Genomic DNA, 72,089 nt, shown 5'->3' with positions numbered 1-72,089 from the left:
GTTTAGCTGTTTAGTTGAAACAACAGGTGGTTTGATTAGGAAAATACAGGATGTGGCAACAGAGGAGAGATTATGCAGCTGGAATAAATTAGGTATCTCCATGTGAAAGTCTGTATTTACCATGGCTCAAAGAGTGCTAGCATTCAGTCACTAAAGCAAGAGCATAGGGTTTGGTAGAATGGGGGTTTTCAGCATGGCAACAAACTAGAACATGTCAAAGTGACTGGGAAAATTCCTTAGGATTTATGTTTTGAGTTAATGCGTAATCAGACTTTGCAAAAGCCAACCACCCTGATAGAGTGCTGAGATAGGAGTCAGGTCAGACACAAAATCCCTATTATAACATCGGTAATAACATTATAGCACCGTAACTAGTAGCTTTGTTTTCAAAGTAGGCTGTAGAATGTGCTCTGGGTTGAAATACAGTGTACGTAATTAGATTTCCCTGCAAAACTTGTTTCTGGAGGGCTAATATTCCCAGCTGCCCTGTATCAAAAAACTCAAAAAAAGATTCAGAGAAAAGCCATAGAAAACACGTCAGAATTCCACATGGAAGGAAAGACCCCTAAGTTTGCATTTTTCATGGTCTCATTAACCTGTTGGTACTTCCGATCTCTCAATTTCTGCAGTATCAGAGTACAGCTGCAGCTCACTGCTCACCAAAAAGTTGTTGTCAAATACAAAACAACTGTTTGACTTTTCCTGAATTGCATTAAATATTTTTGTGGTATTCTTTTGAGCACTGTATTTTCTCCTTGTGTGGCATTTCTTGGAGGGGACCTACACACCTAAAGAGCAGGGTGGTGGAAGCTGGGCAGATGCTGTCACTTGAAAGAGCAGAAGGAAGTCAAACAGGTAAGTGGAGTAGTCTGCTTGTTAGTCCAACCGTCGCAGTCAGATGTCCTTGCCAGACCTAAAGAGTTTATGGGACACAAGAAGAGAAGTTACAAAGTCTTCATCCTGTTCTGGTACTGTGTTACCTGCAAAAAAGAACCTGTAGGCCTAACTTCCACATTGCACATGTGGTCAGTAGCTGCATCTAAGAAAGACACAGTAGGGACACTGCATGGGCTGCACATTCTGCATCCGGGCAGATTTCTCCTGCCAAAAGGAAGAGCCATTTCTGAAGTAGCTGGGGGCCATGCTGTACTGCCTGTCCCCCCTGAGGCCTGGAGGGGAAATTACTCAGCTGCAGGGGAGCTGTAGGAAGGAAAAGACTATAAGAAAAAGTCACATGCTTTTTTTTTTTTTTTTTTTTGTCTTCTGAACATTCTTCTAATGGAAGGAATGTGGCAGGCAAGGATTTCGAAGGGAGAAGAGACATTAAATCATTATTGTAGGTGATCTTAGCTCTTGCTTCCCTCCTTTTCAGTGGAGTATTGTAGCTTCTTTTTTTTCCCTGTCTGCACATCAGATGAAGTAGACCAGAGTGTCTGCACTGCTGCCGAGGAACCTGAGAAATAAGCTGCAGCCTCATGTTATTTGGAGGCCTGTGCTATAGCCCACCCCAGCAGTTGGCAGCCAGGCAGAGCAGTGCTGCACCCACCCATGCCAGGAGCCCAGTTTTGCCATTATATCTTTGTAGTTAAAATATAAATATGTTTCCTAGATTCCTCCTTATGCTAGCATAGAAACCTCTGAAACTTTGCAGTATCTAACTGATACTGGAGTTGCCTGCTGCTCTCACTGGGCAAGTCTCTTCATTACCAGTTCTTCCGATAGTTCACGCTTTCTCCTAGCTTTGGCTCTTTAGATCCCTTTAGTATTTTTGTTCAGTTTGAATGGCAGCTATTACTTTCCTTCCACAGAAATTGTATACATGACTTCAGTGCAGAAATCTCACAGTGTAAATCACTTTTTATGAGTTTGTAGTTTTGGCAGTGTTAGTGATTTTCAAAAAGATCAGAGACTCTCGAGTCTTTTAATATACAGCTATTAATTAAAATCTGCTGCAATTAAATCTAAATAAAGATTTGCCATCTAAGCTATTTAACTCTGTTAAGACTGTTCAGGCATCAAATAAACCTGCTTTTGTTGTTATAACCAAACAGCCTGTATCACAAAGATTCAATAAAGTCTCTAGGGCCATTGTTGCAGCTTTACATTAAAAAGAAACTGAGTTCTGATAAAACCAACGTGAGCCTGAGCAGAAAGCAGGGGAGCTACAGGATGGCTTCTGTGAGCAGCTGCCAGAAGCTTCCCCCATGTCCAATGGAGCCAATGCCAGCTGGTTCCAAGACGGACCTGCTGCTGGCCAAGGCTGAACCCATCAGTGATGGTGTTAGCACCTCAGGGACAACATATTTAAGAAGGAAAAAAAAAAACCTGTGCAATTACAGCCAGAGAGGGGAGTGAGAATGTGTGAGAGAAGACATATTCTGTAGACACCATGGCCAGTGAAGGAGGAGGGCAGGAGGTGCTCCAGGCGCCAAGGCAGGGGTTCCCCTACAGCCCATGGTAAGGCAGGCTGTGCCGTTGCAGCCCATGGAACAGGTTTGCTGGCAGGACTTGCGACCCCGTGGGGGATCCGCACTGGAGCAGTTCATGAAGAACTGTAGCCTGTGGGAAGGATTCATATTAGAGAAGCTCATGGAAAGCTGTCTCCTGTGGGAGGAACGCCACACTTGGAGCAGGGGAAGAATGTGAGGAGTCCTACCCCTGAGGATGAAGGAGCAGCAGAGACCGTGTGTGAGGAACTGACCACAACCCCCATTCCCTGTCCCTCTGTGCCAGTGGAGGGGAAGGAGGTAGAGAATTTGGAAGTGAAGTTGAGCCCAGAAAGACGGGAGGGGTGGGGGGAAGGTGGTTTAAGATTTGGGTTTATTTCTCATTACCCTGCTCTGATTTGATTAGTAATAAATTTAACTAATTTCTCCAATTCGAGTCTGTTTTTTCCCATGGTGGTAATTGGTGAGTGATCTCTTCTTGTCCTTATCTCAACCCACAAGCCTTTCATTACATTTTCTTTCCCCTGTCCAGCTGAGAAGTGGAGGGATAGAGCAGCTTTGGTGGACACCTGGTGTCTAACCAGAGTCAACCCATCACATTGTTTTCCAAATTTAAGAGCATTTCAGACAGAAGTAACTTTTCAGACAGTTGTAATCTGAAGTGAGTAACATGAGATGATGATTAAGGCTGGATGAACTGCAAGAGCAAACATACTGCCATAATGCTCCTCAAACACTCCAGAAACAGCTCCCATTCAGTTAATTTCAGAACATGCATTTGTGTGTGTCCTGCATTAGGTTTGCTCATTTGGGCAAAGTGAGGAGTGTTAATTATTTGTCCATTCGGGTCAGTAATTCTGACATATACTTACCAGTTTCCTCAGTGTTTGTCTGATCCTCAGCTTAACATTCCATCCTGAGACTGAAATGTCACAAGCCAGGGCTAACCCAAGGAACAAATAGAAAGCAATAACATGGCATTTCCTGACAAGTTTCGGCAAAGTTGACTTTAACAGTTGCTGTGAGTATGAAAGCCTTTAGAAGATGAGCACATTTACTTGTTACCAGCTGTTACTGTTTTATCCTTAGTCTTGCACCATGGGGTTGTGTTTTTTTTCCATAAAATCATAAACTCCATTGTTGGAGTTAAGATTATGCAGGAATTTCACCTTTTATTTTCTTTGCTGATGATAATTATAATGGTTTCAAAGAAAAAGAAGAAATTGTATTCCACAAAATACTGGAATTTAGAAAGGAAAAGCCATGCTTAAAGATTTCATGGCTTATGATTTAAAGAGGCCTGACTTAGTGTGACTGCTGGATGCTGCACATGGCCACAAAGGCATTATGAAGCCAGAGAAGATATGAAGGAAAGTTTACTTGTACGTTTTACAACAGTTTGCAGTGTTTATGTTTCTCTACAGGCATTCTTCATAGCAGCTGTCAGTAATTCTTAGATTAAAATGAAGTGGTTGGATAAACAGTTTTCCAGGGTTTTGGTGGAAGGTTGGTTTAGCATTTCAAGTCACTCCTCTGAGAAGCGCTCACCTGTGACAGATTACTATGGCTACTCATTTATGTCTCAGCCTGTTTCACATTAGCTTGTCCTTTCCTGACTCCAGTAACAATCTGTTTATTTAGTTTGTGGCAGATGTGCCAAGCCTGAGGATTAACAAACACAAAGAACTTCTCCCCCACACCCCCCAGTCAGGTGCCCCCACTCTGTGGTTGATTTATTTTGGGCAACATTGTTAGCTCCTTTTATATGCTTTTGGGTTTCTGAGCTTGAGGATGGGCCTGAGTCACATTTTCCAAGTGCTATGCAAGCTCTGGGGCCTATTTTATTTTCTCATTAGAAAAGTTCTGTTCTATTGCAATCACTCTATTCCTACAACTCAAATCTTGAGGAGGAAAATCTGGTATAAAATAAGCTGCAACAAAGCTGACAGAAGCTGGCACCGGCCCATTGCTCATTACTGGAACAAGGCAGGAGGGTCAAGAGTGGTGTGGTGGTCTGTTTGCCTCAAAGTGAAAAGATTAGGTACCTGTATTAATTGTTGTACCAAAATACTATGCTCTAGCCTGAAATAAGAAAATTGCAGCTATTATGTGATTCCAGTTATCATACGACCTTTGGAAAAATGAAGCCTGCACTGCTCTGTGCCCAAGCCAACAACTCCTGTACAGTAATTTATGAGGTCAGGCCAACAAGGCTACCAGCACCCAACCAAACCCCACCATTTATGCAGATCAGCTCTTGCAGAAGGTGAAGGGAGTTCTCTAATTCTCAGTACTTCTAAGGTCTAGCTCCTCGTTGCACCACACCTCTGAAGCTGACCCCACAGCTCCCTGATACATGAGGGCCTTTTTTCCCCTGGAAATGTGGATTCCTTTATGGCTGCTCTTTTCTGCACTGCACCCTTCTCCCCCAGCCAGTTTGACAAGGCAGTACAATCACCTCCAGTCCCTACAGCCTGACTGGCCTCATTTGTTCAGGAACTATTACAGTTACTGCTCTTACACTTCTGGCTACAAAGCTATTATTCTGTCAAGAATTTGAGAGCAAGAGCTTTTGTCCAGCACGCACAGTGAATTTCCACTCCCTTGGATGAAATAGCCTAGTAGAATTCATTCCTTTCCTTTTCTTGAGGTGCAGATGGGAAAAATACATCGCAATCTACCACATTCAAGAAAATTGCTAGAGAAAACAGGTTTTCCCTCAGCCTCATCCCAGTTATATTTATTTTCTATTTCAAACATGCCCTAGTACGCTCATAGCAGTTTCAATGCTTAAGTGCTCTGCCATGGTCCCAAATAGTGCTTTGTATCTCCCAGCTCCATTTTGTAATACTGACAGTTTCATATATTGGCTATATATTTTAATTTGGTGTCAGATACTGAGATTCTAAGGAAGGCAGTGATGCCTATATTATATTTGCCACCTGCACAGCTGAGGCAAAAAAAGGTTATAGAAAGCTCCCTGCCACACAGCTTACAGACTACAGCTCCACTAAGGAACCTGACACAGATGAAACATTTGCAGGTGCAGAACCCAAAACATTAAACCACTACAAACCCATTAGAAGTGAATGTTCGGAGTTGTACCTGCCATTGCTAAATCAGTTACTGTTCCCAGTGTCCTACACTGATCTAATTCCACAGAATTTCAGGTATCATTCATCCTCCTCCTGTATAAAGCCACCTTAAAAAAAAACCAAAATTGAATGGAACTGTCTGCACTTAATATGCTGATGTTGTAGAGCCATGTCATTAGGCAAATGAGCCCCTATGCTTTTTGGCATTTAAAGCAGGACTGTCATTCCCTGTGCTTGAAGAAAGTAAATTGTGTCTGTATGCAGGAACATAAAAACCAGAAGTAAAACACTGAGCATTGACTACAAAACTATGTAAATCTAGCCTGGATTTGGCCAACCTTCTTGAGACTTTCAGTCACAATACAAAAATCTTCATCCAAATCAATACCCACAAGCAACAAACCATACCTAATCTTGCAATAAGGTCAGAGAATGTGCTAGAAATGGCTCATAGGGAGGAAGTGATGGTGCTCAGGAGTTCTGTAAATTCACTGCAAGAGGAGTCAGGCTGATAGTGCAGTAGGGGCTCTGTGCAATTCTTCTGCATTGGCTAAAAAACAGGGTGGCTGATTTAGAGAATCACAGAATGGGTTGGAATGGACTTTAAAGCTCATCTCATTCCAGCCCCCTGCCACAGGCAGGGACACCTTCCACTAGATCAGGTTGCTCCAAGCCCCATCCAACCTGGCCTTGAACACTGCCACAGATGGGGCAGTCACAGCTGCTCTGATTCGCTCCTTCCTGCAGGGTATCAATAGCCTTGAAGCTGCATAGGCCTGAACTGTAGCACACACATGAGACTGTGCATGCTTAAGCTTCTTTATTGAGCATTTTATGAGCAGGTATGACAGACTTGACAAGAAATTAATGGCTAAATATAATTTTACAGCTACGTGTATTTTTAGTTTCCTGAAAGTTAAAGTTTGTCCAGACTTGCTTTAATTACCTAATTATAAAACAATTCATAATGCCAGCCAGCTATCAGTTGACATTATCTGTGTATGTCAGCACCAGCTTGTTTTGCTGAGCTTTTGCTTAACTCCTGACTCCCTTTAATTATTATTTGTGAATTTATCAAAAGTGAATAATACAGCTTCTCCTGCAATAGATAGTCAGATATTTTCCACACATTACAATGTTTCAAACTTAAGTAGGGAAGGTTTAGGTCAGATGTAAGGAGGAAATTCTTTAATGTGGGAGTGGTGAGACACTGGCACACGTTGCCGAAGGAATTTGCGGCTGCTCCATCCCCGGCAATGTTCAAGGCCAGGCTGGATGGGGCTTTGAGCAACTTGGTCTAGTGGAAATTATCCCTGCCCATGGGAGGGGGTTGGAACTAGATGGTCTTTAAGGTCCCTTCCAACCTAAACCATTCTATGATCCTATGAACATAATCATAAGCAGCAGCCATTTCTAAAGAAATTCTGATCTAAAGAACTGGATTCCAATCTGAGAATTTCCCTGGCAGACGTAGCATTCCCTGACTTTCTGTGGCACTCTTTGCCACGGCTGACTCATACAGATGTGAAAATTACTGTACTACATTGTTTTGTGAAATGAAGAATAAAGGATAGATAAGTCTTGCTATTTGGCCCAAGGAGCTAACAAAAACCTGGAGTCCTCTGCAGCTCTGTATACTTAACAAGGCCTATTTCCCTCAGCAGAGAACACCATTTAGCTGGCAACAAGCCTTTTCCAGGTCTTTCTCAAGGTTACATACCCAGTATTGCTCTGGCTTTTCATTAGGGTTCTCTTTTAGCTTTCATCTCCTCTACTTTTTTTTTCCTCATGAAGTTTCAGAAAGGAGTAGATGTATCAACTGAAGTTCTTATCTGACCAAATACGAGGTGAGGTTTAACTCCAGGTCAAGGCACCTAAATTCAGGTGCTTACCTGTCTAAGTAGGCTCAGTGGAGTCTATAGAGTGATTCTGTTTACCCCTAGAGAGACTCTTGATAGCTTGTCCACTAAATGGCTCTTAACCTGTACCTGAGCTGAGCTTTCAGTGCAGTCAAGTGCAGTGACTAGCTCCCCACTGTCCCTAATAGACCTCAGATGCAGAAACCTGCATTGGTGTCTTGGCATCAAACCAAACTCTGTCCTACAGAATCAATTCAGTACTTCAGTTCTTCAAAGCATCCACATGGGACTGGCAGTATCTATAAAGTCACCCCCACACCTTCTGAGCAGCAGCTGGAGAACAAGTGAGATACCCTGAAGCATCTGAAATTGGGCAGCTCAATCCAGCCCTAGCTCTCTTTATGGGAAAGGGGTTTCTTTTATGATCATTAAAAGCAGCTGCTGAATTCAAACAGCTTTAGCTCTGTGCCTACAATTTAGTTTGCAACATTCCCCAACCTGGTCTGTGGTAAACAGCAAAGCAGGCACCCAAGTCACAACAAACAGCTGTTCTGTGTGTGTGTGTGTGTGTGTGTGTGTTTGTCTCACCGGGCTTCTGCTTGCACTGCTGACAGAAGGTAAAACCAAAGCTGCGCTCCTTACCAGTTAAGATAGCAGGGAAGTAGAATGACATGGTCCCATGTTCAGTCAATGCAATTTCAAGGACTGCACATACAGCAATAGAAAAGCAAAGTAAGTGTTTCCATCATGGTGACAGCCATTGCCTAGACAGCTTTCTAGCAAGATGCTCAGCAAACAGAGCATTCATAAGCAGCTTTATCCCTAACGTTTTTAAGGGGAATACTAAATTGCCTTTGCCTCATCAGCCCTTTGGGTTTGGGTGTTATTAACAGCCAGATAGGGCTCAAAATATTAAAGAATAGTGGCAAAAATGCTCAATCTGGGGCAGTGGTGGTAGGGTTTTGTTTGGTTTTTTTGAACTGAGCAATGAACTGCATTTCCTTTTTGCAAGGTAAAAAAAATTGCATCCAATTGTGGGGAGGTTTTTTATGCTTGGAAATTTGAATTTTAATGAGTGTGATTCATAAAATATTTCAGAACCATACATTATAATTTTTATATATATATACATATATATATATAATAAGGAAGCAAAAAACCCTAGAAAGCAACTCAAAGAACTAAGAACTTTCCAACAATTAAAAATGTCCATGCAACAAAATGGCAAAAAGGTGGTGGACACCTAACAACAGAAATTGGGCTTTTGCAGAAGGCAACTCAAATGTGTCCTTTATTAAAGCAAGTTCATTCAGCCTAAATGGAGGGAAGATGGGAGAAGAGGACTAGAAAAAGTGGGTTTATTTTATAGTTTGCTGGAAAAGTGCCACCACCACCACCAAAGTCACAACTATGAGAGAAACTTGGTGTGGATAAACTTTCAGAAAGTAATTTTTATTACTCTGAATAGAGATGTTCAAATCCAGTAAATTCTAACCAAGCTAGACTCAAGTAACAGCAGAGTTGTCCCTTTTGTCCTTTTTATAGCATCTGTTCCAATTCCCTCATTATTTCTTTTAAATTGTAATGATGTGCCTAAGGCTGATTTGCACCATACTCAGATTTAACAACAGTAGTAGAAAACTGATAAAGCTTACAAGTAAAGTAGCTTACTGCCACTGGCAGCTCAACCAGCAAACACCATAAAAAGCGTTTAAATCACAAACTGAATCCCTGCCCCTTGCTTTTCAGCTGATTAACAGCAGAAGATAGAGGATACCAAAGAATCTATTGCATCAGTCACCAACGCTGTTAAAACTGTCAGGAAGCAAGAGTAGTACAGAGTTGACATAAAATCTGCCAGTATTGAGCCTGTCATCCCCATCACCTGCATAATGTGATCTCTATCAAAAGGTGAGAGCTCAGCATCAAACTTGAAGAACTGAAGATACACTACCTCTCATGGCAGTTCACTAAGCACCTGAAGCATCAGCAACTGTCATGCTCTTCCCACACTATTTAAAAGAAGGTGTAAACCAAGTTACAGCGAGCTCAAAAGAATAACCCTCTCCCTGGAGAGGAAGTGGGCACCTGATGTACTTGCATTTTGTTCCTCAGAGAGGATTCTAAGGAGAAAAACCACACGCTACAGAGGACAAACACCGTTTCATGGTAGAAAGCAAGCAAGGAGGACATGACCTTTCAGAAAAGCTTTCAGTGACACAAAGCTGCTGGCAATGTTTGTGCCCTAGAACCTCACGCTTCAGCAATACCTTGATTTCTTCCACTTAACTTGCCCAAAAGATCTACTGCATTTCTTTAATACAGCTGCATTCTGTACCATGTTTTATCCACAAGTAGTTGTGCCTAAAGGCACACATTTCAGCATGGAACCACCAGAGACTGCTCTGAGGCAAAGTTGCTATTACATTCATATTAAATGCATTAATAAGATATTGCTTGGGCCATCCTGAACATAGGCCAAATGTTCAGAAACAACCTTTATTTTAGCACCTGAAAAAATAACTTTGCAGGGTTTTTTCTTAGAACTCACATAGAGTGTGAAAAAATAGCAAGTTTCAAACGATGTGCTTACCAAATAAGCTAAACACAGTATGAGGACTTTGATGTTTCATTTGGTACAGGAAAAGCAGCTGAGAGGTGGGGAGCAGCTGCATTTCAAAGCGAAATTCAGAGCTAGCCTCCCTATAGAAACAAAGGAAAGCAGCCTGAGCTCAGGCTTGCTTATCTGAAACAGCAACTGCAAGATGAAATACAAAGCATGCAACGTTGTTGCATGCGAGAAGGTACTGTATGTTCTTTCTTTTATGTATCAGTTGCATTAAATACTGACTACAGACAGGGTGTCAAATAGTGGATTCTCAATTGCTCACACAGAAGCAGCTTTAAAAAAAAAAATAAGTTGCAAATCAGTTTAAAAACAGAATCTGACCTTCACATGGCAACAACAGGTTGCAGGCTTCAATGCTAGGTTATACTAAGAAAACTCATATACTGGTGAAGGGGTTGTGGTGTAAGCTCAGACTTGAAATATCTGAGCGCCCTAGCACAAAAGTTCAAATTCCAACAGGGCTGACTCAGTCCTTCTGCCTTCCAAAGTACATAAATCTAATTCCATGCAGTTTTACTGTGAAAGGGATTCTTAAAAACAGGAGTCCTCTTCCCTGCTGTGCTGAAGCGGAAGATTCCCTGTCCCAAGATGTTTTCAAGTTGTTCCCTGCCATTCTTCATGAGAACTGACCTGCAGGCTGTGTCTACTCCAGCAATCGGGTTGTTACTTGTTGATATCAAACATGTTACTTTGAAAGCCTGGAATCAAGTTATGGAAATACAAATGACTTGCAGTAATGTAATTAGTGTGATGTAGTTCAAAATACTGTTACATGAATCCCCCCACCCCCCCTACATTTCAAGATACTTCACCTAAAGTGTTTTAAGAGTGGCATCAAATCCATAATTAAAAGCTATTGCTTGCTTCCTTACCAGTGATTTCTTAGGCATGCTAGCAATCTTCAGGATACACCAGATTTGCAGACAACTGTTTTGCCAGTGTCCATGATGCACTCACATTATTTATAACTATTTTACCTTCAACAGGTGTGGGGGAAGCCAATCACCTTCTTCAAGAGCAGTAAAAACAAAGCAGCACCATGAAAACACCCACCTAGCCCAGCAGAAGATCCTTGTGCTAGATACATTCGTTATTTCTTTTTTCCTTCTTATAATCACATTGAGGAGCAGCAAGTGTGCAACTATGAGCTCATGTCAGGCAGACCCAGTTCTCCCTCACTCCACTGGCTTTCTTCCTACACAGCTCCTTTCCCGAGTTTTTGTATCTCCAGCAAGGAAGGAAGTCCATGGATCTAGAGGAACAATCACTTCAGAGCCAGCTGACAGGAGTAGAGAAAAGATAACTATAAGCAAAAGTGAAGCATTCCAGCCTGTGAAGAGAAAATAAATAAATAAGACAAGCATGTGGTGCAAGTCAAACAGGTAGAAGTGCTTCTTGGAGAACAGCTGTTTGAGATTTTAGCCTGTGGCAATACAGAAATGAGTCACCATCCATCACAATGAATATACTCTGAAGTTAAATCATTTGATGTGGTAACTTAAAACCACATTCACTTTAGATTCTTTTCTAAACCTACATCAAACAGAAGGAACTTCCAATAATTCCAGTTAACCACCACAGACTTACACAGGGACTCCTGTACTTAGGCCCTTGAAAGGTGTTTTTCTCAGTACTCCAAGAAAGCCTCATGAAGCACCTCAGCAGAAGGAAAAAAACAACAACAAAAAAAAAAGAGACAATGATACAACTGGGGAAAGCCACGTATGGGACAAAATACCCTCCTGTTCCCACCCCCCCCCCCACCGAGATCACACAAGAGGCCACAGCACAAACGGACGACAAAAGGGCTGTCAAACACTGCCATCAGACCACACCACTCCGACAGCCACCGTTATTAAAGCAGTGCAAAGAGTAACAGCTGCAGTTAAGACCTGTGCAGCACTATAACAAGATTACATTTTTAACAACACAAATGGTGTGTAAGCACCAGAATTACCATAGCAGTTCAGACTGACTACTGGTCTCTTTATACTAGTCAGGCTTCAAATTGAAATGCTCCAGAGAAAAGTGGAAGAAATTCCAAGGGAAAACTCTGCTTCCCCTACTAACAAATATATGCCCTTTTTGTAGATTAACATTCTGTCCCCCCTCGAGCATACAGTGGGCACTGTGCCCCTTTCCACACCTTCCAGACAGTAAAAACCATCATTCAAAGAGGAACCCAGAGCAGAATAATACCTTTTAACAGAAAGAGCAGCTGACAACTTCATTGTGAACGTTGTATTTTCATATCTTGCTGTTTTCAGAGAGTGAGCAGATCCTCTAAAGCTGTAAATTTTATTACAGGTATAATAATAAAAGTATCTTTGAGATTACAACTCCAATAGTTTAAAAAAAAACACCCAGTAATTAAACATGGCAATGGTAGTTTTTGCCAACTTAGCCACAGGAATGTTACCCATCCTGTGCAGTTTGCGAACACCTTGGCATATCAAGTCTCAGCAAGGTTTAAAAGCAAACCTTTTTCTAAACTGCAGCTACTCAGAAGTTAAAGATAAACCTTCCCACTCCCCCCTCTTTTCCAGTTACCTCCATCTCTGAGAAAGATGACAAAAATGCATAGAGAATATTATATCCTATGACCGCAATAATCTGATTTTTCAAGTGGATGTAGAGAGTAACTTGCAGATGGTATGACAACACTTGGAAGAGCACATGCAAGTCACTCACCAAACCAGTGTTCCTTAAGAAAAAGAGTTAGTTGAAGTCAAAGGATCTTTCGGTTAAAGAACCCTTCAGAAAGGTACTTCCTACATTTTAGCAGTGAGAAACACAAGAAAATCCCAGGTAGATCTATTTCATGACTATTCTTCACAGAGGAGATTTCACAATCTATATCCAGAAGGAGGAACTTGCCTTGTTTGAACAAGATGTAACCTAGGCAGGCCGCATCTTTGGAGAATGTGGCACACACCAACCGATAAAAGCAGCCCTTCCAAGTCCAAGGCATTTTAGGAGTTAATCACAGCAGGATTCAGTTACCATTTCCTATCGAGTAGACAGTTTTGGCATTCAGTATCAATAAAATCTTTGAATGAACTGAACCAGTGGTGTGTCCTCACTGGACAAATTTGGGAAATAAATGCACTGAGGTGGTATAATTTTACATATATATATACTGAAAAAAACCCTCTTCATTTGTTTTTAAAATAATTTGGGCTGTTTCTCAGCATATATTTGCCATCTCTTATCAGTTAACCCTTCAGCTGTTTTCAAGTTAAAGGGCTAGAAAGAGGCTGACTGCTTAAAAGTGATGTTGGGTTTATCCTTTAAAGGCCAGCATTTCAAGAGTTAAGGGTTTACAGCAACATCAACTCCAGTCTGCTGCAGAGATAAGCATCTTTTCCTGTCCGGTATGTAGGCAGCTAGACTTCAGGTCCATTAAGAAAGCTGCTAAAGACCATTTCAGCTCTGCACTGGCTTTTTTTCATGACCCTCCTACAAACTTCGAAGCGCATCTTCTACACTGCTTACTGTCACACTGTCAATCCTTACCTAATTAAACTCATTTTGCTGAATTTTAACAAACTAACATGTCAACTAACATGTTTCTGCTGCTCTATCTAGCTACAAAGTTAACCCTACTGTATGAATCTGAAACTTGTTTCTTAACATACTTAGACGCAACAGAATAACTTACATAAATTTAGCACAAGCACATCACACTACTATATAGCACTTCAACAGGCTGAAAACATATTCAAGCCTTGAAACAATCCTCTGAGAAACACCATTCAGATCATTTGAGAAGAAATGCAGAAGTCTGTTCAATAGACTACAAGTTATCTTCGAGGTTCTCCCAAAACCAGAGCTGCTGCCCCCCACAACACAACGTTCTTACGTACTTTACCTATACAGGAGATAAAAAAGCTGTGCAGTGCCAACTAACAGGGAAAGCTGACAAGACAGAGACCTTATTGTTCAGAAACCGCTAGTATCAAGACAAGCGGACCTGCCTGTTAAGGTCACAGAACTGAAAAATTTATCTTCAGGGCAAACAGAAAAGTTTTGGCTATGAAAGAACTAACCCAAAGGGTTGATCATTTTCTAACTGAAGGAATCCAGTTGTGTGTAACCTACCAAAACATCCACTCATTTAGGAAGATAACAGGAGCCAAAGGATCAGTTCACACAAACATCCAGCCTTATTCAGTCAAGTAGCTTTGAGAAATGCAGGTGAAAGCAGTTTTTCCCGACATCCCTGGTTGGTGGGATTGGGAGAACTAAATGCCAAAGTAAAGGTTTTGGGCACACATGGTACAACTATTTCTGAGGGGATGCAATCCTCCTGATATGCACTAGACTGTGTCTGAAGTATCCCTCCAGTTGATCTGCCTTATGAGAGAATTTTAAAATATTACCTAAAAATAGATTCTATTTTCTATAAACTCTTTGTTTTATGTCAGAAGCAGAAATTAGTCATTTGCAGAAAATGATTGTACATCAACACTCATCTGTTCACAGAAATCTCTCTGCACCTACTTGTGGAGGGCGAGGAGGCAGGGCACAGATAAAAACTGCTAGAATGAAATGGTGTTAAAATTTATTTGCAGCATGGAAAGTTAAAGACTGGTGCACAGACTATTAGAACTCTTCAAATTGTGTTTACATATAATATGTTAATGAGAAATTACTGATGTCTGTATTGTGAAGTGGCTAATCCAAATAAATTCAGGTGAAGAAAACATATATGCAGCTTGTTTTAAGCATTCACCCCAAATTGCAATAATATTAAATACAATGTACTTGTTAAAGCCAATTTTATTTTCCAGCCTAAGCCATAGGATCCTTCTGAGATATTTTTTACCTATTATTCCCCCGGCACAAAAGTATTTTAAAACCCCATGGTAAATTAACTATACGTGGAATTTTCAGTACCTCAAAGGGTTCAGCTCAGCAGTGCCCCTGCCCCTCGATTTCAAACATGTATTTTATTACAGGTTTGTTGAAGGATATTAAACCCAACTTCTTTTTCTCAATTGTATCAATATTTAGCCTTTACCCTACTGGTTAGTGAAACAGGAATGTGGTATTAAAGCATACAGAAGACAAATCTCAGTTCTAAGGAGCAAACATTCATCAAATAGAAAATGGATAACACATTACATGGTGAAGAGGGATATGGTAAAATAACTACAGAGAACATTTTGGGGACACCGAATAAACTCAAGTGGGCTTCTCGCATAGCTGCTTCATCAGAAGGTTGTGACAAAATTCTGCTAGACAGAAATACAGTGAATTGCCCAAAACATCGAAGTAACAAATCAAAGGAATTGTAACAACTCTAATTCAAAGCCTTTTTTTTTAATCACATTGCATTCAACATTTGTCTCCTTTGTCACTTTCTTTTGGCACAAGTTTTGGGGATTCTTCCCAGGCTGGTTGTGGTGTCAATTATTTTGCATTAATTCCTCTTATTACTTTGCAAAGCCATTTAAATACAATAAAGTACAAAGGAACAGACAATAAGATACAGTTCTTGCAAAGTGAATTCTGCATCTGTGTGGAGTCAGCAGAGCACAGAAATTTTCTAGTATAGGTGAAGACTTGTGTTACTGAGTGGCGAGAACAGGAAAAGTCAAGTGAAACAAAATTTAAAGCAAGCAAACCACAGAGATTGGCCTCATTAAAGAAAATCCTATTAGAAGCCTTATCAACTTAAAGCTAGGCAAAGAAAGCATCTTCTGCTAACAGCATTACTGCTGTAACCCAGTACTAGAAGCCTACCGCATGCCAGTGTCCTGGCCCCAGACTTTTCTTCACCTGGTAATGCTTACTCTTTTCAGAAGGAAGAGGGGCATGTATTAATACCTGAAGACTGTGCAACTGCAGAAGTACATGCATCTCAAAAAGTTAACAGTGTATATACTATGGGGACCAGTAATTTCAACTCTTACTTCTGTGGGTGCACTGTTCTGTTGAAAACCAAGTACCATTTCTGGTTTTCAAAATTGGTCTCACTTCAGAAAACACAAAGATACATTTGACATGCCAATTGAAGAGTGCTTGCTATTGGTTGTAGTAACACTGGCAAACACATTTTACATTGTCTGTCTTCCTTACATGACATTTACCTTGACATGGTCTAATTCATCCACTTCTAATCAGTGAACTTATTGATTTGATTTCACCCTGTATCACAGTTCTGTCCTGCCAAAAAGTGCTAAGTTTATTTGTAAAAGGTAACCCCCACTGCTTGAAGAGACCAAAAAGAAAACCAACCCACAGAAAGGGGGAACCCAGCATCAGAACTGTATATATTTTTATAACTTCCGTGATCCCCTTCATAAAACTACTCTCATGTGGCATTGCCCCATATATGCAAATCTCACATTTGGTGTGAGCAGCAGCTCATCAGAAGACAAATGAAAGCCTGGGTATCTTAATTCAATAAGGAAGTCAGTTTAAAGGCATTAGTCTCCCTTTTAGAAAGAGGAAAAATGTCCAAAAAAACCCCTCAAAGTAGCCAAACTAAAATTGACTGCCACGTTACTGCAGCATAGCTCCAGCTTATCTTAAGGGGAAGACAATTTCTAATTTTTTCCTACTTTTTACAACAGCAATGGAACTCAAGCTGTCTCTTTTAAGGTAATTCTTCAGAAACTTGCTTTCATTCATTTAGAGCTCCCCAATCAAAGTAACTTATTTTAAATAACTTCTGAATAAGCAGCTCAGAAAATCCAGACTGCAGGTAGCATCCAAACAAATTCTTTTGGTTCTCTAGCACAAGAGCAATGGATGTCTGTTAAACTGTTTCACACCATTTGCTAAAAGCTAGTATCACATTTCCACAGCCATCCCTTGCCCTCCAATCCCAAGGGCAATTAATTACATGTGACTTCTAAAAGCAAGGAGTTAAGTATTACCAAGGAAATGATGATTGTCACAATGCAAATGGTAAAGAATATTAAGGCCAGTGAATAATAACTGAGTATTTATAAATAACACTAATTTCTATTAAACCTTGCTTTTCCAAATATAACCAGAACAAAAGCACAACAATTCTGTAGTGTACCAAGTGTATATTTCAATTTACTGTATGCAGTCTAACAACAAATTTGGTCATAATTTCCCAGATATACATAAACGATTTAAGTAGTAAAAGAAGATTCAGTTCCAAGAGAATAAGATCATACCTTGAGGGGAAGGAAAAAAAACCAAATAAAACCAAAACAAAACAAAAAAAAGGGGAGGGAAGGGGGGGGGGGAGAAAAGGAAAAAATACATGAAGAATGTAGAGCCAGGTCCAGTTTCTAAGCACTAAGTGAGCAGTATTTTTAATAAAGCAGATTTAGGTGAATGTCAGATATATATATATTTTTATATATAGACAGATCTACCAATTGTAAACTATGGTTTTAAAGGGGATAAATGGGATGGAAAAAATCTTTATGCTATACTTACATATTCACAAAGCAGAACATCACTTTAACGTTTAAAATACTTTTTCATTCATATCATCTTTGCCCAACTAATTTCTACTTTGGACCCCACCAGAATTACACATTACTCATTTCAGTCTAGAACAGAGAGAATAAAATGTATTCTTCAGTGTAAAAAAAGGCACCCCACCCTCCCACCCTCCCCAAGAAACTAATCATCTCTCAGGTTTACAGTGATGTGGAAACTACCAATAAAACAAGTGGATGATAAAAAAAAGAAGCATTTTAATTCCCATTTAACTGTAGTTCAAACTCATCTCAGCTTCAATCAGCAAAACCAGTATCTTAACATTATGTTACTGTTCTAATGATGTAAAGGACAACAGTAAAGCTTGTCTCTTTAAATACATACTAATTGTGTTCAGATGGAACACCATTAAGATTCTGTCTGTCAAAGCATAGTTCAAAGTCATCCACAAAGCTAACATAATTTAGTTACTTGATATAAAATAGGAAAAAATATACTCATTTTAAAATTAAACAAAGCTGAAAACATGGTGACCCTCAATTGGTTTTTATACAGTACTGTCACACTGGCCTAGCTATGCGCCATGATAAATGCTCTGCATATTTACTGTTGTGACATAGTAAATCAGATGCATTGTTCCAATGATAGCCTGACTTCATTTGCCTTAGCCTAGACAACACGGAGGAGTTGAAGATGAAGGTGTAACGCCCTCCCTTCCCTTTGAAAGAGGCCAAAATCATTGGTACAATATTAGCAGCTTGGGGGGGAATAAATAAAAATCCACGGGGCGACAGAAATTCAAATTTCAGTGCCTCCAAAGAAATTTGAAATAAAGACTGCAGGGAGAGGTCATCCTGAAAGGCAGAAACTCAAAGAGTATTATTTTGCTTTGGACTTTCCATTTTTTCTTAACAAAAAAATAATTGCAGCAAATTAAGTCGACAAGTTAAGTGTAATTGGTTTACATTAAACACTAGCAACAACCCCATTAAGTACAAAAGAATAAAAAAGTCTTGTGTTCATTTTCATGACGAACAATGGGCACAATAGCCTAGTGTCCAATTCACATCACAAACTAGCCAAAAACTGGACAAGTAAGAAATTATCAACCAAAAAGTTGTTTAATATGACACTTTCTCCATTTCTTGTATTTTTATTCTATGGGACTGAGGTATACACCAGGTAAGTCAAAAAGTCTGAGAGAAGGGGGGGCTTAGAGGAGGAAGAAAACATTACATCAGATACCTTTTAGCATGACTATCTCTTTTGACTAACTGGCAGAAGAGCTACCCATGCTGTGATCAGTTTATTATTTCCATTATTGGTCATTTCTTCTGCAAAACCATTTTGGAACTGACACATCAGTAACAACCTTCTTGAAAACTCAAAAACTGTGAAGAAACAGATGCTAAATTAATGCCATTAACTTTTCCAGTGCTTATCACCTATACCACCTGCCAACACAGAGCCACAAGTTTCAAAACCCAATTTCAATACAGTGTTGGCATTATCTGTGCTGCATATTTAAATGATTGGCTTTCATCTACCAGCATATGGGAGAGGTAAGGTTTGTATGGCAAAGACATGCTTGTGGAAACAAGAGCCACTAGCCCAAATTAGATTCTCTGGCTCACTGACAAAGTAGGAATAGATTTGGGAAATCTGTCTTTGTATTTCCATACCAAGTTGCAATTTTCTTCATTCATGTTAACAGATACATGAATGTGTAACATACGTACAGTTACTACTATGTTTGAATAGGACCCAAGTAGCTATATCCTATAAATAATAAAAAATACATTTTTCTTTTGATAACTGGCTGTAGATGTGAGGACTCTGTATAATTCAACCAAATGGTTGTATGCTGTACAGTCCTGTGCAAATATCATAAAAAAATTAATAATCCTTTTTTGCTATAAGGCTTTGACCCTACATTTTTCACAGCAACATAACTACCATCCAGCCTGTACCATATTTCGCAAGCCTTCAGTCCAAAAAATTCAAATAGTCAATCCATACAGTGTCCATCTGTGGCACCTTGAAGTCATATGCTCTGTCAGTCATCTAAAGGCATACAAACTTCTGCAGATTCATCCCATCGAGACTGGTCATTCTGTTCTTCTACATCATCACCAAGCTCCTCATCACCTTCTCCCACTTCATTTTCTTCGTATTCTTCATCCCTAGGGAAATCTGTGTCCTGCACCTGGTCTGCTCCTTCCTGCCCTCCAGGTTGAGATTTATCTGCACAGTCTACACAAACGCCATAGCGTCGTGATCCATGTCTTATTCCAACACTGGCTGCCAGCATGAAAATCTTCTTACACACCATACATTTATACTTTTTATCCTTTTTATGCACCTACGGAAGAGAGACATTAACAGCTGAAAATATGCATATCAGGTTGCACTGGTATACAGGACTAGAAAACAATTAATAATTGCTAATTAAAAAAATTTATCTTTCAAAAGATACCCAGCACTGTTCAGAGAAAGAAGTACTACTAGAGATCCTTTCTGACTCCATAATCTATTGCCCACAACCAAGCTAACTGCTTACTGTTCAGCAAGAAGCTGAATAACTGCCTGGTTCATAAGCAACTGAGTGCTCATTTAATGACTATTCAGTGTACAGAACAAAACTCAAAGCCAGCACTTGTGTCATGCACAGGGTCATCTCTCACCTAGAAAATTGCCTTTACAAACAGGAGTTAAATTGTGTGCGAATTCAAAGAGCTGAAGAAGCCTCCCCTCCCAACATAACTAGACCCAACATCACCTTTCCAGGTTTCTCTGGGGAATTTTATATCGTGTATTTAGAGTGAGGTTGCGTGTAAAATTAGAAGGCTGCTGTTGGCTAACCTGACTAAACTTGAATTTTGATTGAACTTGGGTATATAATGTTACTTGTACAATTCACAGATGAGCTATCATCTTGGAAAAAAAATGAGTTGAAAACTTCTTTCTTCTATCTGGTGTCCTCACAACAGACTATAACTATGTGCTCAAGCATCTTATTTGAAGTCACACTGAAAAAGTTGCCATTTTAGATAAAACAGAAATTCCCACCCAGATAAGGGGAAAAAAACCCCAGTGAACAAACCCAAACCCCAAGGTCAAGATACAAATAGTCACTTCAGTCCTGCTGTGTAATCTGTGCAGATGATACATGTTTTTCCCCCCTCAGCCTCTAGACTTGTTATGATAATGTTTCACATAAAGCAGAATGTTTAATGTGTTTCTTGGAGGGGTGTGAGGAGGAAGGTGTTCCAGCTCCATCAGGGAGAGTACACTTCAGTGAAAACACAGGGCTGTATAGAACTTACTCTATAGCTATTTTCACCCTGTACGACTCCATCTCCTTTCCTGGAGAGACAAGTCTTCAGTCATAAAGTGCAGGACAGAAACCTGAAGTCCCACTCTACACCTCCTAGTAGACTGACTACTATCCACTGTTGCCATTATCTGTGGTGAGCCACAAAGGAAGAAGTAAAGTAGCTGCTGCACCACCAATAAGGTGATAATTACCTACCCTCCCCATACCATTGCTACCTCCATCCCTGCAGTCATCTATACATGCTATACAACAGAATGTCTTTCAGGTATCACAGGTATTCTTGTTCCTTCAGGCATCTAAGCCTTCCTCCTCCTATACCACCTGGTGAAGAAAGGCAGCAGTAGCAGGGTGGAAAGATGTATATCTATGATGAGAGAAGTCCCATGCAACGTAAGAAAGATGCTGGTTCTAAAATTTACATAGGAGCTATTAATATATGCCTTTCCTACCCATACAGCAGTTTAAGAAATAATTAAAATTACTGCAGTGGTCTTAGAAATACCTGCTAGAATTATATCCTGATACAACTCAGGTTATTGTTTACTTTTAATAATATTACTGGCTAACAGAAAGTCCATTTCATGATAGCAAAAGCTAAAAAATAAAGTTAGGAAGACTTGCACAAAAAGTCTTTCTGCATCTGCGTTAAAATTTGGAAGCTCACCACCACTCTTCCTGCTTGCTGAGGAACCAAAAGCCAGTTATGAGGGTATTATGGAAACTTATGGAACACCTTCATGAGAGAGCAAGGTGATCCATTGATTCTCAGAGGACTGAGGAAAGCTACTAAAATGGAGAAGTGCAATTTACCCCATTCCATGTACTGAGTATCTGCAAAATTAGGGCTTTTTTTAAAAATCACAGTTTAGAGAAATATAATTTCCCCCTCGTCACCAACATGACCTTGCTTTTATTACTCCCCTAAAATATACCTTGGATTTTATACGTTAAATATCATAATGAAGTAATTTCCCTCAAAGATGCAAAGTACCTGCACAATACCCAAGACAGATAATACTGTCTCTAGATCCTCAGATAAAAAGTGCTCAAGTCAAATCCTGAGTTATGCAACATGCACAGGGAAGTGTAAGCTCAACTGCTGATTCTGGTAGTGGCAGAACTAAAGTCAGGAGGACATTTACTTTCTGCATTTTTCATTCTTTCCTAAATCTTAAATTAGACACTACACTATAGCTTTGTCCAGCTGTGAAATAAGTATTTCAGAACTTCCCCAAGGTATGTTGCAATTGCTGATTAATACTGTCCTCACAGAAAATGGTGATGCAGTATTATAGAACAAGATGTGCTATTCTACTGCAGTAACATTAAGCCAAGGCTCCCTTTCATTATCCATAGAATACTTGAGATATAATGCATCTCTTTATCACATCTTTATCAGACTTCCAAATGTCTTAATTAATGCTGCATTTTCCATTAAGATAAAATACTAGAGGTGTAGTTAACATAAAGAGATGTTTATCTTCACCCATATTAGATTAAGATAAAACAACTTACATTATGGTACATCAGAGAACAGTGTTTCTTTCAACTTCCACAGCATTTGTAACAAACGCAAAACCCACTGGTACATGTGCACACATACATACACACACACACTCTTGAGGTTACCTACCAAGGAATGTCTCTTTACGTGCTCTCTTCGAGTAAACAGCTTCCCACAGATGTCACAACTGAAAGATCTCACGCCTGTGTGAATGAGCAAGTGTCTCTTTAGTGTTCTTCTGTATTTGGCTACATAATTACAGTGTGGACACTTCAACTTGTTCATGATTAAAGCAGAGGAATCGCCTACAAAGACAATAAGCCATCAGGAGAAAAGATGAAGAAACACCATAAATAAATAAATAAATAAATTCAGTAGGTGCTGTATGGTGCACAAAACTAAACAGGTGCCAAAACAATAAAGTGCCCACATGACTTTGCATCAGCCAAATCACAGCAATGTCCACCTCCAGAAACCACAAATACATGCAGGACCTACCAGTATGATCTTGCTAGGAAAAATAACTACTTGTAACCAGGGATTTTCTACTACACAAGTACAGATCAGTTCTTTGAAAAGAAATCTTATGTAAGTTAGCTATAAGTTAGCAGTATTCTGTTTTCTGGAAGTCATACTAGAAAACACTGTATTCTGGATTAGAATGCCTATATCCAAGATGCTGCCTCCCAGTTTCAAAACACATCATAACATGGAAGTTTTGCTAACATTCAAAAGTTTGCTTTGGTGTATCAGAGCACTCATGCAATCTGCATGACAACATAATGTTACATGTTTCCGTGAAGAAATGTAAGTTTATTGAGGTAAACTGCACTCTTATGCACATCAACAGGAATATGACAGACAGGCTGACATCAGGGCTGTAAGATACACAGAAATTTAACAGTTTAAGACCAAGCAGACCTCCTAAAATCCAAGGTCTAATCCCTTGCCTGCTACTGAATTTCACCTTCTTCTAACCCAATTTCTTCCTCTATAAAAATCAAAATATTTACAGTAAACCATAAACTACGTCCCAGTAACAGCTCAAAGTTACAGAGAAGATGTAGGCATTACTATTATCCAGTCCCTAAGATCCTCTTTCCACCAAAGATTACGTAATTTAAGGATCTAGCAGTAATTATTTTAGATCTGCTTGTGTTTTTGTTTTGTTTTCAGACAGAAAAATAATTCCAAATAATTGCTTGTTTGAACTATTAATAAAGGCACACAAATGGTGAAAGAGTAGAAGATGTAATCAGGTTTTTCTGAAGAGGGCTTTAGTTACGGCTGCACTGAATTCAAAACCTTCACTGCAATGAAGTATTTTTAATAGCAGGAAGTATGTTCAGAGATCTACCTTTAAAATTATATTTAACTTTGTACCTTCAAAGCGTTCAGTTTCAAAGCCCATTTATCTATACCTAGCTTACTAAGGGAAAGGGAGGGAGGAAGCCATCAGATCATTGAAGACTTCACATATCTTCCTATTCAGGCACAAAAGCTGATCTAAACCATGTTCTGTTTTTACTTCTCCATACATCTGAATTCTTCTCCCTCCAAGGAAGTATTTCTATTTACATTCTCCAGAAAGGCAAATGAAGTGGAAGATAATGATGTAAGTACTTGATCTTATAAATCTCTAACCAAATTAATCAAATATTGCCAGCAGTGACACAGAAGATAAAGAACCCCTATCAGAGGCAAAAGAAACAACCTCCTCTCCATCACATATACTTGCCATTTTCCCAAGCTTCCTTTGGCCAAGATTCTGGCAGCAGTCCATACTTGAAGTCACTTGAAGTACCTGGCAACAGTCCGTACTTGAAGTCACTTGAAGTACCCGGCAGCAGTCCGTACTTGAAGTCACTTGAAGTACCCGGCATCAGTCCATACTTGAAGTCACTTGAAGTACCTATTACAGACACAGTCTTACTTTAGCTTCCCAGGTTCTGATCAGTCATGTTGTTTAGTGAAATACATATACTTTTTAAAATGTGACAAAAAAGTTTCAAAGCTAAAAATAGTAGTTCTTTTTTTGCACACATTCTTCAATACTGAAATGAATAACTGTATTCCTAATTTCAATTAAATGAGACCTTTGAACTACTCTGAACAGCATCGTTTTTTTCTCCCTATCCCAAGAAAAATTCAAAGCCTCTTTCATACTACAGGAACTTCTTTGGTAAGGATATGTATTCCTTCGCTATCATCATGACAGGGCTAAAAAGTTTTCCATTGAATGCTCTTTACAACTACTTTGTGCAGTGACTTCATCTGGTCTACCACAGGCAGTCTAGATGATACAGAAGTAAACGTTTTCAAATGGAGGTGTAATTTTCTTTATTACCTTAAAATATCTCAGTGGTATATTAAGTGCTTAAAAGTACCTCTATTTGTATGAAGTATCCTACAGCTATGTCTAAATCCTTTTCTGAATAATCATCTCCATTACTCTGTAACCACATCAATTCAAAAGACCACAATTACTCTTAATATACCATCTTAAAAGACTAGCTTGCATATTTATGTTTGGTCTTTAGACAAGCTCTTCATGCAGTCTGCATGGTCTTCATAGCTTTTCCCCCCCACTTTAAAAGAACAAAGTAATTCAGAAGTGAACAATGCCTTAAAGAGATCCTTGCTTGTTTAATCCTATACTTCTGTAACATGGAGGAACTGTATGCATGAACATGGACTCATTACTACACATAACAAGAGAACTATAAATAGTACATAAGAAAGCTACACTAGGCATTTGACAAAACTGTATTTAAGGGGCAAAGACTCTTCCGGCAAGAGCGCAAATTGTTCTTCCCCTCTCCCCCAGACAGCAGCTTGTTGGAAAACATGAAATCATAAATCCATTACTTTCCTCACAGGCACACAGTTGTTAAATAAACAGACTGTCTTTCATTTGCCTGCATGGTGCTCAGGTCCTCACACCAGGTTCCCAATGTCACCCATGTGAGAAGTCTTGAGAAGGACAAAATAGATACATTTTTACTTTAAAGTCTGAGACTGTACGTTTTAATATCCCAAAGACTTGATCCTTTGTCCCTGTACTGCTCAAGGATTTTCCTGGGAAGGAAATTCTCTTAATGTAAACTACATGCAGCTCTTGGTGAATTGCATACTGAAACACTCCCTCCCAGCTTACAGCTTTACTGGAAAAAAGTACGGATTACAAATCCTCACAGCATTAGACATATACAGTAGTTTCATTTACTGCTCAGGCAGCATTAGATTTGGCAGCAGTGGGCTCATTTGCAATGTAAGATGGCAGTTCAATTAACAAATAGGAAGTTTATAATTCTATCCTATCCATTAGACAATAACAAACTATAATCAAAGCTGTATCATGACTTCCAAAATAAGTACTCCACTGGAGCTTTTAAAAAGCAGAGCCTGAGTGGATGAAGGAAGAGAAATCCTACTGTTTTAGCTCACGCACCTAGCTATTTTGGTATAGAAAGGAAAAAGGACAAGGAGAAGGCAATAAATCTCCCCCTCCTTTAAGAAACACAGTAGTGAGGAATTTTTTTTATTTTATTATTGACTCTAATAGCTGTTATGTCCAAAAGAGGCAAGAACTCCTTATACTAACTTGGAGCGATGGGCTCCACCAAAGGCACCACAGAGCAGCTCAAGGAATAGAACACAGATACCCTATAGACATGCCAACTACACATTCCTTTGAGGTGAGCAGTCAAACTCCCTTCTGCAACATACAAGAAAGGATTAGTGAGAAAGAGTGATGTACAGTCTGGGCAAGAGCAAAGATAACTTCAAGGCTAAACGCCTCCAAATTAAAGCAGGCTTCAAGAATTAGCAGGAAAAAAACAAAACCAAGCAAAACAAAGCAAAAACATTCTATAATCTGTTTTAAATATTAGACATTTTCTTTATAGGGTCTTCCCCGCTAATAGAACTGTTCATCTTTAGTTGACCAGTGGAAGATGAATGATCAAAATATTTTAATCACATACACATCTCTTATGGAAGGAATTATCTATATAATAAACAGATGTCATATATATGCTGTGCGTAGCAAATACCATGTAGATTCTTTCAAAATAAGCAAACATCAAAGGCTGACCATAAATAAGAGTTGTACCAAGCTGAGCACATTTGTAACACTGTAACTTTGACAGTTCTTCTGGATCTAAGAGAACACACATTGAATTTCATTAGGAACATTCATACTCACAGCTGGTACCGAAGTCTGAGAGAAGTTAGGAGCTCAAATCCCTGCACAGGTCTAGATCTTAATGTAAGACTCGGCACAGAGCCAAACAATTAAGAGCTGTAGTGTAGATAACAGCTTCTAAATCTTTCTACCTTGAATTTTAAAAGAAAATCTGCTATAACATGAAAGAACACTGGCACTGATACCACAAAAGATAAGAGGTTGCTACAGACACTTCAGTCTCTGCACAATACAGGACTAAGTAGATGGTAAGTAAACCTAATGCTTATTCTTAGAATAATTCGTTGACCTAGAAAACCTGCTTTCTAGATTAAGTGCACGTACAATGTGTTCAAAACAACAAGAAAAAGTTATTTTTTTTTAATGCCTAATGGCTCATCCATATAAGAAAGACATGATTTTCCTACAGACTGGGAACTGGAAGTGCAATACCCAGCCCCTGCTAGTTTTCATCCCAAGTGGACACAGAATCTACAGTGAGACAAGCTTCTGGCTGTAGCTGAGCCAACCGTAAGATGTTATGGACCCCTTTGGCTTGTAACATCTGCTCCCATTCCTCCTCCCACCCAAGATACTGCCCCCTGAAATCTGCTTGCAAAACTGTTCCTGTCAGATGATTTTGATAGGAGACTGAAAACAACTACGTATGCAATTGTACTGGTAGACTGAGGGTGGGGGGCAAAGGGGAAAATACAGACAGCATTGGAAAAGATCTTAAAAAAAAATAAATTTCCAACAAAACCAAAACGAAACCAAACAAATAACAGAGGGTACTCAGGAACACTGATGTTCTGTATCTCCAGACCAGGCCATCTCAATACAATTTTTCTCTGATCAAAGGATAACTTCTTACAGTTTTTACAGTCACTTGATTTTAAAAACAAACAAAAAAAACTAAGCACCTCCCCCTACCCCCAACCAACCAAACAAAAACCCCATAACAAACAAACCCAAAATAATAAAACCAAGCCAGGATACAAATAAGCTGATTAACTATCAGCACTAAAATTCTCAAGATGTCTATCTGAGAAGAGATAAAGACAGTCTGACATACAATGAAGTGGCTGTGTAGGCTTTTACATAACTAACAAATCTTATGGAAGTATTTTATGTGCTACCGTGCTTGTTCTCAGGAAAAAGGACAACCAGAAGTGGGACACATGGATTTTCAGTTTTGAAGGCAAGAAGTAGGGGAGTACCACCAGAAAGAACGCATCTAAGCAGAAACAGCTTTATCTTGACAGGTTTTCTTGTCTTTCTGTAACCAAAAATATACAGATATTTGGGGATGAAAAGGAGACATTACTGAATAGGAAATGATTCAGGAGATTGACAAGAACACCAATGACAGAAGCCACTGAACAGGTCATTACAGAAAGGGACATGGAGGTAGGGTGCACTGAGAGAAGATACAAAAATTCACTCATTACAGTTGCCTGAAGAACTTAACCTTTGCCGTTTTTAGTGTTAAGGTGTATAAAGAAAGCAACAACAGAAAATAAGAGGATACTACCATTTCCCACCAGGTTTTCTGGCACTGACTGCTCATCAGCATCAATTAAAAACAGACAGAAAACAGACAGGATAAGCAATTAGGCCATAGCTTCCAAGGACTGCGAAGAGAGAAGTGGTAATCTACTGATACAATCTGGATTGCTATTAGAGAGCTGGATTTGTTGCTTGTGTTAAGTAACATGACATAAAAACCAGCACTGCACAGACAGACATACTGGGGGCGGGGAAGAAAATACATTGTATTCTATTTGTTACCAGAGTACTTACTCACAGCTTTAACCTTACTTCTGAAAAGGGGTCAAAGCATATTACTTCTCAACTGCCTCTTGCAACAGAAGGCTCAGACAAATTTAAGACATTCTACCAAAGCAATCTTATGTACTAATCCAAACTGCTCTTTATTTTTACTATTTCTCAGTCATGAAAACAAACAAACAAGTTCTACTGCCTTGACTACGGAGGCGGATCTATCAGTTTGGAACCCTGACACATGACAATCAAACTGATGCCAAATATACCATCCACTTAGTTATCATTTATTCCCTGAAAAACTCCTTCCTGAGAAAGGGGTACCATTCACATTAGAAAACTATTTTGCTGCTCTCTTCCCCACAAAGGCTAAATCAGTGAAACACAAGATAGTAACAGTTTTCCTCATCCAGGCCATTTCTTTGTGGGGGAGTTATTGTTCTCCAGGGACTATCACAGACTCAAACAAAAACTTAAGTCCAAAGGGACCTCTGAAGGTCACCAAGTTTCAACCTCCTGCTCACAGCAGGGGTAACTTCAAAGCTGGACTGTATGTTGCTTTGGACCTTGCCAAGCTCTAAAAATCTACAAGGACGGGAGATTCCATAAACCCTCTAAACATTCTGCTCCAACACAACTGTTCTCATGGCCAACAGTTTTCTTAATATACAACTGAAATTTCCTTACCTTCAACTCGTGACAATTGACTATTGCCCTTTCCCTGTGCACTCCTGAAAGGCAGCTGGGTTCCTTCTCTCTTTAATCCCCTTACGGTGGTAAAAGATAGCAGGTAGATGTCTTGACCTCCTCCACACTAAACAAATCTAGTTCATGCTCTCCACCCTCCCCAGCCACATTAGTGCCCCTTCACTGGAATCCCTCCAGCTTGCCAGCATGCTCTGGGCTGCCCTAACCTGGGCACAGAATTTCAAACGTGTTCTTGCCAGTCCTGAGTACAGGACTATTCCTTCAGCCTGTGGGCTATGTTCTTGATAATACCACCACCATGAGGCTGGCCTTCATTGCTCCAAGAAAGCAGTATTGACTCATGTTCAGCTTGCTGTCCACAAATACCCTGTCATCCTTTTTGACAGTTATTACATAGCATTCAGCTTGTACTGATGCACTAGGCTGTTACTACCAGATGCAGGACTGCACATTCATCTTTGAACAGCATCCTGGGGGCTCCTGTTCACAGATTCCTGCAGATTGTTGAGGTCCATCTGAACAGCCACTCAGCCCTGCCCTCCAGCACCTCAACATTTCCCACCAGTTTGATGTCACCTGCAAAACTTGCAGACAGCATCTGCTGTACTGCTACCCCCACCACTGATGAAGATATTAAACAATATGATACTGATAGCTATTTTCAGGAAACGAGCACTCCGTGACTTCATTGGCAAGAAAATAAATTTATCAATAAACTTCAGGACTAAGTTGTGAGCTCAAGGGCTAGGTCATGGACACTGGCAACAAGTCAATTTAAGGATGTACCTTAAGTGTTAACATAAATAGGACTTTCAACAAGCTAACACACCTGAAAGGCTGCATGAAACTCCTAGAAACTGACTGACATTTAGAATTAAGATCCTTCAATACAGTAAAAACCACCAACCACTCTAGATACTCTGATAACCAAATTAAATGTTTTGGAATCATGTTCTGTTCCTGTTTCCTTGCTAATTCTTTAGAAGAGTGACTGCAGAACTAATCCAAGGAAATAAGTTTGATTTGTCCTCAAAGCTGTCAGTTTCTTCTTAATGGGGGGGTAAAAAAGCATCCAATGAAGAAAATACGAAAATTAAGTTTATTTTCATCTTAGCCTTAATGTAAATGGTTTCTACACAGTAAAGCCATTACTTCCTTTCTGCATCAGCATTAGAGAACTGTACTTATATAAGTAGATAAGCACAGATACCATTGCTGTATAGAGACCGCTTCAATCCAAACAACTTTTTATGCTAAAACAGTGAAAGGAAATGTTAAGGAGATCTTCATCTTAGAAGCAGTATCGTAACTGACCAAACCTCTTGTGTTGAACCGGTATCTCCGCAGCATTTATTCCAGGCCTGTTTTGCCAAAGCCTAACTGTGTCCAGGAATACCAAGGAATTTTGTCTTTACACTGGGCTTTTAAGAAAAGCCAGGTACAAGACGGACGCACAAGTCTGTAAAAATACCAAAATAAAGAAAAAACCCCAAACCTTCCGAAAACAAACAAAAAACAAACCCCAAACTAACTAAAAACAATCACAAATACTTCCTCAAGAACTCTGCATAATAAAATTTGGGACTACCTGAGAAAATAAGCTATTCAGTCTGGTACCGTGCTCTCCTCACAAAGTCACATGCAACATTACGTCCTGAAAAAAGGGGATCAACTCAAGTCATAAGCAAGCAAATGTGCAAGAGACTGGCTTTATTTACGTAGCTCATACTTTGCATGTACATGACTTGACCACAAAAGACAGCTGCTGCTTAACAATGGGCTGAGGTTTTTTTTCAGCTTTAAAGATCACATCCCCTCAACACCACCCTATCCTAACCCCCCATCCCCCTCCCCAGCAGTGGTACTACCAGAAGTGACTGAAGTTCAGCAATTGTGGCTACATTTTTACACTAAAAATGGCAACTCTGATCTTGCTACATCCCCTCTCCGCCATTCCCAGTATGACAGAACAAAGCTTGCAACTTAAAAAGCTGCAGCAATGAAGACAGGTATGGTTCAAGTGAAATTGACTGCTGAAGCTATACTACCAGCACACACGCACGGCAAGTACTGCAGTGAGCTTTAGGGTAAACACACAAGTGTAAGCTTGCTATGCTATAGTATTCTAACATTTCACATAAACTTTCTACTTTGAGTGCACTTCTGGGTGGATACATTTACTGATACCTGTCAGAAACTGGCACAAGTAAGAAATGCTGCCTACCTCTCTCCTCCACTCCCAAAATAACTGCAAGCTACACACATAATAATTCCAGAATGTGCACAGAAAATAAATGGTTGGTCAGTGAGCAAAACAACTCATCAAGGGAAGAGGTCCTGAAAAAGTGAAGCTGAAGAGAAGTCTTCTAGTCAAGTTACCTGCCACTTAAAACCTATTCTACTCAGCTACCAACACTTAGGATAACCTACCCCTTCTCTCAAATTTAGAACAGGTGAAAAACCAACCAACCCAAAACTTCAAAACACACTAAGCCTTACAAGCCCAGAGTAACTGAATTGATCAATCTATACTTGTATTACTCTCATGACAACATGACTAGCTTAGGACTGCTCTCAGAAGAGTTATGGTAGTGTAACTGAATTGGCCTACAATGCAGAAAGCCTACAGGTTAAATAAAATACCTAACATTGGTTTTCTGTACTGTATCGGTGAAGCATAAAGTGTATATTAAAAAAAATGCTTTAGTGGACACTTAGCTTTATAAATATCATATGGGAATGGACAGATATGTGAAGACAAGCATGTAGTAGGAGATAAAGAGGCTGTGGATAAATACACTATTTTCTAGGGTAAGTACTATCTGGAAAAAGAGCTTTTAAAGGAAGTTGCATTCTAATTTTCATGATAGTTTTTTAAAAAAAGCTCCACACTACTCTGAAAATCAGCTACAATCCAACAGCATTTGAAACATCTCACTGCTCAACATGCAATAAAATTAATTAGATTTGACTTATTGAGCTACATCTCTAAGATGCAGAAGGGAAGCTAGCTGAAGAAATAGCACAGCTACCTTCTGTGACTGGAGTTATGCCCCCAGTTTAACCAAGAAGATACAAAGGCCTTTATTTTTTTTTAATGGAGTTGCTGCAATTGACCAGCAACAGCTCTAAACAATAAAGAGATTTTTTAGCAGATTATCAACTGCTAGGGTTGGGGAAATCGCAAGATAGGCTGTAACTCTCAGCGTGAAGAAATATGGCTATTGTAATCAGTACAGCTAAAACTGAAGAAAGGCTTGAAAGCTTCAGGAAGAGTAGGTAACTGAAGTAAGAGTACATGTAATTTAAAACCCATCTCAACTTCATGGAGTTTTCTCAAGCTCACAAAAGCGCTACTTTTATAGAACAGGTGTTAAATATAAACTCACTGGGCAGCAAAAGGTAAGGAGAAGGAGAAGCTGACATTTCCTTACGGATACCTGGAGGAAAATGCACATTTGGCAAGAAACAGTAAAAACATGTCTTTTTTACTGGGACAAGAGCAGTAGCAGATAGTTCAGAACACTGTTATTGTTGATTATCTAATACTTACCCAGCAGTACCCAACTGGAAAGTCCATTTACTACACAATACACAGTAGGGACTTCTGGGGTAAAATTTCACAGTGAGAAGAGTGTTCTTAGATAGGCTTCCCTACTACCATACCTATGGTATTTCTCACAAAACCACCAAACAACCCAAAACCATAATCAAGCACACAGCAACTCACTTTGCATGCAGGACATATAACCACAGCTAGTGTTGGTTTCCCCCATCAGTCCATGACAAAGCATAACAGAATCAGCTCATTCTTTCCCTTTTAGCAACCAAAAAGGGCACTCCTTTGCTTTCATCATAAGAATTTGCTATGCTTTTTTTTTTTCCTTCTTACACCATTGTCTTTTATCTCTTCCAGAAGACATTTTCTTACGCATTTTTAACTCCCAGTTCCTATTATTTTTGGTAGCTTTTCATCTCCACCAGAAATTTAATCCACAACTGAAAAGTTACCGTATAACCTGCAGGTTACTCTACAACTCATTCTTGTCATTCTTCCAGTTCTTTACTCCTCCCTCTTCCACCTTTTCTTAGGCATAGAGGGAGCAATTGAAAGTAGAGCGTTTAACGGTAGAATTTATCCACAGAGCAAAGAAAAACTTGCCGGAATACAGGAGAAAGAAAACTGAATGCTAAAGCACAAACTATGGGTGAAAGTCAAGCTATACCAAGACCTACTTCCAGTATCTCTTCTTGTCTTAAACAATGTGCATGTACATAAGAACTTCATGAAAGTAAAGGTCTTACAAAAATACTAGATATGGCTTCCAAAAATAGCTTTAACACTGACAGGAGATATCATTTTTAACTTGGGACCAATTATGTTGCACTCTAGAGAGTACCAAAGAGATCATGAGTTGACACAATAAAATGAACTTCCCCTGCAATCATGGAACTTTCGACGGTTTTGGGCAGACAGCACAGCACAAATTCAATGTGTTCCTGGCCTCTAGTACAGCCCTTTTCATTAAGATGTTGCATGGATGTATTTTGTAATTTAATTTCTTTAGCACAGTGACTTAATGGAAACCTTGGTTCTTCTGTCCAAAAGAACTGAACAAGGACGAAACTTGTTTAACTGCATTCTCTATTATTTCTTCAAGGAAGCTACACAGCACATACTCAAATTACGCAGAATGCAAACTTATATTCATTTCTGTTGCTGACATCATTTAGTAGGTATATTCTCTGCGGTCTTTCCAACAGAGAAAGAGGCTGAATATCTACCCCACAACTACACATACTAAATTGTGTCAGAAATTGATGTTTGTGCAGTTAATATACAGGTCCTCAGCTCCTACTCCCGTCCTTCTGCTGCCCTTTTTCATGCCGCAACAATTAAGTTTGTCTTAGCAAGTAGTACTATTCAGCATGGGCAGATGTCTTGTGTGGATGCTGTGGACTCAACATCTAAAGATGCTTTAGTTAAGGCTATATCTAACCTGGCTGTGGACCCTAGGCCTATTTGCAGTCAGCACACAACAAGCATGTTTCTGAAAGGCAGCTCCTATTTTCACTTCGGCCAGAAGAAACCTTAAAAAAAAGATTAGATGGTATGAGAAAATCAGGAAACTCGCTCTGCAAGTGCACTCTTCCCAGCTGAACTGCAAAGCTAAAGTAGACCTACCTACTGCATTCAGAGATGAAGACCAGAGATAAGCAAACCCCTGAAGCAATTACAGAATGAATGCTAGCTCCTCAGCACATCTGCTTCTCCAGAGCTGCTGTCTGGTGTGCCACACTGCTTGCCAGCTATACAGATGCATCTTGTACTGGCTTTTCCTGCTCACATGCTAGATGTATATCCATAGCTCCAGTCTGCATTACTCTATGTTGTCACAAGTCACTGGTGCTCATGCACATAAACTGTAGGGTACAGTACAGAGTGGAACGATCGCCTGCCCTCCGCTGACCTGCTCTTTGGCTATTGTGGGCTTGCACCTGGGTACTGCCAGCCATGTGGATGGGCATCTGCACTACCACGGGCAGAGGCACTGCAAGGCCCCAGGAGAAATAGCCTGCCCCTGCCATTACTGAAAGCATTTATTTCAGCCTTGTTTTTGAACAATTCTGGGGGTACAGGAGGAAACTATGGCCACCCTTCCTTCCAGCAAAATAAATAGAGGTCCCTGAACCCTCCCAGAATTCAGGCTGCTTTCAAATCTGTTTTGTCACTGGAACGCAAAAACATCCAGAAATACTCTGCAGCAACAGGTGAGAGTGCTTTTTTGTTTGTTTTTTTTTTTTCCCCCCTCTCAATTCTACCCCTTGACCCTGAGAAGCAGAGGATATCTACAGTGCCTTGATGTCTGAAGGGGGCATACGTTTTAAAAAGCTTTTCCAACAGACATCTAAAGAACCTGGTTCCACCTATGTCTCAAACTCACCTTTGACTCCTGAACTGCAGTACATTTTCAAAACTGATAATTCATCTAAAAGCTATACAGGTAAATGGCAGCACTTCAGACACATAATTCAACTATTCATACAATATAATAATAATTTAAAAAATTAAAACCCTGAACTTCATTATATTGCCCGAAATCCCAATTATAATGTGAACAGTCTTGCTTATAATTCTTTGTGTAATTAAATATGTTTTCTAAACAGATACGATCTTATTCTAGCATTTAGATTAACCATAGATCTTTAAGGGAAAAAATAACCTGTGAATTTACTCTCTGGATTAGACTAAACAATAGTTCAGTAAGAATATATTCCCTCTACTACATGTCATTGTGGCATCTCTTTCCAATCAGTTTCACATGTTCGCTTTAAGAGTTTCTATTACACTAGCCAGGATTGCTCTATTTTGTAGCTTCCCACATACCCTACCATGAACAGCAATAAAAACTAGACTTCTATTTGTATGTGACACTCAGATGAGGGAAAACACCAGAAGGATCACAGAACCACAGAATACCTGGTCAGAATGGACCTCAAGGATCATCTGGTCCAACCTGTACACATTTATAGCAGTGTAACATTTTTTAAAAGCCATAAAAGTTACACAATCCTGTCCAATGTAGCTACTTTCCAGCACAAATTGATGGAGGTAGAAGTCCCTTTTGCTAGTGCAGGAAAAGAAATTGTAACAGCCCTTTCTCCCTTTGCAACCAGTTAACATCATCAGACACCAGTTCTCACTCCGCAATTTTGTGCCTACTAGTGGCTACGGATTAAATGTAAATGTAAGAATTTTAGTTTCTACTGCTGGTAACAATCCCCAACCCAAGCATGAAACCACCATGTTACACACTGTGTGGCACAGGAGTGCCATTTCTTTCTCTAGCCAAAGATACACTGCTGTGTCCTAAGGCACAGAATCAGGTTTAAAGCAGATTACTACTTCAGTAACTCAGTTGGTGTGCTGCCTTTACTAAAAGATCCCATCCAACACACCCTTATAAAAGTTACATTGCCATATATTTTATTCAAACGACACGATTGACATTAAGCAATATTTACCTGCTTCTTCTTTAATAAATGACAAATCTTCTTCTGGATATGGGACTGATGGTTGCAAGACTGAGCAATCTTCTGAGTTCTCTTCAGTACTAGGTGGTATATTATAAATAAATCTCTTTGCAGTTTGGTTTTTCCTTCTTGCTTTTCCAGGCTCTTGAACCGATTGTCCCTGTGCACCCATGTCATTCCATACAAAAACTTTTCCTTCACCTTGTGATTCATTCTCAGCCATTTCAGGTGAGCTGTCCTGGACCCAACTGCAGTCATTCATTTGGTAGCTTTCCATTTGGCCCTCATCAATCGAGTAACTGTCGTTCTCAGTTTTTATGCTACTTGCCAGGTTGGTAAGGTTTCGTGTTGCCCAGAAGCTGGCAACCTTCTGATCCCTTGGAGACAAACCATCCCTACTAACAGATCTTCTGTTGTAATCCACCACAACGGTCTCTGGAGCTTCCGATTTTATGCTTATGTTTAAGGCATCTTTAATGAAGTTGCGGCAGGACTGGACAACCTCCGTCATCTGAAGGTAGCTGGCCACTGACATCACTTCAATGGCGTTTTGGCTCGTAAGCACGAGGTTACCAGAATATAAGAAGTCCAAGATGACAGAAAAACCTTGAACAGCAACAACGTCTAAATAGGTAACAGTGGTTTGGTTACGGCTTTCTTTGTTTGTAAAGCAATACAGAGTCTTAAAGAAGCGGCTGCCTGCAACCAGGATGTTCTTGTGAGCTCTGAAGACCCTCCCACTCACCACAATATTAACATCACAAAGAATGCCTTTCTTCCTCTGCTCATTAAGCTCTTGCAGGAGCTGATAGCAGTAAGAGTTCTCATTTGGCCTGCTGTTAAAATCACAGTATCCTTCATTATTCAGTTCTGCCGGTAACTCTGACTCCTGCAATTAAAAAAAACACAACCATAATTACCTCTTAATGAAGGCTCTCCTTAGTCCTCCAACACTATAATACAGATATGAAAATAAACTTAAAATAATTTTACTTAAATGATATTTTGTTATTTATGTTCTTGGTCACAAAGGCAGGCAGGAATAGATAATTAAAAAAAATATGCTTCTGAAAACTAAGTATCACGATCTCATTCTGTACCCTCTGCCCCCAAATTTGACACAAAACCATAACCAGCAGAATTCCTTGAGAGCAAAGGAAATGAAATTTTAGACAAAAGTAATAAGATTTAGTTGAATGTAAAGTACTGGTTTTTCTTAACCCACATATATTAAAGATCCAGGAGTCTCTAAAGTTTTAAAATAGATGGTTCTCACATATCTAACCCCCAGCTCTTCCCTAGAAATCTCCACTTAAATAGGCAAGTAGAACCCTGATAAATGATTCAACATTTTCTCATGATGAAACATGAATACATAAAGGTTAGGTCTGTATCTTCCAATCTGACTTGTACGTTTGTACGTCACTGAAGCAGTTATAATAGCAGATATATTTCTTACACAGTTTTACACATCAAGTATTTATTCTTTATTTTCTAATTGCGGCATAGTTAGGATTAAACAGCTATATTACATGACAAGTGACAGAATATTGCAGTGACCAAAACAAAACTTAAGCTTCCCTTATATTATTCATCTGTGGTTTTCCTGAATCAAGCTCCACTGAAACTTTCTTGTAGCAACACCTTTAACTAGTACATACTTATTACACAGACAATATGTACTTATTTGTCTCTCTACAACCCTTTTAAGATGTGATCTCAAATGTGGTTTGAAGATTTTGCTCAAAGCAGTATCAGACAAACCAACACCAGGAAATTACTTGTTATGAAAGATTAGTTCAGACAGTAAGATGCTGGTAAGTAACACGAGATCTGAACTGGATTTTAGAGCACTTAGAAAACTTTAAACTGAAGTTTAGACAATGATAATTCAGAGCTGCTACAAAGGAACAGCTAGGAGAAAGCAGAAGACAACACAGACTGGCAGGTTTGACACCAAGATTACATTCACTGACACATGCTGCCATCAAGAGCAGCAACGATGAGTGTTTCATTTTATGCTGGATCTCCAAGATTCTCCCTTCTTCCCTAGCAAATAAGAACAAAACTGTCTGGCTCAAATACAGTTTCGGGTGAGAGATGATGTTTTGCAGAATCCATCATTTTTACCTCTCATTTCCTAAAACACAGGAAATCACAGATTTTGGGGCTAGAGGTGTCCTTAAAACTCAACTGCCTCAACATTTCAGGTTGAAATTAGCATTAAGAAGGTAATGCTAATGCTGTCATGAGCCCATCATCTATACTGGAGATAAACATATGTTGCAGATAAGCACTACCCTTAATTTGAGACTATGGCAGAAACCAGCTATGTTAAAAAATAAAAGGTCACTTTCCATCACACAGGAATTAGTGCATTAAATTAATACTCACCTCAATTTATAATTCCAATGTGGATCCCTGGGATGACAACAGAAGCTGCAACTACATCTTCTAAAATGATACTTACATCTACAGGCAGCAAATAATGCCCAACATAACCACAACAGACACTGTACCATTTCAGCATCTCCTGCAGAAAAATTTCAGATTGCTGTCACACTGAACATGTGTCTAAACCTCTACCCTGCTCAGAAAAACACTTCAGTGACAAGGTAGAAATAAAAGCAATTAGTTTCTGCAAAGAAAAAAAAAAAAAAAAAGGCAACAGATCTTTGTCCAACCTTGGCCTAATTTTTTCCTGTGTACTTCCTGACATACCCAAGTACTCCAATAGATCACAGCTCTGAAACAGAAAGTGTATCCCAAATGTGTGACAGCTATGTCTATCACTCCAAGTTCTCAACAGATTTCAGATCTGGACTAGCTTCCTGTCACTCCAGCAGAGTACTGCGCAGTTTCAAAACATCAATTACACTGACTTTGGATCCAATTAAGATAAAATTACCATATGCTAAAGTGTTGTCACTCTAGTCAAAGTCAATCATCAGTGACTTGCACCTCATATAATAAATCTTAGGTAGATGCTATGACAGCTGACAATTTGATTCTCTGAGAACATGTTAAACACCACATAAATTTAAAAATAATCTGCAGCCATTTTCTTTTTACAAATGTTGGATTCAAAAATTGAGAGAGATATGTAATATTTTAACTGAGCATGTGTATGTATCCAGTCAAGCTGACAGAAAGAGAAACAGAGCTTTACAATGGGGGTGTTTTCTTGTTTTCCTAAGAAGAAAACAAGCCATCATGGAAAAAGGAGCTGCAGATCACAGAAGTGCCACTGAAACTCAAGACTGAAGTTTTCATTATGAGAAGACCAGAAGACCAAGTGAAAAATAAGAGACATTATTCAACTAATGTCCAATCTATCGGGATGTGTGGTGGTGAAGAGATTGATATTACAGCTTCGCAGAAACAGGTACAATAAGATTTTTAAAACTAGCTGTAATACTGGAAACAACTCTTTGCCCACTGATGTGGAAGTAGCTAACCCTAATGCCACACCTCAAATGAAATGAAACTGTTATCAAGCCTCTGTACAGCAAGCCTGACAAGTAAAACTGACATCTACCATGAGAAAAAAATAAACAATGTCCTTGGAGAGTTTTAAGCACCTCCCCTTTGCACAGAACAAGTACAATACAGTTCAATAGGAGGCTACGGTGCCAAAACCAATCACAGAAAATCAAAAGTGTATTTTTAAGCTTCTGTTACTTTTGCTGTGCTCATGGCACATCGTAAGAGTACAAACGACATTCGCTTAGACTGTATTTTCAGAATACAAACTGAATACTAGCATCACTCAATATTCCTCTTCCAACACCAAACAACCTTATCTTTTAATAAAAAAAATAAGAAATCTAGACTAAAAATCAGGAGTATTTCAGCTTTTTTTGTAGAATCTACAGCATTATAAGTTGAAAAACTTCTCTCAGTAGGTGAGATCAAGAAGCCAACTAACAGAACAGAGACCACTTAAGGAAATAATGTTGTCCTCATTTTCAATTAGGTTAGACTCATCTGAATATACCGAAATTATTTTCATATGTATAATTCACTAATTAAACTTGCCTAAAAGCTAATAGGAGCAGAAACAGATGACAAATCTCTGCTACTAGAAACTTGCTTTTCCTTCTCTGCGTGTGCCATCAGCATACTCTGTTCCTGGGAGCAAGAACAGTGAGGGGTGAAAGGGGAGAGAAAAAGAGTAGCAAAGCCAATCTAACCATAAGTTCCATCTCAGATGGAATGAAAAGTAGTTAGGCCACATTTTTGTAATCCCTTCCCCACTACCACACCTTACTCTACAGCAGTTCCCTATGCCCCCAAATTAGTTCTCATCCTGAAAAATGGACCCTCTAACAAAAGTGAACTATCGGGAGCACGTGCTGCTACAGAGGAAAATTACCCCAAAATATGGTCCTACCAGCTGCACACATAATGCTCTTCTACTGTTTTGCATGCCTTTGCATTTCTGTGGGCAATGCTAAAGCATGCAAGCGATTTCAAACTGTCTCATTAAGTGCTTAAGATCCAAACGAGTAGTTCAAGGAGGTCTGGTAAAAAAAAAAAGCATGTAAAAAACTAAACAAACAGTAAATGACAGTCCTTACTCTGATGGCCTGACTCCTCAACTTCTTTGCTCTGCTAAGAGTAATTCAAGAATTTAACTTGGAATACTACAGCATAACTCTTACATCTGAAGCATGACTTCTATTCATCACAGCTCACGAAAAACAAAACAATTACAGTTCACATGATAAAAATAACACATCAAAGGCCTTCCTCCTTTTGGAGAGCTTCTGCTTTAAACCAACATGCCTGCTAGGCTGGAGAAAGCTTTTCTGGCAGTATTTCCAAAGCTCAGCTTCAAATTATGCCCAGAGAGAAAACGTTTTAAGAAGCTTCTTTGAGAGGAACAACCCACATCAGCCAATAAATCTGCATCTGGGGATCTAAATGCATCACAGAATTAATTTTTTTACAGTGATTTCCCATTAAATGTCTATTTAAATGTCTATTTAAGATCTTTGCAACACAATAGTCTATTTATTTAAAAAAGGTAGTTTCAAGCAGATTGTATCATTTGCTAAGCTTTAAAATTGAGGCATTATTTTAAAAATCAGAATAGAAAAAAAAAGTCAAGATTTTTGTCTTAGAAAGAGGCACCAACTGACAGCTCAATACCCTCGAATTACAGCAGCTGCAACCACTTGTGATGTATTTTGGCATTCCAAATTAAATGTATCCCAAAAATAAACCAAAATCATCACTCATTTCTTCATGAGTGTAATATCCAACAGACCTATAGAAATTCCCACTGTTTTACTGTCTCAACACCTACAATTTCCTTTTCACACTCAAACAGTGGCATTATGCCATATGTTTATTAGCAGCTGCTAAACATGCCCTGCAGTTGAAGCTTGTCAAGTCAAGAATACATGTGTGTTGTCTCTAAACACAAAGGCTGAACGATCTCTCCCAAGTTTCATTAAATCTAAACGGCTTTTCTGCCTCATTATGTACGCTGGAAATACGGTGAGGGTACAAATTACCTACTTTTGTTCCAAGTATCTGGTATCACGGCATTAAGGAAAAAACGGGTCTATTGTTTTGGTATTAATTTAAACATGCATCAAGAAATTCAAGTGCCATTAAAAGTGTGAAAGGATATGGAAATTAAACAGAAAAGCCAAAAGAAACAGAGATTCTTGATCAGATTTTCGATTAACCAAGTGTAACCTCCAGACAGAAAACTACACTGACTCTCGAAAAACTGCAATTCTTTCCCTTGCAAGAAATTTTTAACTGAAATGTAATTGCACAGGATGCATCCAGCAGTTTTCCCACCTGAAAACACCGATCTCTGTACAGCTACCTCACAGAAGCTTATCTTTAATACAGCACAAAAGAACCACTGATGCATCTCACCTGCCCTACTGTTTCATTTATTACAGTGACTACAAATACTTTTTCTTAAACTCTCAGTGGTATAAAAGCAGAGGCTCATTGTTTAGATACTCATGACAATGAACGGCTAATCTTCAAATAAATACTTACATGAACTTTCAAGCTACTGTGGCACACAAGCCAATAGTACTTCATCCCCCTTCCGACCTCCCAGTATTTAGCAGTCTTACAACAGACTAAGCATAGAACACAAAGAAAAAGCTACCAAGTTCAGTAGAAAAAACGTTTGGAATAGATTTCAATTTTTTTGTTTATTTGTAGCTTACTGTGAGAGAAACTTCTGAAGTGTGGTATGAAGTAGCCACGCCTAATAACACGTAAGGCTACACTATGACGGGACATACCTTCACGACTCAAAGGTAGAAACCAGGCAACAAAGTGATGAAGAATATACTGTAAAAGCATTTTAAAAATCTTATTTTCAAAAATACAAAGAGGCAAAAGAAACTAATTATGAAAGTTTCAAAATTAGAAACAAGTTATCTAAAGCAAGTCTGGCTGAAAAACAAATCCCAGATTGGAGGTAACTGATAAAATGACCTACTGCCATGAAATGTCTGTAACAATAGCTGCCTTAGAGATACATTTACTAAAAAAGTAATTACTCATCTTGAAAATGAATGTTTCATTTGTAAATCCAAAAATATTTTTTATAACTGATATTTATGCTCTGTAAGGTTTTCCTTGCAGTAGTTTTACATAAAACTTGCATATCTTTTTGAACTAGCTCTAAGAAAACGCATGTCCACTTAACATTTTATCTGCCACCCTGATATCCTAACTAAACATCAGAATAGCAGCTCTTGTCCAAGGTACCCCGAGCTCCTTAAAGCACTCCAGCAATAAGATCCATTTAACTACTGCACTACAATTTGGACTCTAGATAGAGCAGTACAACCAAGGTGTTTTAATTACAACTTAGTTCTACATAGCAAAAAACGGAGCGATCGGGGGTTAATTCCAGCTAACAAATCGAGATCAGCTCAAAAGCTCTCTTATTAGCCTAACCTGAAGCACATCGGTTTGTGCCAGATTAAAAGTTTAACGCCAGCTAGGCGATCCGAGAGAACTTCTGCGGTTCAGCCTTTCCCTTCCTTAGGAGAAAAGGCTGCAGAACGCTGGCGATTCAGCTCAAGTATTCTATAGGAGCTTTCCATCCACGTATGTTCTGGAGTTAACCCTGCCTTATTCGTAAAAGCAACCAGGAAACGTAGTAATTTTAAGTTTAGCGGGGAACATGAAGTAGTCCTAAAGCATTTAGGAGAGCTGGCATATTAAGACGGCTTTCAGGAAACCACGTTTATCTCTAACACACACCAAGCAATTGCAGACTTCTTGCTCAGTAACTCAATCTAAAGCAATACAGTCGAGAATTTAATAATAAATAAATAAATAAATAAATAGAAGACTGACTACCCAGAATTATCCGATCAGTGAGCGGGGACTACACCATTAAGAACAGCAAAGTAATTCCACCTTCACGCTGGCAAGTATCCATTTCACACGCAGTCGGTAGCCGGACACTACTCCCTCCTCCCAGATACCGCAGGAGGAAGTTGTAACGAGTGTTTTTAAATCAGTGCTGCGACACTATTCGCACGCAACTTTTTTTCCCACGTTACTGGTTTATCTTCACAACATAAACTAAAGAAAACAGCACTCGCTCCCTTCGAACGGGTAACGTTAATCAGGTACAGCCATAAACAATAGCTTGCGCTCCGGGACCGCAAAACGACAACGCTGATAGCGCTGTGATCGCCCAAACCCCACGGGAGCGTCACCCCAAACCGAGGGCGGCCTCGTCCCCCGCACCGGGGACAGCAGAGCAGTGCCGAGCCCCTCGGGCAACACCACACGAAGGAAGCCATTTAAGTTAACACACGTGGGCATAAAAAAAAAAGTCACCTAAGCGTGAAAGGGGAGCCCGGCTTCCCACCCGAGCTTAACCCGCCCCAACCCTACCTGCTCGGGGTTGACGGGCTCGTTGAGGCGATGCTCAGCGGAGAGGTGGTGCCGCAGGAGCAGAGTACGCTTGTAGTTGCGGGTGCCCTTGCAGAGCTCGTCGTGTCCCCCAGGCAGGGGCCCCCCAGCTATGATGAGCTCGGGAGGCGCGGCGGCGGCCAAGGCGGCCGTGCACCAGGCGCAGGACATGAGGCCGGTCTCCTGGCAGTAGTACAGCCATGGGAACTCCTTGAGCCAGGAGCCCTGGAAGGAGATGTGTAGCTTCTGCAGAAGGGACTTGGGCCTGGCCAGCGGGAAGTGCTTGATGCTCTCCCCCTCGCCCGCGCCCACGCTGCTGCCCTCCGCCTCGTCCCCTCCATCGCCGCCCGACCGCCTGCTGCTGCTGCAGCTGCCGCCCTCGGCCCCGCTGCCGTCGCCCAGGCTGCCCCCTTCACCGTCCTCCTCGTCGTCGCTGCTGTCGCTCAGGGAGCCCCCGTCTTGGACCAGCTCCTTCCCCTCCAGCAGGCCCTCCGGCTCCAAGCCCTCCGCGCCCTCCAGCTCCATCTCCTCGTCCGCCCCCCGCCCATTGAAGTGCTTCCGCGGCCAGGCCGAGGCCTCGCAGCCATTGTTAGCGCCAGACTGGGCGGCGAGGAGCCCCCCACCGCCCCGAAAGGCCAGTGTCCGGCGATTTCTCTCGGCGAACGTGGGGCCAGCGGCGGGGGGCAACACGGCGTCCTGAGGCAGCAGCAGCTCCTTCTCGTCGGCGGCGCCCTCCAGCTCCTCGGCCTCCAGCCCCTCCAGCTCCACTTCCTCGTCCGCCCCGCGTCCGTTCAACGGCTCGGGGTCCTGCCGGTCCCAGGCCTCGGCCGCTCCGCCGGCAGCCGCCGCCGCCGCCGCGGTGACGAGGCCTCCGCCGCGGAACGCCAGCGTCCGCCGGTTCATCTCCGCGAACATGGCGCGCGCGCGCCCCCCGCCCGCCGCCGCCTCGCGCCCCTGCCCCGCCGCTCCCCGCCCGGCCGAGGGCTCTGCCAGCGGGAACGGGGGAAAGAGGCGCCGGCTGCCGTGTGGGAAGGGCGGGGGTGGCGGCCGCGACAAAGACAAGAGTCCGGCCGCGTCTACCCCCCCGCCCCGGCTCCGGCCTAGATCACTGCCGCAGGCTGCCCACAATGGATCCCGCTCAGCGGCGCTTCCGTCCCTACAGGCCCCGGATCGGGTCGAATGGCAAATGAACAACGGGCTGCTCCCACAATGCACCGGGAGAGCCGCCGCAGGGGAGGGGGAGCGCGAGCGGGGGGCGGGCAGGCGGGGGGCCGGCGGGGCGGGAGCCACACATGGGGCGCGTCACGCGCCCCTGCGCCTCCAACGCGCCGTGCCCCGCCCACCGCACGGCGGAGGGGGGGACGGGGGGTAAGCATCGACCCTCGCCCTCCCGCAGCGGGGCCCTAGCCCCCGCTTCTGTCCCCCGCGCAAGCGCAGCGTGAGACCGGCCGCCGGTTCCCGGGGGCGAGCGGCGGGGGCAGCGTCCTGGGGCTGCCCGGCGGGAGCGCGGCTCAGCGGTACCGTTAGGCGCGGCGCGCGCAGCCCGCACGTGCCGGCGGGGCGGGTCCCTCCACTGGGCGAAGGCTCGAGGCGCGGCCGGTAACGGGGCGGGTGAGAGCAGAGGTAATCCTGTGCCGCTCCCCCGGGGCCGGCGGCCTCACTCGGGGAGGGCGGGAGGAGAAGCAGGGAAACCCCTATATCATCGTTTAATGAGTGAGGAACGGGGAGGAGAACGAAGGGAAACGGGACGAGCGGTGCTGGTGCAGTCACTCCGCGCCTTACACGGGCAGATTGATGCCCAGCCGGTTCCTGAGGAAAAGATGATTGACTTCCCTGAATCCCCTTCTCCCAGTGCTGCTGCAGATGTTACACACCATGGAATTGCTCTTTTGGTTCAGGTCATTGCACAGTTGCATCACCTCCCAACCTTTTCCACACCCCCACTCTGTTAACTGTAAGAAACAGCAAAGGCCTCGGAGCTGTGCGAGCCCTCTTAGCAATCATAGCCCATTCTGTCTGCTGCGAGAAAAATTGACTCCATCCCAGCCAGAGTCAGGACAACAGGCAATAAATGATGCCAGAAAGAGAGGGTCATGAAGTCCTCCAGATAAAGTGAGGTGGTGTCACTGTCCTGTAATGCAGGTACATACCGCATTCATCAGTAAAAAAGGTACACCTCTGTGTCTTGGCCTGGAAATACATGCAGGGGTCTGAGAGAGCTGACTTTGGCTTAAACTTTGGAGAGGAATTTTCAAAAATACTATTAATGGTGCAAATCTGCTGTAAAGGAGAATGGTTTCCTCCCTCCAAAAATTCCTTGGGAACAGGAGAACTTTGGTAGAAAATTAACTGATATTCTGGAAAAATTAAGGAAATCTTTTCTAAAATTCTGGGGGATAGAGGAGGGAAGACTCTATCGTGGAGAAATACAAACTCTAAAGGCAGTTTCAGATCTCCAGGAGAAGAGCGAAGATGGTTTAAATTGAGGCAAGGGATCAGAGGAGTGGTGGGAGATGAAGAGTTTTGAAATTTGCTGTGCCTCACTGGGGCACAGGATGGAGATAGTGATTCACATCTGGGTCCGTCAAAGCAAAGGGTTCCCACAATGCAGCCTCCCTAAAATACAAAACAGACCCATATTTCATAAACCTTTGAGCTTTGTGAAGTATTGATGTTGTTCCATTCCTGAGGCACTTGCTCCTTGTTTGACAGCTGACTCAGCACTTACCTACATCAGAATTTCTTACCCGTTTTATATTACTTTTAAGAAACGTTTGTAGGTTGTTTCTCACCATATGTTTAAACTAGCACAGATTGCAGCAAGTGTATACAGGAAGGTTACATTAAGAATCCCTAGTGGGATTCACATTTACAGAATGGATTACTTGTGATCTCAAGGAACATACCCTGTACCCAGGACTGGTGTGTTTCACACCTACACAGTGGACATCCAGGAATGAGGTGGGATAAGATACTTAAGAGGAATGGTAGGCTAATGAGCTATAGGTCCCTATCTTGGAGTGCAGAGAAATGTTATTTAATTGCAGCAGGTAATCCAGAGTGCTAACAGATCAATGCAGAATCATAAAGTAATTTAGATTGGAGGAAACCTCCAGAGTTCACTCAAGGACAACTTCAAAGTGACAGTAGGTTGCTCAGGAACAATATCTCAGACTCTCCTGGGCTGTTGGTTGAGATCTTTGGTAATAGCTCCTCCCAGGTCATCTCCTCAGAGTTTTGCTTTGTCAGTTTGCTAGCAGGGTTTCCACTGCTGTGCAGTGCACTCAGGAAAGGGAACTGAACTGAATCACTGTGCCTCATTTAACCGATCTACAATTAGCATAGCTCTGTCGCATCAGAACTGAGGTTGTATTGGTCTGTTTAAATTCCGTTTTACTGAGTGTCTTAACTTTTGTGTAACAAAGCTTTTCAAACCACTCGATCTTCACTGCAGAAATTCTTGTGTTCAGACTGATTTGTTGTAGGTGAGGTTTTATATTGTATTCATGATGGCACTATGTATTTAAAAAAGCCTCTGCTGTAATAAAAATGCAGTTATTTTGCAGAAACATTAATTTGCTGTTTCTTCCTCAACTGGTCTTCAGTCCCCCTGTCAAACCCACATGCTGTATTTCACGTAACTGAAAAATAATCATTGATGTACACCTCATGGCAATTTTTCATCATACCTTTTTCACCTATAGTGGTTAACCATCCTCGTCCTGTAGGTAGCAAATGATGTTTTATTCAGTCTGGACAAATTTTCCTGATACAACATGCACATTCATTTCTGTGATACTCTTTTGGCTATTTCTACTTCTGCTGTGTTACAGAAAGACATAAAAATCTCCCACTGTTCACTGGGAAGGAATCATAAACTGATTTGGCTGCCTGCAAATGAAAAGTCAGTGCCTCACACCAGATAGTGGAATTAATAATTGATGCATCATGATACATACACTTCTCCAGTGTGGCATTTTGCTCCAAATGTAGACTAACCCAAATCTAAACTGTGCAGTTGCCAGTACCGGTAGTACTTTGTGCAGGGCACACACCCTAGGAAGCCATCACTTGTCACTTAGTTTTGTTTTCCAGGATCAAAAATTATATTTAAACACAAGTAAATGGACATAATGCTGTGAAAGGGAGCAAACATGGCATAAAATCGTCTTTATCATCCCACCTGCATATGTATCTGGGGAGAATGGCTTTTAAAACTCCTGTGAGGGTGAATATCACTGATAAATTACATATTTAATACTATTTAAAGTCCATTCTAACAAAACACGTAAATGTGCATTTATATATTCCACTGAATTAGGATTTCAGTGAACAAATTGCAAGCTCCTACACAAAGAGTAGGATCTTTTGCTTTTAGATAATCAAACCCTTTGTGCAAGAAGCTGAAGATTAAATTCTCATACTGATATGACGCCTGATGTAGAGTACCCTGCTGATTATGGACAGTGTGTTACCCGTAGGGCTAGGGAGCTTGTTATGCTCATCCAGTTTCTCCTTTTCTTGCAGCTGAGGAGAGTATTTAAATTCTATTCTAACCCTTACGGAAATGAGTGAGAATTAGATCATGCCATGAGAGACATCTCGTGCAGTTCCAGTGTATACCAATCATACTAACAGAATGTTATACCTAGAAAGATTTGTGTCCTGAAATTCCTGCTTGTGACCTAAGAAACACATTCACGATGAAGCTGACTCTTCCAAGGCAGCTTCTGAAACCAATGGGTTGTGTTCCTATACCCTAGAGCACATCTCTGCAATAGATGTTTGAACAGTAAGGAAGATTCGTTTCAAAGAGAGTTCAGTTTTCACTTACATGGAGTTTGTGTTACTGGAGATCTGTATTCCTGGGCATATGAAGGTTTCAGTTCAAATGCTCCTGCATATTGAGGGATTTTGGAAGCTAGAAGTTGACTGTTGGGGGAGGAGGCTCTTCTGTCTCTCAGGTGAAAGTAGCCTCTTCTGGAGAAGAGGCTGATCTGTGTGGACCACACAGCAAAGTGTCTATGTCAGAATCAGAGCCTTGTTACTGGGGCAGGAACAAGCATGCATTTGTTCTTATATTCCAAAAGTGGACAAATAGATCATAACAGAAAATAAATAGTATAAACTGTCACTTTGTGCTGTGCTGCTCCACAGAGCAAGTGCCAGGAAGAGAATACAGTGACTGAAGCCCACCAGGAAGGACTTGGAAACCTCAATGCCATCCCTAGCCTGCGGTTATGCTTACACTGCATGTTCAGGTGCTGCTAAAGTAGGCATACCGAAGTAGGTTTGGTGGCACAGGTTCAGCTGCCTAGGGAGCACGGAGTGCCCCGGGAAAGCTTGTGTGCTGAGATTTCACTGATGTCCAACCTGGCACAGGCATATCTATTCATGTCACAAGCCTTCCTTCCAGATTACAATTAGAGAAGGCTTTTGAAAGTGTAATTCTTGATAATTTGTATCTCACACATTTGTAAAGTGTCAGCAGAATGTTTAGACTACAGTCAGTAGCTGTTTCTGTAGTAAACTGAATTCAAATTGAGTCATGCAGTTACGCCTCTTAGAATGCCTTTTAAGTAATATTTGGAAAGGCAAATCACAACATTTTTCAGGTCATATGCTTTATTTTGCACAATCCCACCTTGTGACCTTTGACAGGAGAGGAAGGTATCATGAATTAAAACTTAACCGTCCATTGTCTGATAACTGTTCACTCTCTTAACACACAGCAAATATGAGATAACGTGCCTTAACCTGGCCCACACTGGAGGGATTTTCAGTGTAATTGCATTAACTTTGTATTTGCTGCAGAATAAAACATACACGTGGACAGGTGTTCTGCACGTAAGATGCTTCTGCGTACTTGTAAAGCTATGGACAGACAGCCTCTTCCAAATCTAACTCTGACATTTGAAGATTTTGCGTTTGCGCCTACACCACCTTTGCTGTAGCTCTGCTGGTAAAAGGCTTTCTTTAAGAGGGCTTTGGTTTGCTTCAGGCAAAGTGAGCAGGTTGGTTTAAGCCCTCTTTGTTGCCTGATCCATCCGCTTTGTTGGAAGCACGCGCATTGAATTCCTTCTGTCAGCAGAGCTGCAGGGGTGGAAGCTCTCAGCAGAGGAGTAGTAAGAAACAACTGGAGGAACAATAATGTCACTAGCCAGCTCACCTCTCTGCGAGCTGGGTGCCAGTCCATGGCTTAGTCTTGCACACGCTGTGGGTGTGACACCTCTCCCAGACATGCCCGTGCCTTGTCTGTTACACATGCCTGGCTTAGTTCTCTTTCATACTAAATACTTGTATGTCACTCTGGCAATGCAAAACAATTTCAAAGCATCCAGAGGTGTTAAAGACTTCTTATTGAGCAAAACAATGTGAAAAGGTCCAACAGGTGAGTAAAAGTGACTGGTCTTGCAGAATTAAATCCGTCATTTTCTCATCCAGAACCTGAGCTATTTATTCCTTTAAGGGGTGCTAGATGCACAGGGATGTGGGGTGGCACTGCTGCCCCTCAGCCAAGGGATGGGCTGTTTCGGGGCTGTGTCACACCAGTTTTACATTACTGTGGGAAATTCACATTGCAGAATGGGGTTCAGCCTTCCTTCCCAGTTCGCACATTTTCTCGTGGTTGGGGTGTGTGTGACTTCTGTTACTCTTAAAGCTAGATACAAAACAGAGTTTTGTCTACCTGGCTGTGCACGGGTATCCTTGTCCCCATCTTTCCGTTCACATTGTAGGCCATTCTCTGGCTGCATCATCACCTTGCCTGAAAGATCCGTGGGATGTGCACTGGCCTCCTCCTTGTCACAGATCCCCCAGCTGACTTTGGCACTCTGTTACACTGCCAGATTGATTGCAGAGCCTATCTCCTGCTTTCTATTTTCTTCTGCTTTTCAGAATTTTCCTGATCTCTTTAGTTTGTATTTTCTTGTGTTTTCAAGTTGGGGCTTCTAGACATCCTCGCCAAGAGATTGTGCTTTATCCACTACTGTTGTTGCTATTATGACTTCTACCTATATGGCTTCTTTCAGAAAGTTCTGTGTAGTCTGATCTGAATGTTGTAGCTTCACACTGTTGTTTTTGGTTATGTTTTTCCTTCCTGTTTTTACCCTGCACATGGCCAGCACTGCTATTGGCTTCCTCAGTCACCTGCAGCCTACATGAAAAATAATTATTTTTCCCAGCAAAGCACTTGAGCATGTGTTCACCTCTAGATAAGTATGTTTTCATGTGCTTCCAGGAAGAGAGGACATAGAGGTTTGCTAAAGAGTTGTATTTTTTTCAGAAGTAGGACTGGAAGAGCTGGTGTGAAGCATGCTGCAAAAGGTGAAAATGTGCTCACTCTTTAGGCCCAAGTGCTCAGAAGAGGCGGGGATTTTTTTCTGTGTTCCCATGGCTACAGCTATGGCCAGTTTAGCCCAGACAAATGCAAGGTGTTTCCTCTTAGTCCCAGCCCTCTTTTAAAGTAACATAGCTTGTTTCCACCGAAGACTTGTTAGTCTTTGCTTATTCACATCTTGCTGATCATTTTGTCTGTCTTTGAGTTAGGCATCTACTCTGAATGGAGGTCAGCTGTGAAAGCAAGCTGGATTTCAGCCTTTACCTGACTGCAAAAAAGTAGTCCATTCTTGGTATTTCATGGCTTTTGTTTCTTTGATGGTCCTTCACAGTCGCCCTGTGTTTTTCAGTCTGCAGCTAGAACATGTGCTTTATCAGGGAGTGAACGAGCTGTGAAAGATACCCTCTAATCAATCAGGAGGGAAATGTAGCTTCTCTGCTGGGTATTTAAACAACTGCATGTTTCCCATGGCTTTGATCAGTGTTTGTGAGGTTACAGCCTTCCCCTAATGCTCTGACTACTGACTTCAGGGGATATCATTTAGCCCCCTCTTCTTAGCCTACTTTTCCATCTCTTGTTTTCTTAGATGTTCTTATACACTTTCTTATTTCTAGGTCTGTCAATGTGCTGAGGGTATTCTCTTTGTCTTAAGTTACCAAAGTTCATAGAAAGCATCTATCACCATTAAGCCTTCCTGATGCTAATTACTGAGCCCTTACCATAGTTACCATGGGCTGCAGAGTCTCAGCTGAGCAGAGTTAGTCCACGCAGTAGTGAACAAGAGTGAAACTTGAAAATTTTGCTTATTAAAATGTCCTCCTCCCTGTCTTGGGAGGAGATAAGGAAACAGCACAAACTGATTTATTTTGGCACACTTTGCTAATCTTTCAATTCTGTACAGCATCCGTAATTATATTTGCTGGAGGGAATTCAAGGCATTGCTAAAAATACTTTGCAGGATATCTTTAATCACTCAGAAAACAAAATTTAAACAGAAATTCCTTAAATTGTGTGACATCTGTCAGCAAAGATACAGATGCCAGGTCAATAAGGAACAGTAAGTAACTCAAATGTTATTACTGACATACACATTATAGGATGCTGCAGTTTCTGCTGTTGCCAGTGTTAGACATGATGACACAAATCTTTTCTTCTGTCAGTCTAGCATGGCTGCAGTGCAGCTGCAGTGTAGCTCAAGCAAGGACCAAGGGGAAGATCTTAACTTCAAAGCAGGTCCCAAGGGAAGGACAGACAGCCTTGGCCAAAGCCTCCCTGCATTTCTTTCAGGAAGAGCTTTCCCCAAGGTCACCAGCTGCCCTATCTCTGAATTGACCCTGGGCCTGGGAGGATGGGAGGGGGCTCAGGGCCCTTACATGTCCAGTTAGCCTAGTTTTGTCCTTACCGAAGTCTCCTGACTGCTTCACCAGACATTTTCTGACCTAATGCTCCTGTTTTAGTTTTCCCAAAGCAGGATAGTGTAAGCAAGGGAAGGAGTCCACAACTGACTACCTTTGTACTGCCTTTGTGCCATCTTTAGTGTACATTTTCCCAAACCATCAAAGCCCTCAGCCGTGCCAGCATGCTCCTCTTCACACAGAGTGCTGCATGTGTTCTTAACATCCAGTGTTGATGACCTTACGACTATTGCATTCCAAATCATAATAATATCCATGGTCATCTAGGATACCTTGTTAAGTAAGGGCTGGGAAAGTGTTGTCTAGACATTGGTGGCTGTTCCCTTCGCTATGGCATGGAGCTGGAGCATGCACCAGAAGCATTAGGACCTCTGGTGCCTGTCTGAAGTATTCTTGCTCAACATCCTCCTGTTTTCCTCCTCTTCCTCCTCTTTGTGGTATGGATAGGCTGTTGTCCAAATCTACTGAATCTTAACAGCCGTGTGTTGCTGTGGGGATCATTGTTACCAAATGGGTGTTTCAGAAAGGCATGTCTATTTTCACCAGGAAAAAAAAGCAACCCACCTGTTTGTATAATACTGCTAAAATGTGAACTCTAATGCTTTGTAAAATCCCGGTTTAGTCAGGAAAACTTCAGGTTTACCTCAGTGTAACTGCTCAGGTTTTTCTGGAAGTTGTAAGTGAACTAGAAAACATTGAATTGTTTTTGTGTGTGAGAGAATGGATGGAGGTGTGGTACTGCTGACATTAAATCACAGTGGCTACTTGACTTTCTGTCAGTGTATTTTGTAAGTGTTCCTAGAAATTAGGCGTATACATAATGGAGTTAATCATGTTAAAGTAAACAAAAAAAAAAGCCCTGCAGACACATCTATGCTAATGGATTTTAAAATTACAGTTGGCACCCTTGTAACATTTTGATTTAATCTGGGGAGACTGCATTTTCAAACCAAGTGCTAATACCAAGCACTTAGTGCTGGTCACCCAACTACATCAACACATGCATTTCAGCAGTGTGACTGAGTTTTTAAGGACACACATAATGGTATCAGCTCTTGGGTCAGAAATCTCAGCAAAACAGAAGAGGTGCTCACACAAATTTTTCTGATGGATTTATGATCCACTGCAGTTTCTGTTGTGCAAATGCACAAACCCATAGTCTGTGCAGTCCATAGTTTAGGAGCAGTTCTGGGTTTCTTGCTGATACTCAAACAGTAACTCATGAAGCCAGCACTGTTTAATCATCTCTGCTTGGCCAGGAAACTCGTGTGTTGGCAGATCTGTCATGCCCTGTTCGCACAGCCCTTCCACGTCTTGGTTAGACAGCGGCTACATTCTGTTTCTGCAGGAGATTCCTGGCACCAGCAAATCCATGTGGTATGGCAGGCTTGTAGCAGCTCTCCACAAGAGCAGGGGTTCTTCTGTTTGACAGATATTTTTGTGTTTTTTTTGCATTGACTTACGAATACTGATCAAAACTCAGGATCTCAGTGTGTGATTAGGAAACTGCTATTTAGAACAGAGGTCTCCAAACTGTTTTGATAGTATAAACCTATCACTAAAAAATATTTGAGCACACCTCCCCCCCCACTACATGCATATTTTTTAATTTATAATTTATATACATGTAATATTATTCTAATATATTATGTACATTATAAAGCATGTGCACAAAATATGAATTAAAAAAGGGTAAACTAAAGATAAAATAATCACCTTTTAAATTTAATTGTTTTATTTATTAACAGTACAAAATGTATTTTCTTGCATGGATTGTCTGCAAACCCTTTGGGTGCACACACCTCACTTTCAAAACCAGTGACCTAGAAGACAGACAAAAGCTCAAGGCGAAAAAAGAAGACAAAGATAAAAAACAATATTTACTCTTTGGCCCTAATGTCACCTGTGCAGGAGGTTAAAGACTTTCAAAGTCTGCTCCAGGACTATGGAAAGAATTCCCTCAGGAGCTAAAGCTATCACAAACATCATCAACCAAATGAAAACAAGATTTCTTTAACCTGCCTTTATGACATAAATACATTGCAACATACATATTAAAGAAAAAGCACCCAAATTATCAAAGAAAATCATTCTGCAAAGCTCTCCCCTGGGGCAGAGGAAGGGAGAACAAATGATGTGTTGCTTAATGCGCTACTGGAAAGCAACTGGATATTGCTGCAATGGGGTGAGAACGTGAATAGACTAGCATGTTTCTACTCTATTAAAAAGCTGCACCAATGAGAATTATATGTCCATTTCAGGTCAACAGGCATATACATTCTTTTTTTTAATTGGATACTGCTTGCTTAGGATTCTTCTATTGTTTTCTTCCTTCTGCAGTGGCACTGTGAGTAAATTCCTTCAGTGACTGTGGAACCGTAAGTTACTATAAATCATTGACTCTAGCTGTGTGTGGCTGTAAAATAAGCCAATTTCTTGAGCTCACTTTGAGAAGCTTTCTTGGGTCGTATTTCAGTAAAGCTGGATTGCTTTGTTAGCACAACTCTAAATAAAGGTCAACCTTTAAATTACTTGCTTCCAAACTGGTTCAAAGAAGTGTCCTGAGTCAGAAATACAGTTGATACACAAGACAGTGAATCCCAGCCTTCCTGGAGGTACATAACTAGTTTACCTGAAGGGTCAAGTTTATTCCACGCTGGTGCCTGGCTAACTCTCCTAGTCATTCATTGCATGAGTTGGGACAAACCTGGAGTCAGGAATTTTTCCGCCTGTGTCCTTTGCACAAGGGGAAGTACTAGGAAAGACACGCTGCCTGCTCCCACTTCATTTATAGCAAGTTACTCAGCCAGTTTTGAGATGCATGTGGGAATAGGAAGAGGCTAACTTCATACTTCATTCACCACTTTCTTGATTGTGATAGGAAAGGACTCTAGGTTTTAACAGTGATTAGAGCTGGCTAGAAACCTGTGTTTTGCATCAGAAATGTACTTTCTGGAGGAAAAATTGTGTTTTTATAGGCAATTTTAATAATTTTTTTTTTTTTACAATATCTTTTTTTTTTTTTTTGGCTGATGTTTCTGGGAAATTACATCTCTCACTGTAGCATGATGCTTTCCCTCTGATTGCCCTGGCTGGTTTGTTATGGGAGATGTAGTCTGACCGCCTTGCCATGCCTGTGGGAAAGAATGGGACATCATTGAAACAACAGCTCTTTTAAGCTATGGAGCTACACCACAATGCAAAATGAAAGTTTAAAATTGAGATGACTAGAAGCAAATATTTTTTCAACATGATTATCTCTAATGATGTTTCCTAACCAAAAGCTTTGGAATTTTTATTCTGTGCTTCTCCAGGATATACCTTGCACCAGTACCTTTAAACAGTCAAATGCAGCTATCAATGTCTTTGAGTGCAGGAGAGTAACCATTGATGAAAAATATAAACAACTTGCTAGGCAAGTATAACAATAAACAAAACTGCAGCAGAATTTGCATCTATTAATAGAAACATAGAATCACAGAACAGTTTGGGTTGGAAGGGACCTTAAGGATCATCTAGTTCCAGTCCACCCTCCCATGGGCATGGACACCTTGCACTAGACCAGGTTGCTCAAAGGCCCGTCCAACCTGGCAGTAAAGTCTCCTCTGAGCCTTCTCCAGGCTGAAGGACCCTAACTCTCTCAGCCTTTCTTCATGGAAGAGGCGCTTCAGCCCTCTGATCATTTTCTTGACTCTCCTCTGGACCAGCTTTAACAAATTGGTGTCTTGCCTATAGCTGAAGCCTGATTCTTGGTGGTGACTAAGTGCTGGTTTCATGTAGGAAATGTTGAAAAGTCAACTTTCTTTGGGATCATAAACCAGGATAAAAACAGATACTGACACTTCCTAATTTCCTGAGCTTGATGTAAAACAAGATCTTCCTTGATAAGTTTGCATAAACTTATGACTTAACTTTTCTCAGGTATTAAATGCTTCTTATGAAGCTGATCTGAATATGAAGTAGGACACTTTAATAACATTTCCATAACATTTTGTATAATAGCTCAGTAAGTATACTAGCAACTGCCTCTTGTCCAGTCTTTCATAAATAATGCATGTTTTGTATCAAAGCCAGTGTTTTAAAACTACAGAAGACATTGGAGTTACAAACAAATGTTTATGTGGGAAAACAAAAAGGCAGTATTAATTCTGTTAGTATAGACTATTTTAATCTTGAGTATATTAAACCTTATTTCTGAGTAATAGTTGACTTTGAAGTAAAAGGTTAAAGTAAAAAGTAAGCTGTGGTGTGACGGCAAGTAGACTGAAAGATCTGGGACTAGACATATGACTTCCTAGTATTTCTAGAAGTATGTCTGAAGAAATTAGTGAATATTATTGAGAGTCAACATAGTGTTCAGATGGCTGTTACAGAAACATGTCATTCTTGTTCTGAAATTCTTGGCCAAAACACCACCGCTACCCTTCTTTGGGTATATTTCTTCATTAACAAATGCACTTGATGAATTTCTCTACTCTTTTGAGTGAATGAATTCATTCATGCTTGTGCAGTGTTTTCAAGACAGAGCAACCTACTTTCAACTACAGTAACCATGACTGCTCCTGAAAATCTAATAAACATTATATGTGGCATAAGTAATCTGTAAATGACAATCAATACTAGTAGGGTTTTATGCAATGAAATTTTGTTTCAGACTTGTGGAAAAAGAGTCATTGCTGAATGGTTCCAGAAATCTAGTATCATTTTGGTTTTACCCTCATCTTAAAAAAAATAATCCTATTGTCAAGTTATATGGACATTAAAAACATATGAAGTTTCATTCTGTCGCTCCTTTACCTACCAGCAAAGGTGGTTTCGCACTTATTGCTGGAAGGGTTTTGGCCAGTGTGTGCAACCCAGTAAACACAGATGCAGACTCAGTCCTTTGAATCGTGGCTAAATGCAGCTGCTGTCGGAGCTGGAAGCACAGGCACAGTAAAGTTCTAGTGTTATGTGGTCTGGAGTGCATGTTAAAACAGGTAGTGCTCATGGGGAGGATTATAGACCCTTAACTCCCCTTCTCCTCCAAGTACATATATCCCCAGATGTTGCTGATGATGATAATAAATAGTGTCATTACTATAGACCCTCCATCATGTTCAGGATAAATAAAATGCAAATTTGGGTGCCCTGTTCCAATTATGCACGCAATGGCATGAAGTGTAGGCAGATGTTTGTGTTACTGCAAACAAGCTAAGATATAAACAGGCAGTGCCTAAGCTGCATTTTGATCCCTGTGTGGGTGTTCTCACTCTGCAGTGATTGTGAAGCACCATCACTAAGTGTGTGAACCTGCTTTTGAGTTGGGAGAGTGTTCCTCATAGTTCCCTCCAGTGTTGGATGCGTGGGTTATACGGTTCAGTTCTAAGCTCTGGAGATGCTGTTAACTCTTTCAGGACAGTGGAGCTGGACTTCTCTGAAGTTATGACCCTGCACCAAAGTTAGGAAATAGCATGGACAAAAATCTCACAACCTGCATCAGGTATCTTCAGTCTGTCACATCACCAGCAAGGCCATGTGACTGCACTATGAAAACTGGCCTTCAGAGATCATGTATTATTGCTGACATGCCCTCTTCATGTCCTGTATGTCTGATGTAAATCTTCGTGAGTTATCAGGTTAGCTAAATATGGGAACAGATCAGCTTCCTATTCTGAATCCATGTGGGGCAGCAGGGGAGAGGTGTGATGAGCTTGCAGAGCATGTCAGCAAACACTGGTGGATTAGGAGCCGCCTGCTCTGGGATCAGCAAGGGTAGACAAGTTCTCTCACAACACCTAATGTACACTAGCTCATTGCTAGTGAGCATTGATATTTTCTCCAGAAGTCCCAGTAGATACTGTGACTGATGGCAAACACTGGCTGCTGTGCAGTTCAGTTAGGGTAGATGCTTGTTAGCCTGTCCCAGTAAACTCTGCAAAGAAGAGGTTTCCTCAGTAACATCTTCTTCAGACAAGTATGGAACAGAGTAGTTTTGCATAGGAAGGAAGCAGGAGTTCAGCTGGAAAGAAAATCTCTTCCCCACCCCTTTAGGTTTTTCACTGTGGGCTCTTGCAAAATGTCTTAATCGAAGTTGGCAAACTATGTTTTGTCTGTGGCAGTCAGCTTCTGGTCTGCACTGGGGGCGTGTGGCCTGCAGGGTCACAAACAAAATGCCTCGTGTCTTTGAGAAGAGTTTTGGCCGTTGAATCAGACCACGCTTGGTTCAGCTCCTTTTAGACAATACCACAGGCTGTAAAAACTTCCTTATTAAATTCTCCATCAACCCCATTGTCCTAGCATTTCCTGCAAATAACATGGTAACCTGGGGTAGGGAGTGTTTCCCCTGAGCTGGTTGTGGACTTTGTGCATCTCACCACTGTAATTCTTTGTCTTCAGTCTTCTTGTTTCACATTCTGGCATCTGTGACACTCTTTAGCATTGACTGGTTTCTGCTTTTCATCTTACTCACACCTTTAGCTGTTGAATGGAGCTGGAGAAAGTCCAGACGTCTCTCGAGTGCCTTATTCCTCAAATCAAATCCATCTTTGCAGGTTTGGGTTTGGCTTTTATTTTTGGCTAATGAAGATAGTGATAACAGCATTGCTATGGTGATACTTTTTATCTTCACAGAAATTGTGAAACCTTTCTTCCACTCTTTTCCAAGGTCTTTCTTTCGTTTTCAGTCTCCTGTTGTACAGATGCATTCTGCTGCATTTTTAGCCATTACTCATCCTGCATGGTCTGGTCTCTTGTCCTTGCTTATTGCCTATACCACCAAATTTGTCCTTTGTATTTTACCAGGTTGTCCTGGTCCCATATCCAGTGTGTGAATAAGGTAATCACAAACCACCTATGGCTGCTTAAGAAATTCTTCTAATAAGAGTTCAGCAGGCAGAGTCAGTAAAACAGTCCCAGTAACAATCTGTCTCTTGCAAGGGATCCTGGCACAAAAACCTCTGTCAGGAAGTAGTTACTGCATCCCAGCTGCTCAAACAGTTGGGAGACTCCCCAGACACCTTCATGTTTTTCTGGCCAGCTCAGTTCAAATGCAGAGATGAACCTTGCCATGTGTCCTGTGACAGTTTTTTCTTCTCCACAGACTACAAATGCTTTTACACCTTTCCTTTTTCTGGAGACGTGCCCTCTACAAAATTTAAACTTTATTTTGTACATGCATTTGAATCTTTTCTGCCTTGTCTTTTCTTCACACAGTGGGATGATGAGCTCTTCCAAAAATCTGTCATAGGCTGAACAAGCGTTGCCTAATCTTCCTTCCTTTTCGGGTTAGAGGCTTCACAGGTTTCAGTCTTTTTTTCTGTGCCGTTTCCTCTTGGGGGTCCCCTTGAGTAAGATTTTCTTTCAAAACATTTTGCTGAAGACATGGTTGCATCTCTTTTAGAGTTCTTCCTGAAATAAATTTGTCATTTGTTCATATCCTTCTCGATCTTTCAGCTGCTACCATCTGTCATGGGCTCCTTATGTCCACCTTTTCCTTAGCTGGGTAATATCTTTTTTTCCTAGAACCCACCTTACACTTCTGACTAGCCCCTCTGAATGGCCTGCTCTGGCAGTTCTGTTCCCTCTCTTTTCCTCCCTGCACAGACATTCATCTGCTATAACTCACTCCAGGTTTTCCTTAGGCTATTTTACAGGCTGCTGGCACTTGAGTATTCCTTTCTTTTCTATCATTCATATTAGCTCCTCTAATTCTTTTTTGTTATTTTTCACAAAACATGTCTTCCCTAAAATCTGCATGCTATAATGTCCTTAGATGGTTACCTGTTGTAGCACCACTATCCATAATACATTTACACTGTGAGTATCCTACACTTGAAGTAAAATGTTTGCATGATTTGCAAAGGCTTTGATTTTTAAGCTTGTAAGAACCAAGCTGGGGTCCATTGTCTATTACTGGCATTATCAGTATACTATTCCTGGCAAATACCATGACTACAACACCAATTATGTGGTCATTATCTATGTCATATTTTTGGACGGAAGAAGTCATAACTGAGAGACAGAATGGAACTTTTTTCCACATGCAGTCACTGAACAGACAGGCCCTCTGCAAACTGTATGCTCAAAGCAGGGTCAGCTGGAGCAGTTTGCCCAGGACCCCTGGGGTACCCCCAGTGACTGACCTCCAGCAAAGCTCTGTGCCTCTCATCACAGCCCTCTGAGCTCAGGTTGTGCCCAAGGGACAAATCTGCGTCCACCAGTGCGAGTACTTTTTGTTAGTACATTAGTGTGCCCAACTTTGGATTCTGCTCTTTGCTCTAACTTTTTCAATTCATACTTAGAAGTAGCAGGATTTTATCCATTCGCTACTTGTCTACTTCTTGTAGGTTTTTATTCCCTCCCCCCAGTGTTTTCTATACTTGTGTTTAGTGTTGTTTTCTTTTGTCCTCGTGGGCCTGTCTGACTGTTGTGAGTGCTCTTGCTAATGATGCTGAGGCATCAAGGTCAGTTTGCTGGACACCATTAGCTGATAACCCCACAATGTCCTGACTGGCTTGTAAGACATTGATGTTAACTGATGGATAAAGCATGGGGCTTACAGGGCACCCATGCCTCACCGGAGCAGAACATGGGGGTCAGACAGGATTCTATAGGGCACCTTAAGAGAAGCAAATTACTTGTTTTGTCAACTGAATTGAGTCCCTATTACCAAATCCATGTTTTTCAACCCTTCCCACTGATTGACATGACGTAAACTTATTTTTTCCCAAAATAACTATTTTTTTTCATCTGTCTAAGTCTGGACAACAACTGCAGATACATCAACCTGACTGAAGTTTTGCAGAGCATAATTTTAGTCTTGCAAATATAGCAGCTGTGGGGAGGTGGGTGCTCCCGATCTGAGCTTGTTTCCAGGCTGCAGGCAACTCTTTATCCTGCTTCTGGCAAAACAGACTGCTTGCCTTTTGAAGCCTCTTCCTAAGCTTTCACTTTTGCTCTATCTGTGTATGCTGTGCATCAATCTGTGGTTTGCTAATTTAAACCACTGTTTGTTTATCTCCTTTGTCCTCCAGAATTTGTTCTTGGGCTTCTGCCAGGCTGCAGAACACACATGCCTATTCTGTGGGGGGAAAAAATATCCAATTTAAGTCAGGAGCTTTTCCTTTGTCTTGATCCTCTCCTTCCCATTCCTACAGATGACATAGATCTGTGGAGGCCACTGAGCAAAAAAGTAGCTCATCTGTTGTAAATGACCTGAAAGTGTTTTGCCTCTTATATGTTTATATATATATATGTATTTCTCCCAGAAATATTATTTCTGGAATAATATATGTATTCTGGAATAATATATATTATATATATAGACATACACACGCACACACAGTTTTGTCCCAGGTTCAGTCTTTGTAGGACTGCAGCATGTTTGCGGTTGTGTCATGTCAAGATCTCTCCCTACACCTACATGTTAGGTCTATCCCTCCTCACTGTCTGCCATGCAAGAAGAGCTGGACCCTTCTGGCCTGGCCTGCCCACCTCTCTGTTGTACTGGGGAACGAGTTGGAGATGATGGCCAGCTCCCAGTCTGACTGAGGAAAGGCACTAAAAGCCCCTGCTAGCCTGCTCAAGTGAAAGCAAAGCAGCAAAGTGTGGTCAGCTGTGATGGCCTCTGTTCCTCCACTTCTTTGTACTGCAGGTATCAGTCCTGAAGCAGAGCCCTGCTTCGGAGCAACAGAAGGATCATATGGGAAGTTACAGTAGTGCTTTGCTGTGACACATCTTTGCTGAGGGAATACAGTGCTGATGGGCTAACAGGAATGGCTTCAATAGGAATCAGTTAACACAAGCCTGAAGCTAAAGCTGGGCTTTCAGCATAAATCAACTGACCTAGAAGCTTTTTGCATATTTGTGTCAGAAGGGCTCATGTAGCCAAAAAGGAAAGGAAAAAAAGAAATGCTTGTGTGACCAGCTTCCCCTTCTGTAAATAGAAGAGGTCACTATTCATATAATTAGAACTGAATGCAGGATGTACGTTGGCATATGCAAAGCAATATATCTGTCGGGAATAATACGTATTTAGTCTAAATCTCTCCTTATAAGACAGAGGTTTAGGTCACAGACTTCACAAGGTTGTCTCATCTAGGTTGAATGGTAACAGGTAGGATGAAGGGATTTGTTTACCACCAGTGGCCAAATACTCTCTTTCCAAAACAGGTGTTGCTCAGCCTTTCTGTAAATAAATGAAGAATTTCATGGTCTTTTTTACTGGAAAAGGCTCTACATAAAGCCCTCGAGCCTGATTTTCCTTTCAAGCCCCTGTAACTGCAGGGGAGGGAGGAGAGGGGCCAAGAATCAGTTATTACCACCCCGACCCTGCCATGCCAGAGTCTCAGCTGTGACAGTGTTTGGAACAGAAATTATGCCCAGTTAATTTCTCTCAGTGGCAGCAGCCTTTTTGCTGCTCTGAGCTGTTTTAGTGAATTACAGTTTGAAGGCTGGCTGTGCTGTCCTCCTCTTGCCATGAAACATGTGATGAGCTGCTGAGGATGAAATGCTGCTCTTCCTGTGCTCTTGCAGATTTTTAAGTGGAAAGATGTGAGCTGTCCTGGCTGAGATTTTGAGATAATCTTCCACTACGAGTCCCTCTGGCAAACAGTACAGCTTTATTACCCGGTAGCTGATAAAGGATGAGTGGCTGTTACCGATTTATTGCTAAGTAGCAGGAATCTGAGAACTTTTTAAGACCCTACCTCAACTGCAAATCCATCCCAGGCAGTTCTTCGTGGCAGCAGGCTCAGCCAGGCTGCTGCTGCCCCAGCCTGCACAGCCTCTCACCAAATGTCCACTTCAGCCACATGCAGGGATAGAAGCCCAACTGAAGTGAAGAGGAGGTGCAGGGTTATTTATTATTACTTTGCTCATAAGATGACAGTGGAGTCTGGAACATTTCAAGTGTCTTTATGCATACATGGCATGGGTGTGAGGCACAGACAAATGGTCTTTATAAGGCAATGATTCCTGGGTGGCTGAGGCAGTGCTAGTGGGGATGATCCATTTTCTGCTGCTGCGCAGATGTGGGCAGAGGGAGAAACCTCACACTTCCCCACACTCGTTTCCCCCCTCTCTAGGTGAAATAGGCCACGGGGGCTGGCTGAGGTGACTGTAGTGGGAGCCCACACCTAGATGCTGGAGCAGGGTTGGGCCGTTTGAGGCAAGGGGGAGCTCAGAGTCCTGGCAGCCACCGTGCAGAATGCACCAAGACTGAATTGTAGCTGAGGGAGAAAGAGGGAAAAGTAATTTGCAACCTAAATTCTTGGCAGCAGCAAAGGCTGAATTAAATGATATCAGCATTGCTACGGTGGTGGTCTCTGCTGCGGGGAAGCCAGGATCCGCACCACATTTGCAGTTAAATTTTAACTACACATCTGATTTGCTGTCTTCCACCCTTAGCCTGTGCTGTGGCTGCTTATATTTCGGAGCCATTTTTGTCACTGGCAGATTTGGATTAGACCCAGCAACCAGAGGCTACAGTCTTTTCTTAAATATATCAGGTGACAGTCACCCTAAAAGTTTGCTGTCCCTGATGTGGGGTCACAGTTGCTCTGCATGCGTCCATGCTCTGGAGCAGCCCCTACCCTCTTGCATGTCCTGAGGGCTCCTTTTTGAGGTATAGAGAGTCCAGAACTACAGACTACCTGGTTTCTTCCCAGAAAATAAAGCATACCTTGCACCAAAGCAGAGACATTTTTACTGAATGTCAGGCTGGGCAAAAAGTCTACAAAAGACATAAAAATACTGCAGAGAAAATTTCCTTAATTTTGGGATGTGACCTATAGTACGCATTAAACAAAACAATAACAAAAAAACCCCACAAACCCCCACAAACTATTCAAGATCTATAAGAAGTGGGAATCATGTATATGAGATTTACTTACGTTTTAGCTCTCTGAAGCGATGTAATATAGCTGCACCTAAATCTGCAGTTTTATGTCTTCCTCATGTTGAGAGGATGAATGCTTCTAAGTGGTTTCTTCCAGGCATGTTTTGTATGCTAAAGGCGACTTATGAAAGAAGAGAAGGAGCCTGGAAGGCATGGTGTGCAACAGGACTGCTTCTCTTCAGACAGCAGCTTTATGTGGACAGGGAAGATGTTCCAGCTGGTGCCCACTGTCCTCTGTACAATCACGGACTCTGCTTGAAATCGTTGCCATCATTCAGTAATAGTTGAGCAAAATAGATACAGCAGAGGTTAAGTGGCTGGATTTATTCAGTGTGTGGTCTTCATCGTTGGTAAAGGTTGAGAAAGCTTCTTGTTGCAAAGTGTCTGCATGGGAGTAAAACATCAAGATCAGTGTTTTACCTAACTGCTCCTGTTTAACCTAACTGCTCCTTCTGGAGAGAAAATTAACCTCTTGACTTGGGAAACAGGTCAGATTTAGAACCATTAGATCTGTATGGATTCCTGGAGGAGTAAAAGCATGAAATAGGTGTCTTTTGTCACAGGATATTGTGAAGATGGTGAAGGTGGCTAAAGTTCAGCTCTTGTGAGAGTGGCTCTAGGGTGTTTCATTCCTGAGAGGGTTCGATTCTGCATTTTCTCAGCCTGGCTTTATCATGAACTTCAGGATAGTTAGTCCTGATCTACTGTCATACATGTGACAGCAGAAGCAAAAGTTTTGCAACTCCTGAGACTAACAAGCTGCTCCTGAACAGAATTATAGAATAATCAGGGTTGGAAAGGACCTTAAGATCATCCAGCTCCAACCCCCCAGCCATGGGCAGGGACACCTCGCACTAAACCATGTCACACAAGGCTCTGCCCAACCTGGCCTTGAACACTGCCAGGGATGGAGCATTCACAATAATAGATATAATAGATAATAATATTAATAGATACATAATAGATATATATGGTATAATAGATGTGAATTAATACTGAAGCGCCAAGGCTTGTTTGTAGGACAGCCATGCTTCGCTTTTGTCATCCCTATTCTCATTACATGGAAAAGTAATTATCATTCCCATTTTGCTGCTAAGAAAAAGGAGAGAAAGAGATTCAGCAGCTTGCCAAAGGCAAAGCAGACAATTGTCGGAAGACCTTGAAGTAAGAGGTTTAAACTGGATATTAGGAAAAATTTCTTCACAGACAGGCTGTTCAGGCATTGGAACAGGCTGCCCAGGGCAGTCGTGGAATCACCGTCCCTGGAAGTGTTCAAAAACCGTGTACATGAGGTCCTCAGTTACATGGTTTAGAGGTGGTGGTCCTAACAGTGCTGGGGTAATGGTTGGACTTATAAAATCATAGAACATTTAGGGTTGGAAAGGACCTTAAGATCATCAAGTTCCAACCCCCCTGCCATGGGCAGGGACACCTCGCTCTAAAACATATTACCCAAGGCCTCGTCCAACCTGGCCTTTAACACTGCCAGGGATGGAGCATTCACTACCTCCCTGGGCAACCTATTCCAGTGCCTCACCACCCTAACAGGAAAGAATTTCCTCCTTATATCCAATCTAGACTTCCCCTGTTTATGTTTTAACCCCTTACCTCTTGTCTTATCACTAAAGTCCCTAATGAAGAGTCCATCCCCAGCATCCCTATAGGGCCCCTTCAGATACTGGAAGGCTGCTATGAGGTCTCCATGCAGCCTTCTCTTCTCCAGGCTGAACAGCCCCAACTTTCTCAGCCTGTCTTCATATGGGAGGTGCTCCAGTCCCCTGATCATCCTCGTGGCCCTCCTCTGGACTTGTTCCAACAGATCCATGTCCTTTTTATGTTGAGGACACCAGAACTGCACACAATACTCCAAGTGAGGTCTCACGAGAGCAGAGTAAAGGGGCAGGATCACCTCCTTCGACCTGCTGGTCACATTCCTTTTGATGCAGCCCAGGATACGGTTGGCTTTCTGGGCTGCTAGCCCACACTGCTGGCTCGTGTTCATTTTCTCATTGACCAGCACCCCCAAGTCCTTCTCCGCAGGGCTGCTCTGAATCTCTTCTCTGCCCAGCCTGTAGCTGTGCCTGGCATTGCTCCGACCCAGGTGTAGGACCTTGCACTTGTCATGGTTAAACTTCATGAGGTTGGCATCAGCCCACCTCACAAGCGTGTCAAGGTCCCTCTGGATGGCATTCCTTCCCTCCAGCGTATCAACCGAACCACACAGCTTGGTGTCATTGGCAAACTTGCTGAGGGCGCACTCAACCCCACTGTCCATGTCAGTGACAAAGATGTTAAACAAGGCCGGTCCCAACACTGATCCCTGAAGGGCACCACTCATTACTGGTCTCCAGCCGGACATTGAGCCATTGACCACAACTCTCTGTGTGCGGCCATCCAGCCAGTTCTTTATCCACCGAGTGGTCTGTTCATCAAATTGATGCCTCTCCAATTTAGAGAGAAGGATGTCGTGTGGGACAGTGTCGAACGCTTTACACAAGTCCAGGTAGATGACATCAGCTGCTCTACCCCTGTCCATCAGTTCTGTAGCCCCATCATTTGGGGCCACCAAATTGGTCAGGCAGGATTTCCCCTTAGTGAAGCCATGCTGGCTGTCACCAAGCACCTTGTTGATTTTCATGTGCCTTAGCCTGCCTTCCAGGAGAATCTGCTTGAAGATTTTAAAGGTCTTTTCTAACCTCATTGATTCTATAATTTCATGATTCTATGGCTTTATAAGTATACCTTTTCTTCTTGCTCATTGGAGTTAGTCTTAAATCTCGGTTCAATATGCAATATGCAAAGTTCTGAGCTCCAAGTGCTGCTGATACTTCAATGGAGAGAGAACTATGGCTGAAAGGAAAAGGGAAGAAGGGAGGGAGGAAGGAAGGAAAAGAAAAAGGAGAGGAGGGGCAGAGGAAGGGTGGGAGGAAGACCAGTTTACTGTTAGGTTACCAAGGCAAGTGCTTGAAGAGAAAATAATTTTACTGCTTGGGCTACCGTAATCATTTCCCCTCTGTGCATGCTTAGGATGGTGCTGACATTAATGTCAGAACCACAGTTAAAGTAGTCACTTATGTACTCAATGACACAAATGAACACTGAAGCACAACATTTAAAAGAGAAGAATTTAAAAGCACAGACTTTAAAAGAGAGCACAACTGCAGTTGCACAGATCTAGTATTTCCTAACGTCTAAGTGCCTGAATTTGATATCCAAACAACATTATTTTTAAATAGCTTCATATTTTAAATAGCTTTAAATACTGAGTCAATGCAGTTTATAAAGCTCTTGGGATCAGAAAAAGGCAGAGTATGGTGCCAGGATGCTTCACAGCCAAAGCAGTGACAGCTGGAGGTGGCGATTTGAGGCTGCTTTCAGTTTTTGTAAGATTGATGCATTTGAAGAACAGGACATCATGTCAGTGGCAGAAACCATCTTTTATTCCATGGTTGGTAGTCTGATGCAGAAAGCAGTATCTGAATATTAGTTCTCCTTTGCCATAGCCAAAGTGACCCCACTAGCATGCTACCATGAGTCCTGCAGATTTCAATTGCTGTCTGGCTTCCAAAGGTCAGCCATGTTCAACCAGACTGTCCTGCCCAGGTGGTTAAAGTTCTCTTCGGACCGGGGGCTCAGCCTGTGGACTACACAGATACTTCAAAATACAGCCTCTAATTACTAAACCTCAAAGGACTACCATATAATCGCCAGTTGTGGTCTTCCTGGTGTCTGTCATCAAAGGAGTCTCTGTGGCCATGATGCCAAATGAATGAAGGCATAACTTTCCCCCCAGTTCCATATGTTGTTAGTGAAGGAGGTAAACAACACGCTCGAGAAGAGCAAATTGCTGCTGAGGTTCATATAGCCCCTGTGATATGTTGTCAGTGGAGAAGGGGAAGTGTTTGAACTTGATTACTCTCCAGTGACTGTATAAAGTGTCTGAGTAACATGTCATATGGATTGGATTGCTTCCCAGGGCCAAGTGCTTAAAATTATGGTGAAGTGGCACCTGTATTCCACCTCTTGGTTTTTTATCTTCCTACAGAATCTTTCTTACAGGATTTGCCAAAAGAAGAAGGCAGTTTCCTTTTCTGTATTTAAAAGGTGTATGGGCTTCAGTGTGAGGAGAAAAAGAAACTTGGTAAATCCAGTGTATTCTTATTTATCATGTAGATCCTGAGATTTGATCCAGAACTGTGTTTATAAGGGCAGTGCTACTGTCCCACTCAGCATTCGTTTTAAGGAGAAGGGCAGTCCTTGAGTTCAAATGCATGTCGGAGTTAGGGCCAGCATTTAGGAAACCACTAAGTGCACAGAAAGCAAGTAAACAGATTGTGATAATAGGAGGGTTTTGTGGTGAGGGGTGTCTTATCAATGCGGAGAAATACATGATTGGGGGTGTAACAAGGACTTAAGAAAGATTTAATAATATTACATAAGACATAACACGTCTAATAATCACGTAATACCATTGCGACATTATGTTAGAATATGACATAAGACATAATTACAGATAAAAATGACAGCGTAGAAGTTCTCTGAGTGGTATCCAGTGAAAGGACAAAAGGAAATAGGCACAAATTAAACCACAAGGAATTCTGTTTAAATTTAAGAAGGAACTTCTTTTACTGTGCGGGTGTTCAAACCCTGACACTGGTTGCCCAGAGAGGTTGTGGTCTCCATCCTTGGAGTTATTCAATCCCCAAACATGCAACAGGTTCTAGGTGACTGCTTTGAGCAGAGGGCTGCACTGGATGATCTCCATGATTCTGTGGCTCTGTGAAAATCCACTTCCGAAGGAGATGAAATATGGCAGCCTTGACAGCACTGTCTCCAGTAAAAGCCACATCATCATGCTGGAAGTCTAGGAGCCATAGGTTGAATCTGAAAGGCATCAGTGCACACTGGAAATGTTGCATTATGTGTGCTCATTAAATAACTTATGAAGAATCGTGGTTAACAACAGGTCACAGATTTCTTCTGTCCCTATACTGTGGGATTTGATCACTAGTAACACAAAGAAATAATACAACTGAAGTAGAAATCTGTGCTTTTGCCACTGTCCCAGGCTCCAGTATTTGTACAGACAACTATGTTTCTTGCTTAATCATTCATGAAATAGAAGCAGTGAAACCAGCAGAAATTGTTGTCAAAAAAAGATGCTATGGAACATTGTCCTAAAATACTACATGTGTATTGTGCCAGTGATTTCCTGAGTGCAGCTCAGTGGAAGTTCTTCAGTGTTTCAGTGTCTGTACTTTGTGAGGCAGAAACATCATTAGTTAAGGAACCTGGAACCTCTGGGGAGATTTTTAATGATGTACTTCAATGACTGTCATTTTAATAGAGCATAAATGTATAAATAAAATCTGTGTATCCTTGTTTCTTACACTGTGTGTTCTCAGGCTGAACAGTTATCTTTCAGTGAGGTTTAAATTCCTTTCTGTACCTTGTCTCACCCTTGCATCATTCCTTAGATACCAGAGCATCCTATGAAATCTGATTCTGCTGGTTTCAGTCTTTGGACATGTATGTACTGAATGGACAGGCAGGGCAACTACAAAGGCTGGTACTGTGATGGAGAGACAAGAAGAGGCAGATCATTGCAGGTTTTTGCTGTTCTTTTATCTGCCTTTGTGTGTGTGTGTGTGTGTGTGAGAACCAATACTTTTTGCATTTACTTTTGCCCACTTCCTGCTTCTAGTTCTACAGCAGCATTAATAACATACCTGTTTATAATACGAAAACTTTCTCTGACAGCCAACATCTTTAGGTTGAACTTCATGGGGACTCTGCTCTGAGTACATTTACCTCTGTCTTTCAGTTACTCTTGGATGTTAATCTAGCATAATCGTCAGGTATTAACCCTAATGTTAAAATAGATTACTGAGATAAAGTCCATTAAAATAATCAATGTTTGGTCTCAGACAAAAGAAACTCCAGCTGCCAGCATTTGGGGGTGGGAGGCTGTACTCACCAAAGTGACACTTACATTGTGTCATTAACATATAGGGACTATTTGTGCCTATTTTGTGCTCAAATGTCCTATTCCTGTTCTGGTATCAGTGCTAATCTGGAGCAACTCCAGTGAAATAAATAGCGATGGCACTGTAGTGTCTGTGTGAGGTCAGAGCCACTGGTGGAGGAGGGGCTTGTGGTTAAGGCAGTGGACTGGGATTTGGAAAATGAGTCTCCTTCTCCACCACAGATTTCCTGTATAAATTCAATATACAGCCCAATCCAGAAAAGCAGTCATGTGCCTAATGTGCATCCCAGGTGGAATTTGGCCTCCTAGACCCAAATGACAGTAAACCTTCTTCATTCTGCAGTACTTACCTTATCTGAGACACCTGCATTTTCACATGTAGTAACTAATAACTTCTTATTTCCTGAGCGCCCCTTGACTTGTCTGTGCTGGGCCTTTTGTCTCTGTTTTATTTCCAGCTTTGGGCTCATGACCCGAGCACCCCTGCCCTTCTAAGAGACCAGTCTAATAGCTGATTATGCCTAATCCAGGCTGACCGCTCAGAGTCAGCAGCAAGGACAGGCATTCACATTAAAATGTATCCTGCTACAGGGCCAGCGTTAGTGCCAGTAGTGCTTGCTTTACATGAAATAGCTTTGTTGACAATCCTTTTCCCACATGGTAGCCGATTACAAACATGAAGCCCTATGGAACAAACCTTTGTTTATGTTACTTGATCAGGATAAAAGTCCTGCCTGTTTAAAGCCTTAAGCACCAGATATCCTCACCAGCTTTGTATCATAAATCCTACCAACACATCTCAGACATCGCACAGGCACTTTCTAAATGGCCTGGTCAGTTTTCCTATTGGCAGAGAGAACTGAAGTTACCATTTTATTAGGTAGCAGGTGTGATATTTGATGTATCAGAGGTGCTACATGCAAGAACTCCATGTCTGTGCAGGCAGTGTATGCAGAGGAGACCTGCTCACATGCCACAGTCTTCTCCAGGGGCAGCTGTTTTCTACAGATCCCCCCACAGCATCCTGGTGACAATCCCGATGGTACATGTGCACTGCAGACTGCTGAAACCTTTTCACCACAGATCTGTATGATGGGACTCCAAGGAATATCCCTGTCAGACAGCTTCAGCTGTTACAAGAAAGATGAAGCCTGGAGGAGAATGTGCTATTTCAAATGCATGCACATATATTTATTTTCTAATTTGCTAAGGTTTAAGATTATGCAGATATACAAAAGTGGTTTAGCCTGGAGTTAAGGCAGCTATGGAGGGTGTGCAAACATAAAAGGACGTGTTGTTTTGGCTTCTTTGTTTAGAAAAATAATTAAGTTGGGGGTTTTTTTTTAGGTCTTGGTGGTTTTTTTTTTTTCTCTCTGAAACATGTGCAGCAGGAAGGATAGACACTGGCATGTTTCTATATAGGACTTCTTTAAAATGGCCACTTGAGAAACTAGTGCGCTCCCCTGTCTGATCTTGCTAAATGATTGGCCAGGCAACTGAGAGACAGGAATGGATGGAGAACCTCATGTCTGTCACCC

At 41.4% G+C, this 72,089-nt stretch overlaps 1 protein-coding gene across 2 annotated transcripts; it reads right to left on the bottom strand.

Moving 5' to 3' along the window:
* Positions 1-18,563: 18,563 nt before the first annotated feature.
* Positions 18,564-45,200, bottom strand: ZBTB10 (zinc finger and BTB domain containing 10). 2 transcript variants are annotated; one of them, XM_061342964.1, is made up of 5 exons: positions 43,916-45,200; positions 36,008-36,905; positions 24,107-24,214; positions 22,432-22,607; positions 18,564-19,823 (listed from the first exon to the last, which is right to left on the bottom strand). In XM_061342964.1, exons 1-5 carry the CDS (start codon positions 44,846-44,848, stop codon positions 19,518-19,520), a joined length of 2,421 nt encoding a protein of 806 aa, XP_061198948.1. In that variant the 5' UTR covers positions 44,849-45,200; the 3' UTR covers positions 18,564-19,517. The 2 variants fall into 2 exon arrangements, with proteins under 2 accessions (XP_061198948.1, XP_061198947.1); XM_061342963.1 differs by having other exon boundaries at positions 24,041-24,214; positions 43,916-45,199.
* Positions 45,201-72,089: the final 26,889 nt, after the last annotated feature.

Source organism: Neopsephotus bourkii, unplaced genomic scaffold, assembly GCF_033783945.1.
Source record: "Neopsephotus bourkii isolate Nb327-2 ecotype Australia unplaced genomic scaffold, CSIRO-AGI_Nbou_v1 NB_1820, whole genome shotgun sequence".
In the NCBI taxonomy this organism is placed as follows: domain Eukaryota; kingdom Metazoa; phylum Chordata; class Aves; order Psittaciformes; family Psittacidae; genus Neopsephotus; species Neopsephotus bourkii.
Note: the sequence above shows the minus strand (reverse complement) of the source record. Positions and strands in the feature narration are given on the sequence as shown.

Bases quoted from the DNA above. Each gene is read 5' to 3' on its own strand.
- ZBTB10 (XM_061342963.1), bottom strand. From the start codon at position 44,848: ATGTTCGCGGAGATGAACCGGCGGACGCTGGCGTTCCGCGGCGGAGGC. The intron at 24,215-36,007 runs GTAAATATTGCT...TGTCTGTAATAG, and splicing joins ATTTATTAAAGAAGAAGCAG to GTACTTCAAGTGACTTCAAG. The intron at 22,608-24,040 runs GCAAGTATATGT...TTGTCTTTGTAG, and splicing joins AAAGGAAGCTTGGGAAAATG to GCGATTCCTCTGCTTTAATC.